General features: G+C 43.6%; 1 protein-coding gene across 3 annotated transcripts; it reads left to right on the top strand.

Annotated features, from left to right (window-relative positions):
* Positions 1-13,093: 13,093 nt before the first annotated feature.
* Positions 13,094-49,256, top strand: CAMP (cathelicidin antimicrobial peptide). Of its 3 annotated transcripts, none has more exons than XM_033934440.1 (4): positions 13,094-13,646; positions 17,913-18,011; positions 25,088-25,168; positions 43,380-44,064. In XM_033934440.1, the coding sequence occupies exons 1-4, from the start codon at positions 13,458-13,460 to the stop codon at positions 43,530-43,532; spliced, it is 522 nt and encodes a 173-aa protein (XP_033790331.1). In that variant the 5' UTR covers positions 13,094-13,457; the 3' UTR covers positions 43,533-44,064. The 3 variants fall into 3 exon arrangements, with proteins under 3 accessions (XP_033790331.1, XP_033790332.1, XP_033790330.1); XM_033934441.1 differs by lacking the exon at positions 43,380-44,064 and adding an exon at positions 41,449-42,019 and having other exon boundaries at positions 13,095-13,646; XM_033934439.1 differs by lacking the exon at positions 43,380-44,064 and adding an exon at positions 48,768-49,256 and having other exon boundaries at positions 13,116-13,646.
* Positions 49,257-72,089: the final 22,833 nt, after the last annotated feature.

The raw sequence follows: 72,089 nt of genomic DNA on the forward strand, positions 1-72,089 counted from the left end.
AGATCCATGTAAACTAATTCATTATTAAGCTATTAACAATTAATAACTGTTATAAATTAGCACTTATTTTGTTTATGTGTGGATCTGGAGGAGGAGGAGGATTTGGCAGGGGTATGTTCTATGCCCTTTCACTAATCAGCAGCCCTTTCTCCCCTCAATGCTGTTTCCTTCTCTAGGCCTTACCCTCATAATTCTCTCTCCTTTTGCCTTCCCATCCCCATGTTCTCTCCTTCTCCAGCATACACCTATGATCTTCTCTTCTACAGCCCTTCATGCTGCCCCCCCCCCCAAACCCTCCCAACTTGACTGGACTTGACTGACCCCTGAATCAAGCCTGCCTAGAAGAGGTGGGGGGTGGTCCAGGCAGTTCATCACCACAGAAGAAGTGGAGGAAAGGTATCTTGGGTGGTCTCTGTAAACTACTGAAGGGCCAGTGCTATATCTAGGATGAGTTTAAGGTAGAGGTTGAATAAAAGAGGGGACAGTAGGACTCCCTGTGGTACCCCGTATTTGATTGGTTTCGGTTTTAATAGGGTTGAGCCCATTAGTACACTTTGCGTTCTATTACTTAAGAAGGAAGTGAACCAGCCCGATGCAACATCTTGGATGCCAATATCAGCGAGACGCATAATGAGGAGGTGATGGTCAAAAGTGTTGAAGGCTGTGCTGAGATCATGTAGCACCAGAAGGACATTGTTTCCCTTGTTCATGAGTTTCCAGCAATCGCCAATAGAAACATAGAAACAGAAAAAGACGGCAGAAAAGGACTATAGCCCACCAAGTCTGCCCATTCCATATATCCACCCCTTGACTTTATTCTCTTAGAGATCCCACGTGAATATCCCATTTTCTCTTAAAATCCGACACACTGCTGGCCTCAATCACCTGCAGTGGGAGTTTGTTCCAATGATCCACCACTCTTTCGGTGAAGAAATACTTTCTGTAGTCACTATGAAACTTCCCCCCCTGATTTTCAGCGGGACCCAAGAGGGACCCAAGAGACAGAAGATACCATCTTCCGACTCGATACGGCCCGTGATGTACTTAAACGTTTCAATCATGTCTCCCCTCTCTCTTCATTCCTCAAGTGAGTACAGCTGCAATTTACTCACTTCTTAGCGTTGCAACGGGAGGTGAAACGAAACAAAAAAACTATACAAAAAAGATTACCGCTGAAAAATAACTATAAGTTTCCAGCAATCGTCAATAATGTCAAGTAGAACGGTTTCTGTGCTGTGAAATTTCCTGAATCCCGAATAGTAAGTGGATAGGGCTTCCTGTTCATTGATGTAGGAGAATAATTGGTTAAGTACATTTTTTTCCAGGATCTCGGATATACAGGGTAGTTGAAAGACTAAAGTTGCTGGGGACCCCAGGGTTGAGTGTGGGTTTGTTTGTTTTTTTAATTGGTCTGATGATGGCTGATTTCCAATTTAAAGGGACTGAGCAAGACTGTAAGGAGGAGTTGATAAGAGGAAAGATTGAGATTACAAAGACATCATTGCAGCAATGAGGAGGTGTGATAGGCAGGGATCCAGGATGGAGATGGAAGGGTTAATGGTTAGGTCTTCATATGAGACAATTGCAAAATTATTTAGGGTTTCGGGTGAAGATTTGGGTATTCTGATTGGGTTGGGGGGAGTTGGTGTTTGTTGTGTAGTAGTGTCCAGATGGGAACGTATTTTGTCTAAATTTAACTAAGATACAACTCAGATAATGCAGCAATTCAATATTTCCATCTAGCCCAGTAACCTATTTCCACAGTGACCAATTCAGATCACAAGTACCTGGCAGAAACCCAAACAGTAGCAACATTCCAGCTACTGATTCCATAGCAAGCAATAATAATAATAAAAACTTTATTTTTCTATACCGACAACACCCAAAATGTTCTAGGCGGTTCACAGAATAAAAAGGAGTGGACATTCCAGTGATAATACAAAGCACAAAGAAAAGCAGTACAATATTTCAATAATAAAAAATACAGTAAGAAACTATGACATGGTCATCAATCAAGTAACATAATGGCATAATGCAAGTCGCACACCGAGCGTTAGCAGTAAATTTGAGAAACTGAGATTATAGTCCAGAAACCCTGACTTCCTGTCATGGAGAACATGCCCCCAAAGGGGCCCAAGCTGATATCAGAATATTTTGATAGTCTCAGTTTTCGGCTGAGTCATGTAAACTGCTGATGTACTGCTCTGGTACTGTTTATTCCGGGAAAGATAGCTCATAAGAACATAAGATTTGCCGCTGCTGGGTCAGACCAGTGGTCCATCGTACCCAGCAGTCCGCTTACGTGGCGGCCCTTAGGTCAAAGACCAGTGCCCTATTTGAGTCTAGCCTTACCTGCGTATGTTCTGTTCCAGCAGGAACTTATCCAACCTATTCTTGAATCCCAAGAGGGAGCTGTGATACTGAAACAAGGAGGAGTTTGGGCCTTCTATGTAGACTGTGTTAAAATCAGCAGGCTGTAGCACGTATGAAGAAAGATTTAAAAAATTGCGGCTGTACTCACTTGAGGAAAGAAGAGAACGGGGAGATATGATTGAAACATATAAGTACATCATGGGACGCATCGAGTAAGAAGATGATATCTTCTGGCTCATGGGACCCTCGACCACCAGAGGGCATCCGCTGAAAATCAGGGGAGGGAAGTTTCATGGCGACTCCAGGAAGTACTTCTTCACCGAAAGAGTAGTGGATCATTGGAACAGACTCCCACTCCAGGTGATAAAGGCCAGCAGCGTGACGGATTTTAAGAGAAAATGGGATACTCACGTGGGATCTTTAAGGGAGTAAATTCAGGGGAGGGGATACTTGGAATGGGCAGACTTGGTGGGCTATAGCCCTTTTCTGCTGCTTTTTTCTATGTTTCTATGTTTCTATGATTTAGTAAATACATTAGTTCAGGGATCTCAAAGTCCCTCCTTGAGGGTCGCAATCCAGTCGGATTTACAGGATTTCCCCAAGGAATATGCATTGAAAGCAGTGCATGCACCTAAATCTCATGCATATTCATTGGGGAAATCCTGAAAACCCAACTGGATTGCGGCCCTCAAGGAGGGACTTTGAGACCTCTGCATTAGTTCCACCAAGAGTGTCCCAGTGGCAGCACCATTTTTCTTATTAGGTAGGGGTTTTAAGATTGGATGGGAAATTAGCTGAGAGACCGGGTATCAAAAGGGACAATGGCATTTCATGTGAGCAAGTGAAAGTGATGCATTTGGAAAAAAGGAACCCGAACTATAGCTACGTGATGCAGGGTTCCACATAGGGTGACCAATTTACCCATTCCAGAAGGGAAACATTTTGGCCAGCCCTGGGTTTTAAAATTACATCCCAAAGCATTGAAGTGTTTGTAGTCCATGATTCTATCCATTGAAATCAGTGCTGCAGGTCCCATAAGGCACCAAGATAAGGTTGGCAGAAATCCAGGATTGGCCAAAAAAGTCATTCTTCTGGAATGGGTAACCTATTACCCTTGTTCTGCATTAGGAATCACCGCCCAGGAAAAGAACCTAGGCGTCATCATTGACGACACATTGAAACCCCCAACTCAGTGTGCAGTGGTGGCTAAGAAAGTAAATAGAATGTTAGGAATTATCTGGAAAGGAATGGAAAGCAAAGATAAGAATGTTATAAGGCCCTTGTATCATTCCAAGGTGCAGATGCACTTTGAATACTGCGTATAGTTCTAGTCATATACTTTGTGTGTCTAAGTGCTTTGAAAATGAGCCCCTTAGAAAAATTAGAAAAGGTACAGAGAAGGGTGGCAAAAATGATAAAAGGGATGGAACCACTTCCCTATAAAGAAAGGCTAAAGAGGCTGGGGCTTTTCATCCTGGAGAAGAGATGGCTTGGGGAAGACATGATAGTAGAATGTGTTTGAGTGGCTCAGGGGAGATATGATAGAGTGTGGTGGAACAAGTAGATGTAAAACAAACTAGAGAAAATATTTCTTCACTCAACGTGTAATTAAACTCTGGAATTTGTTGTCAGAGAAAGCAGTGAAAGCAGTTTAGCAGAATTTTGAAAAAGTTTGCATAACTTCCTCAAAGTCCATAAGCCATAATTAAGATGGAGTTGGAGAAATCCAGGGCTTATTCCTAGGATATGCAGCATAAAATCTGTTTTCTCCTTGGGATCTTGGCAAGTGCTTGTGACCTGAGTTGGCCACTGTTGGAAATGGGATACTGGGCTAGATGGACCGTCAATCTGTCCTAGTATTGCACCTCTTATGTTCAAATTTCCAATTTGCACACAAATTTGGATGCATAAGTTATAGAATAGTGCCAGTCGTGCATCTAACTTAATTGGTCTTAAGTTCCAATAATAGCTCTTAAGTGGTATTAATTGGCACTAAAGATAGGTGCCTAGCAATACAGCGCTTAGCGTATGTCAATCTTAACATAGGCAGCAATAGTAGAATCGCACCAAGTGGTACCTAACGTGGACTTAGTTGCCCCCTATTTATGCCAAGTTTTTTTTCCTGGCCTAAATACCAGCACCTACGTTAATGGTGCCTGATTCACAAAGAGACACATCACTTAAAGACACACCCATGATCCACCCCCTAACCACACCCATTCTTTAGGTAGGCGCCTACTTTTTAAAGAATCATGTTTGAATTAGGTGCCTAACTTTCAAGTAAGTCCAATTAACATTAATTATAAAGTATTATGTGTCAGTTATCAGCTCTGATTAAGCCTATAGTTCAATAAAGTTAGGCACCTATATGTACTAGGTGCACCAATATAAGGGGGAAATTATGTATAGGATGCCTGCTTCTGTAGCCGCCAAAGAAGCGGCTGAGAATCACACACCGGCGTCCTATACAGAATCACGTCTGCCCTAAGGGACAGACGCCCAACCCCACCTAACCGGCCCGATTCTCTAACTGGTGCTGTCATAGGCACTGGTTACAGAATCACGCCTGATCCCTTCAGCTGATCACGGCAAGGGAATCCCCCTGCCATGATCAGCTGAGCAGCTCTGGTAGGGACCCCCCCTTGTGAACTTGGCTGGCAGGAGGGATGCCCACTCCCTTCCACCACCACTCCCCCTGAACCCTCCAACACTTCGTGGCATGAGGGATGCCCACTCCTGCTGCTAACTCTGCCGATCCCACAAACTCCTGACAGTCCTGACATCCCTCCCCCCACACACATACATCCAATTGACAGGAGGGATGCCCACTCCCTCCTGCCGCTAGCCCTATCAATCCCCTGAACCCTTGACACTCCCCAACACCTACCTGACATTCTCCAACATTCCCCAACACCCACCTGTCACTCCCCGACACTCACTCGACATTTCCCCAACACCCCTCTGACACTTCCTCACACCCCAACATCCCTCTGACACCTTCCAACCCAACCCATACCTTTAAGAGATAGCTGGCAAGAGGGATGCCCACTCCCACCTGCCAGCAGGCTCGCATCTTCCAAAATAGCAGGTCTTCCTCTTTCCAGTGCATTCTGGGAAGCATCAGGGAGGGACCTAAGGCTCCAATTGGCTCAGGCACCTAAGGCCCCTCCCACAGTGGGAGTGACCTAATACTGGTTGGTCAGCTCAGAGTTTTAGGCCCATCCTGCTGCTCACGTCAGCTTCAGCTCTCCTTCTGACGTCACTTCCTTGTTGTGGGACCAAGAAGTGACATCAGAGGGAGTGCCAAAGCCTGCGCGGGTAGCGTTTTGGAGATGCTGCTTGCACCAGGGAAGTTAAAGAGGTACAGGGGAAGAGAAGAGGCTCGTGCAGCGGGGGAAGTAGTGGGCGGGCAGAGAATACAGCAGGTGGTGCCACTGCCTCGGGTGCCTCTCACCTTTGCTATGCCACTGAAGAGTCCCTTTTATTAAACTATTATAAGCAATGTGTGCTTAAAGCAGGCAAAAAAGCAGTACCTTGAGGTGTACTCAAGCATCCTGCAGTAGTTCTCAGATATATGTGCACTTCCCACACGCTAAAAAATGCTTTTTTTAAAAATAGCACTGGGGATGGATTTGGGGGTGGAGAGTAGGTATGTCCAGTGTTAATTAGTTAGCACATTTTCACCACCATTTGCTAACCAATTAGTGTATGGTTAGTGCAGGAGCCCTTACAATCTAGTAAATAGGTGTTGACAAGGGTCCCGCATTAATAGCCAGCTAATTAGGAAATTAGGTTCAGATTTTATTTAGGGTGCCTACATTAGGCACTGCTAGGCGCCATAATTAAGCATGCCTAGTGACGCCTAACTTTGGAATCCATGTGCAATTCTTTTTTAATTGCTGTGGTAATTCACCGTGCCAGTTTCAGCCAATACAAAAAAAAAAAGGTGACATAATCAGGCTTGAGGAATGGGCATGAACATGGCAGATGAGGTTCAATGTGGATAAGTGTAAAGTGATGCATGCAGGTAACAAAAATCTAATGCATGAATACAGGATGTCTGGGGCGGTACTTGGAGAGACCTCCCAGGAAAGAGACTTGGGAGTTATGATCGACAAGTCGATGAAGCCGTCCATGCAATGTGCGGCGGCGGCAAAAAGGGCGAACAGAATGCTAGGAATGATAAAGAAGGAGATCATGAACAGATTGGAGAAGGTTATCATGCCGCTGTACCAGGCCATGGTGCGTCCTCACCTGGAGTACTGCGTCGAGCACTGGTCGCCGTACATGAAGAAGGGTCCAGAGAAGGGCGACTAAGATGGTTAAGGGACTGGAGGAGTTGCTGTACAGTGAAAGATTAGAGAAACTGGGCCTTTTCTCCCTTGAACAGAGGAGATTGAGAGGGGACATGATCGAAACATTCAAGGTACTGAAGGGAATAGACTTAGTAGATAAGGACACCTTCTCCAATGTAGGGACACCTTCTCCAATGTAGGGAAAACGAGATGGCACTCTCTAAAATCGATAGGGGATAGATTCCGTATGAACGTAAGGAAGTTTTCCTTCACCCAGAGAGTGGTAGAGAACTGGAACGCTCTCCCGGAGTCTGTCATAGGGGAAAACACCCTCCAGGGATTCAAGACAAAGTTAGACAAGATCCTGCTGAACTGGAACGTACGCAGATAGGGCTAGTCTCAGTTAGGGCGCTGGTCTTTGACCAGAGGGCTGCCGCGTGAGCAGACCGCTGGGCATGATGGACCACTGGTCTGACCCAGCAGCAGCAGTTCTTATGTTCTTATGACCAATCAAGAGTTTGGTGCGAGCTCTTAGGACAACTAGCGACACCTATGTTGAGGAACCCTCCGCAGCCTATATGTGAGACCCCCTCCCCCCTGCCACCCCTCAAAGACGTGACTGAAACCATGCATACCTCTCTGTTTTCTAATACAAATTGTAGTTCTACCCCCGCTAGCCTTATGTACCAGTTAGTGTATGCACTTGCATTGTTTAAATTATTTTTTCGTGAACAATTTATAAGTTGTATGACTTTTTAGGTTCTTAAAAATTCTTTTATTCCTGTATTTCGCTTAGAAACGCTCGATAAGCGATCAAATCAAATTTTTAATAAAACTTGAAACCACGACAGCGGCCGATATTACAGTCAATCCTATTAGAGCAGCGAGCAGGTCTGTGGACTGGAGTAGCCTGGTGGTCAGTGCAGGGGGCTGCAGAGAAGGGGAGCCAGGCCCATATCCCGCTCTAGTCCACTTGTGGTGGAGAATGTGAGCCCACTAAAACCCACCCACACCCCGCTGTACCCACATATAGGTGACACCTGAAAAGTAGGTTTGATTAGGGGCAGACAACAGGGTAGTTCACTTAAGCGTCAGTAAATTACACTGAGTAAAAGCTGGCCTAATGCACCAGTGCCTACCTCTAGGATGCTTAAGCACGCCTAGGCATCGCTAGGTGGGATTCTATAAGTGGAGCATAGCGGTTAATTGACAACTGCGCTAATCAATGCCTACAATATAGTCGCCGCTAGGTACCGTTTATAGAATCAGTCCCTTAGTGTAGTATATGCATTAATGGGAGAAATAAGAAATGCTGCCATTTTACAGCTGTTCTGAAAGTAGGCCTCAGTGCATGTGAAACCAACGTACTAGTTATAGCAGGCTACTTAAGAGGGTCTCTAGTGTTATCTGGTCGAAGGGAGGATTGCTGGATATATTCGCTTTTGAATCAATTTAACCTGAACAAAAAAACGTAAGAATTAAACTGAGTTCAGTAGAAGTGTGTTAAAGGGTTTAAAGCTATTTAACAGTATTTATAGGCCTGAGCTAGACATTAAATAAAATAGGTACCATGTGGATCCCTGTGGTTCAGTGTCCATGCTATTTAACATTATTTCAAAGTTTGAGGTAGACATTAAAGCCCAGATTTTCAAACCAGCACCGACTTTTTAGTCGCCGGTAAGCACCCAAACTCAGTTAAAAGTGCTATTCAAGCAGTGTTTTAAAGCACCTACCGTCACCTAAAAAATTAGCACCAGAATCACACCTACAAAGGTGCTTTTTATGCTACCGAATGCCCCTGTGGGCATGGCTGACTTCGGAGGTGGTGTTAGGCAGCCCAAAGTGCCCCCCCAGGTGCAATTCACTTCATAGGTAGGCGCCAGAAATGTAGGCCAGGACAACCCTAGCCTACATTTCTGGCGCCTACCTTTCCCAGAGATGTGATTCTGTATCTGGCGCCAACACGTGATTGACACGTGATCGATGGTCGCTTTTAAAGCGGCTGCTGTGCACGACGCCAGCTACAGAATCCGAGCCTAAATTATCATCTTAATGAATTTATTTATTCACTCTCATTTATTGCTTTTAAAACCATTATTTATTCACTGTGCACTTTAGCTTACATGTCACATTTTATTTACATAGAAACATAGAAATAGACGGCAGATAAGGGCCACGGCCCATCTAGTCTGCCCACTCCAATGACCCTCCCCTACCTATCTCTGTGAATAGATCCCACGTATCTATCCCATATGACCTTAAAATCAGGCACACTGCTGGCCTCAATGACCTGAAGTGGAAGAATATTCCAGCGATCAACCACCCTTTCAGTGAAAAAGAATTTCCTGGTGTCACCGTGCAGTTTCCCGCCCCTGATTTTCCACGGATGTCCCCTTGTTGCCGTGGGGCCCTTGAAAAAGAAGATATCTTCTTCCACCTCAATGCGGCCCGTGAGATACTTGAACGTCTCGATCATGTCTCCCCTCTCTCTGCGTTCCTCGAGTGAGTAGAGCTGTAAGTTCTCTAGCCGTTCCTCGTACGGGAGATCCTTGAGTCCCGAGACCATCCGGGTGGCCATTCTCTGGACCGACTCTAGTCTCAGCACATCCTTACATTAATGGGCCTCCAGAATTGCACACAGTACTCCAGGTGTGGTCTCACCATGGATCTATACAATGGCATAATGACTTCAGGTTTACGGCTGACAAAACTCCTGCGTATGCAACCTATGATTTGCCTTGCTTTGGAGGAAGCTTGCTCCACTTGATTGGCAGTCTTCATGTCCTCACGGACGATCACCCCTAAGTCTCTTTCTGCTTCAGTTCTTGTTAGGATCTCGCCATTAAGGGTGTAAGTCTTGCATGGATTTTGGCTGCCCAGGTGCATGACTTTGCATTTTTTGGCATTGAAGCTGAGTTGCCAGGACCTATCTGAATTTTAGGATTAATAATAAAAGGCCCTTTGACATTTTCAAGTTCTCAAAATCCAACTTAGTTTTCAGCTCCTCTAATTTGTCTCAGACATCTTGGACAAGGTTAGTGTTTGTGCCATCTTTTCAAGATTCAGCATTTGCACTGAAGTAACAATCGTTGACTAGATTCTAGGTAAATTAGTAAGGCATTTGCTGAAAAGAAAGAGGAAGCCTGGAGAATAAAAAACACTCAAACCACCACTGTGTTCATGATACAGGAAAACAAATATTCTAGGCTTCTGGTAAGAAGATCAAGCTTTGTGAAACCTTCCGAATTTCTAATTTGCAAAATATCCTGATTTCACAAACCACATCCTCCTAGTGGTACTTTGAGTGTAACAGTTTCCCCTGGCTCCTCTGAAGTAAACAAACTATTGTCTCTTCGTGCTTCTACATATTATTTTCTAGATTCTATGAGATCAGTATTCGAAAGATTTGTTCAGGTAATTTTTTTTTTTCCAAGTTTTCATTATTTTTTGATATCCCGCAAATCACAGAGTAACTAAGCAGCTTACAGAGTGGTCTTCTCATTCTGACTGGAGGTCTGCATGGGAACGGGGATCGCGGGAATCCCGCGGGTCCCGCGGAAATCCCCCCATAACCCATGGGACTCCCACGGGGACCCCCCTCTAGCCAACGGGACTCCCACAGGGATGGAAGCTTTGGAAGAAGGGTTCGTCCATATAATATAATGGACATGTCAGCCTTAGTAAAAGAGGGGGGGTTTATAAGTTAATTATCTGAACAGAAAACAAAAAAAGGGTTTCATCAAAGAGATTCCACAAGGAAAACAGCAAAAGTAACTGTGGAATTGATGATCCTGTCAGAAGTAATTGCTGCTTTTTATGGGGACGGGCGGGGATGGAGGTAATTCCTTGCGGGGATGGGTGGGGACGGAGAGGATCCTGATGGGGACGGGGGGGATTTCTGTCCCTGCGCAACTCTCTAATTCTGACCCCACTGGTAATGAAGATAACATGAAGTTTGTTACTTGTAAAGGCAGTAAACTGCTTTCCTATTAGAAGAGATTGTAGTCTTTGACTGGTAGAACCCTCCCCCACCCACATAAATCTTGAAGGGGATTTGTGCTGTAACGTATCCTGAACTAGTCTAACTAGTCTGAACTAGGTCATTTTTAAGCTAACCTGACAAATCCTGACAGTTTTTAAAATTCCTCCCATCCTATTCCACTCACTGGTTCAATTTTGCCTCAATAATTCTTTGGTCAGAAAAAAAAATTTTAGCTGGTTATGAAGATCTGGTATTTGAAGCATGCTAGGGTTACAAAGAGTTTAGATGGACATCACTGATTATTCCTTCAATAAAAATACTGGAGTAGATATTCAGCCATCAGCAGCGAGCATTCTTTTAACTGCCACCAGCGTTATTCCCATATATTTATTGCTGGGCCACATCCGGACACCAGTAGTGAATATATCTGGGTTTAACTGCCTAGGCAACACCACATAAAGGCAGGACTAAGTTGTAAGTGGTTTGATTTGGCCATTTAACTTAGGCTGAAGATCGACACTTAACTGAAGAAGTAAGAACATAAGAGTTTTTCCATAGCTCTTCATTGAAGTTTCCAAGTTTATTGTAAATTTGATTAAACGCTTATCAAAATACTAAGAGGCTCATAATAAATTTTAAAAAAACATCTAAAAAGTGGCCTAAATGGGTACTTGGACCATTAAAAAGCCTGATCGTCCAAGTACCCATAACCAAAGCTGGTTTTAGCTTAGGCCTTTCCCCTGCCTCTAAACGCATAGAGCGAAAAGAGGCGTTTTTCGAGGAGGGGATAGGGAGGGAGGTGGGCCGACCTAGACATAGGCATACAGCAGGTATAACCAAAACTTTAGGCAGGTTGTCTAGTCGGCACTTATACGTTTTGACTTAGACCAAGTCAAAACAGGTATAAGTGCCAAAAAAGGCCCACTGAGCTGATGGAGGCTGGCGCGATCAGCTCAGTGGCCTGGCAACCTACCCACCCCCCACCGCAACCATCGCGGCAGGAGAGATGCTTCATCTCCCCTGCCGCAACAGCGATACCACCAAGTGCCGCCAAGCGCAGCACTTGGGATTGCTAAAGTGGCAAGAGAGATGAGCCATCTCTCCTGCAGCGATCCACCCCTCCCCCGACACGATCTGGGCAGGAGGGAGCCCAAGCCCTCCTGCCCCAGCAAACCCCCGGTGCCCAACAGCAATCGGGCCAGGAGGGAGCCCAAGCCCTCCTGGCCCGGCGACTCCCCGGTGCCCGACAGCGATCGGGCCAGGAGGGAGCCCAAGCCCTGCTGGCCCGGCGACCCCCCCCCCCCTGTGTCCAACAACGATCCAGGCAGGAGGGAGCCCATCCCCTCCTGCCCAGGTGACCCCTATCCCCATCCCCTCCTGCCCTCGGCGCACCTCCAGCCCAGCGCATGTGCCTAAGGCCCTGCCCATAGGAGGGGCCTAAGGCTACTGGGCCAATTCCGGTTGGAACAGGCGCCTCAGGCCCTACCTGTGGGTGGGGTTTGAGGCACCTGGACCAATCAGGCCCTAAGGCCCGCCATTTGATGGATGGCTTGGGATCCGTCTGTCCGGCCAACTTACTTTCAGGTACGGGGTTGTTGGGGGTGGGGATGGTGTCGAGGGGTTTGCGGGGGGGGGGGTGTCTCACGGGTCGGCAGGTGGGGGACCATTGGGGGTTCAGGGGGGCAATTGTGGGAGGGGGTGTGTGCCAAGGGCAGGAGGGCCTGGGATCCCTCCCACCTGTATCTTAGTGGGGGTGGAGGGTAGGAGGGTAACCTGGGCAGGAGCGGTTGGGCTTCCTGGTCTGGGCGTTTAAACAGCTGAACGTAGAGGTAGGCCATTATTTTTTTTAAAAACCTCCTTTTGGATGTTTTTTTTTTATAATGGACATTTTCCCTGCTTCTACTTTCAACGTTTAGGGCCTTAGGCCAAAAGGGCAGTTAGACATTTTTTATTATTATGCACCTCCACGCGTATTACAACAATAAAATAGGGGTAAGAACAGAATTAAAAACAACAATATTAAACAGACAAAATATACTCAGACGAACAAGACACAAAGTAAATATAATAAGAACAAAAAGGATAGAGGGAGAACTATAATAAATACAGAAAAGAGAACATATATGGGAAAAAATAAAAGGACTAAGGGGTTCAATAAGAAAAGAGTAGTAGCATAGTTAGCTGTTGGCATCAATGAATAAGAAGCTTTTTAAAGCTCCTTTAAATTTATCTAAGTTCTGCTCTGTCCGAAGATAAGTTCCTGATTGGATAAGGCCCGACTTAGTGCAGGAAGAGGCGGTCATAGCATACCACGAGTGATTTCCTGCACTCACGGTGCTCCGGCTGCTCTCCCGATGCCATCTTCAGTCTCCCGCATGAAAAAACGTATTCGCGGTTTTTCAAGATTCGCGGGGGTTCCTGAAACGGAATATCGGGGGAGTACTGTATATCAAATAAATTAAACTTGTGGCATTTTGAGGGAGGGTCAGGAAGGGGCATAGGTTTTGTTTTTTACAAAAATGCAGCCAAATACTTATGTGGGCTCTGGCCCGATAACATAAGATGAACAGGCGAATATTGAGGGGACATGTGTCACTTGTGCTGGATGTTGATTTTTTTTTTCACTTTGAGCTGTCCCTGAAGGTCTGGAAATAGAGAAGTTAAAAAAAAGGCATTGGGAAACCAATCTGTGTCATACGTTTCTGGTAAACATTCCCGAGTGAGAGATAATAAACATAGCAAATAAAAGGAGCTCTCTGAAAGGAAGCAGCAAGTATAGCTTGAATTTGATCCAAAGACGGAAAAGCATGGAGAGTTGGTTAAAAGTTGCCTTGGTGTTCAGTGTGGCTACAGGAGTCAACCTTGTGGAAGCAACTCCAATATTTCAGAACATCCAGGATGCCAAATCTATTGCACTAGCCATCGGCGTTTACAACAGTCAAGCCAACAGAAACTCGATCTTCAAGCTTCTGGAGGCAGATCCCCTTTATAGGCTGGTAAGAATTAACAAATGGCTTTTCAATATAGGATTAAGCATGTAATATAACAGGAGGGCAAATGAGCAGATTGTGATATACAATGGTATATTAGTGCAATATACCTCATATTTCTGTTCACTGAGCAGGGTCATCACGAGAGTTATGCAGGTAGCATGGCCACAAAGGAAGGCGGGTGCAAAAATCACTCCTCCATCCATTGCCTCCACTATGTGTAGGGTGGGGGGGAGCTAGAGGGTGTGTCACATAGGGCTTGATTCTGGCTCAGGATATCCTGCCAGTGTGAAATGGCAGATATCTCTGGGCAAGATCTGAGCTGGCAGCTGTCTTCAGATGCCTAAAAAAAAAAAATAAATTGCTGCAATGTCAAAACAGAGGCTAGGGCAGGGGCTATGCAAAAATGGCACCCCCACATGAGACCTGAAGAGATTTCAGAATTCTTTGCCGCTGATTAAAGAGGCCATTTTGGCTATCGACTTTCCCGACTCAAAGAAAAAAGTCCACAAACCTTTTTTGCCCCCTGAAAAGAGCTTAGTATACCCTGAGAATATCGTGATCACAGAGCAATCAATCAGGAATGGCGCTGGTGATGAAGAAAGTGGAGGTCTCACACACAGCATCCAAAGCAAAATGTACAAGAGCCAGATATCTTAAGTGGTCAGACCATTGCCAGATATTTTTGTCTCATAAGTTAAAAAAAAAGTCTCTCTCTGATAGGGAACAGAGAAATGGTTCATGCTTTGCAGCTAGAATGTTCCTATTGCTCAGCATTTCAGAGAAACTAGATAACACTAGAGCAGGGGTCTCAAAGTCCCTCCTTGAGGGCCGCAATCTAGTCGGGTTTTCAGGATTTCCCCAATGAATGTGCATGAGATCTATGTGCATGCACTGCTTTCAATGCATATTCATTGGGGAAATCCTGAAAACCCGACTGGATTGCGGCCCTCAAGGAGGGACTGGGATCCCTGCACTAGAGGGAGTAAAAATAACTGAATGGGATAAGTGCCCTACCTGCCACCTCTTATGGGAATCTACTTAAGTAGTTCTCCTCTCAGAATGCTTACCTTTTAGTTAAGTATTAAAAAAGACCCCCCTCCCCCCTGATTTCAGTATATTCAAGTTACCCATACAATAGTACTAACAACTCATAAATAAACCAGTCCCTATACATTATCCTTCTCCCACCCCCCTTCCCTGGATGTGTAAAGTATAACCAAAAGTAAAGGGGAAAACCATTCAATAAGAATCAATAAAATTGGTCAATGGACCCCACGCCAGATTAAACCACTTAATATTACCTCTTTGTTCAGACATCATTTTCTCGTAACGATAACACAAGCATATTGGATTCCACCAAAAAGTGAAATTTAAGCGGTCACAATTCTTCTAGTTTTTTGTAAAAAAAAAAAAAAGTCTTAGTTACTATTAAAGTGAAGTTAGGAAAGTCCAGTGTTTATTCCTGGGATAAGCGGCATAAAATCTGTTTTACACTTTTGGCATCTTGCCAGGTACTTGTGACTTGGATGGCCAAGGATACTGGGCTTGATGGACCTTTGGTCTGACCCAGTTTAACAATGCTTATGTTCATCAAATCAGTCTGGACACTATACTGTTTTAACCTTTGTAATCTCTGAATCCAACGCACTGATATTAATCCACACTTACTTCAGTGAAAAGAAGCATGAGATCCAAATTTTGTTCCATGTATCTATAAATTCCTCCTCATCAACAAACAATTGTGACCGCACCTGGAATACTGCGTCCAGCATTGGTCTCCATACCTAAAGAAGGATATAAAACTGCTAGAGAGGGTGCAGAGACGAGCAACGAAGCTAGTGAAAGGTATGGAGAACCTGGACTACGAGGAACGACATAGGAGACTGGGGTTGTTCTCCCTTGAGAAGAGGAGACTGCGAGGGGATCGGATCGAGACTTTCAAAATACTGAAAGGATTTGACAAAATGAAGCAGGGAAAGCAGTTATTAAAATGTCCAATGTGACACGGACAAGAGGACATAGACTGAAGCTGAGGGGGGACATGTCCAGGACGAATATCAGGAAGTTCTGTTTCACACAGTGAGTGGTGGACACCTGGAATGCTCTCCCAGAGGAAGTAATTGCAGAATCCACCGTTCTAGGATTTAAGGGTAAACTAGATGTACATCTCCTTAAGAGTGCCATAGAGTGATAGGGGTAAGGGTAAATTAGATGCACATCTCCCTTGAGAAGCATACAGTGATATGGGGACTAAAACTATGCCAGGGTACACCTGGCGGGGCCTCCGCGTGTGCGGATCACCGGACTTGATGGACCCAGGGTCTGATCCGGAGATGGCAATTCTTATGTTCTTATGTAACCCTCTAAGAATCTGTTCCAGTTTACAATAATCGATTAGGGAAGAACCATTTATCTGAATTCTAGTGATATATTTAAGCTTTGATATGATAGCGGATAAGTCTGGCACTGGAGCAGACGATTCCTCCTGTACTCCAAACATGGAGCAATCTTGAGGCACATCAGCTGCTTGTTCCATGGAGAAACCAAAAACAGTCTGCCAGGAACTGGAATGCAGTATATCGGATTCAGAGATTACAAAGGTTAAAACAGTACTGAGTCCAGACTGATTTGATGAACAATATAAGGATGTCATTACATCAATTAGTAAATATAGAGACAGAATGTAAAATGTGTCCTAAAGTTTCTAGAATCTTGAATCTTTTGAGAGAGACTCAGATGCTAGAGCAGAGGTTCCTAACACGCGGTCTGAGTACCCCGTGGGGTACACGAACCACTGTCAGGGGGTATGCAGCGGCCTTCCTTCCTTCTCTTTCTCGTACACTGTGCACACTTCATAGCATTGGCAGTCCTGCATCTCCCTGCTTTTCTTCTTTAGCAGTAGCAGCGATTCCAATATGGGTCAGCCAAAGGCAGCCTCTCTTTTCTGCGTCCCACCCCTCTCCAATGCATAGGAACATAAAAATATAAGAATAGCCTAACTGGGTAAAATCAATGGTCTATCTAGCCCAGTAGCCCGTCTTCACGGTGGCCAATCCAGGTCACAAGTACCTAGCAAAAACCCAACCAGTAGCAGCATTCCATGCTACCAATCCAGGGCAAGCAGTGGCTTCTCCCATGTCTGTCTCAATAACAGACTATAGTCTTTTCCTGCAGCAAACTGTCCAGGCCTTTCTTTAAACCAGCTACGTTAACCGCTCTTACCACAATCTTTGGCAATGCGTTTCATAACTTCACTATTCTCTGAGTGAAACTTCCTATTCAGCCTGAGCAGAACATGGCAGAAAAGTGGGTTCAGAGTCAAGCGCAGGCAGGGTGTGGCAATCGCCACAACTGCTAAGGGAGAGAGGGAGGGAGCTGCAGGACTGCAGAAGCCTAACCTAGCTAAGCCTGGCTTGCTTCTTCCAGACTGGGCAACTGGAGGGAGGAAGGAAAGAAAGGGAGAATTGTTGTACAGGCAGGGGAAAGGGAGGGAGAGATGCTGCCTAGGGGGAGGGGGAGAGAGAGGGAGAAATAGTCAAGGGGATCAGGATGGAAGAGATGCTGCACAGTGAGGCAAATCCGTACTACGCCAATGCAAACAGTTTATATGAGTCTTAAATATCGCAGATCATGCCAGCTGTGTCTTGGTCTGTATGCCAGTTGCAGTGACCTGTATTTGTTATGTTTATGGACCAGGTAGTTACTGTTTAACAATAAAATGTCTATTTTCAAAATCTCTGCTGCTTGGAGCTTGGGGGTACTTGGTTGGAAGGATCCTTAGATACCAGGAGGTAAGAGTAAAGCCTGAAACTGGGGAAGCTCTGCAGTTTTGGACCAAGGAAGGGCAGATCACAAAAACCTTACGGTGCATCATTTTTTTGCTTCTATCTAACCAAAAATGATGGGGAGAAAAAAAAAATCTCAAAAATCTTGCCTTGCTTGTCAATTGAATCAAGTTAGCAAAATCCACTGGTATTACTATGATAGCAGCAAATATATTCATTCACATCATATTGCAAAGACCAGCAAAGCAAGATAGAATTTTAAATCATATCAATCTGTCCTAATTTTGAAGAATAAATCAGTGAAATGTTTCCACAACTTGAACTGGCTGCCTCTGCTTTTCTCCAAGCGACTGTACCTGGAAATGCAACACCAGATATCAGTATGAGGCCAATCTGATGTTCGTTCTTGCTCTACTGTATTTTATAAGGTGTTCAGGGCCTAGTCACCCTTAATCTTCACTGAATTCTGTGAGTTTCTTCTCAGGATGAGTCTGTTCAGCAAATGACATTCAGAATTAAAGAAACGGTGTGCCAGAAGTCAGAGAGACAAAGCATGGAAGAATGTGACTTCAAAGATGATGGAGTAAGTAACCTAGGGTGAAGTTTACTAAGCTGAATTAAGCAAGTAGCATGAGTTTTATCACACTGTAGACATTAGCTTGGACCCACACTAATGGCTAACGCATACTAAAACCAGTCAGTGAGGTAAAAATCTTACACTAGCTTCATAGATGTGGGTTATAGGCATGACGGTTTATTATTTATTACAAAATTTGCTATACCGCATTTTCTGGGCTCGGGTCATTGGACATTCAGGTTGCTGCAGCTCACTAGCAAGCTTGACTGTCAATGGCGCAACTGATCTTATGTCTACCTCAAGGCCTGTCATCAAGTGCAGACGGACTACCGGCAATCTGTTAGTGCAGTCGCCACCCTACATTGTAACAATAAAACCCCATCCAATACCCCCAATCAAGCCATAAGCCCACACACACATCAAGGCCCCCACAGTGAAGAACTCCTGAGCAAGATCTCCCACCCACTCCCAATCCAGGCCCCTGCAAGTAAAAACCCACCCTATAGGATCCTCCTTCAGACTGATTCTCCCCCAAATCCTCCCCCTTCCCCCTCCCTTTGAGACTCACTCAGGGAATTAGTCTGGCAGAATGGAATAAGAGCAGCTACCTTTGCTTTCACCCAGTCTGGCTCTGGGTTTCGGATCTGGCATCTATGTCCCCCCCCCCCCCTCTGTAATCTTCTAGTAATAGAAACATAGAAACATAGAAGATGACGGCAGAAAAGGGCCATAGCCCATCAAGTCTGCCCACTCTAACAACCCCACCCCCTTGAATTTACCCCCCTAGAGATACCACATGTGTATCCCATCTCCATTTTTACCCTGCTAGAGATCCCACATGTGCATCCCATTTCCTTTTAAAATCCGGCACGCTGCTGGCCTGAATCACCTGAAGTGGAAGTTCATTGCCACTAGAGGATAATCCCTTCATATAAAGGTAAGTACAGACATATCACAAGAAGCATTTCTGGAGACAACAGCTGCCGCAGGCTGATTTAGATCAGATATTCAGTGCCACGCCAGATCCAGCTACCAGCAGATAGCTATATTAACTTAGAACAGTCTTTTATCTGTCCTAAGTTAACTGGTTAGCCACTGCTGAATATCTGTGGCATCCAGTTAACTTCCAGATCCACCCTCACTTCCAGAAAGAGTAGCCTAGTGGTTACAGCTACAGCCTCAGCACCCATTATTATACTGTTGCCCAATTCTCCACCTTTCCTAATCTCTGAAAACATTTCTTCACCTGTCTGGTGGGACGGTAGTATAACCCTACCTTTATATTCCTTTCCTTCACACATGGAATTTCTATCCATATGGATTCCACACTGCTATCTATGTCATGCAGAATGTTTATTTTACGAGATTCAATTCCCTCTTTAACATATAGCGCAACCCCACCCTCCAATTTGATCTACTCTATCCTTGCGATATAATTTGTACCCAGGTAACACAGTGTCCCATTGACTGTCCTCCTTCCACCAGGTCTCTGAGATGCCTATTATATCTACCTCATCATTCAGTGCTATATACTCTAATTCTCCTATGGCTTCTAGCATTTGTGTATAGACACTTCAAATTGTGTTTTTTTCCTTATAACTACAGGCTACTGAGAAAACAGGGAAAATTTGAGTCTTTTACTCTGCCTTCCTCTTAGACTCTCCTGGCTTTCTTTCAACATTATTGGAACCTCTCTACTGGGACTCCCTAAATATCCTGTTTCAATAGTATCCTCCAAGGGTACCTCACACCGAACCATCTACTCCTGGGCGACTGCTGGCTTTCCCCCGCATTTCAGTTTAAAATCTGTTCTAACTCTTTTTTAAACGCTAGCGCCAACAGCCTGGTTCCATCCCGGTTAAGGTTGAGTCCATCCTTTTGGAACAAGCTCCCCCTTTCCAGAAGGTTGCCCAGTTCCAAACAAATTTAAATCCCTCATCCCTGCACCATCATTTCAACCACGCATTGAGACTTCGGAGCTCTGCCTGCCTCCTGGATGTTGCACGTGGAACTAGGAGCATTTCTGAAAATGCTACGCTGAAGGATCTAGATTTCAGAGCCTAAATTTGGCTTCCAGAACCTCCCTCCCATATTTTCCTGTCATTGCTACCTTCTGTACTTGTACCAAGACAGCTGTCTCCTCCCCAGCACTATCTAAATCCTATCTAAGTGACACGTGACCAGGTGGTCCTCATGCCCGCCAGCCACCCAGCTATCTACATACCTAATGATCAAATCACCAACTACAACAGCTGTCCTAACCCTTCCCTTCTGGGTAGAAGCTCCTAGAGACTTATTTATTTAAAAATGTATTACTCGCGCCATCCTCTAGTTCTGTGCGACTTACAGAATAACATTCATAGTTAAAACACAAACAAAATATCACACATATTGTACAACAGCACTTTAAAATAACTGCTTGCTAAACAACCTTCTTACTGCCCATAAAATCAGGAAGAAAAGCTGCATCTGAATAACTGTCTTCAGTAACTTCCTAAAATGTAATAAAACTGCCGCTTTCTTTACTTCAAGAGGTAGATTGTTCCATATTACTGCACCCTGTTGAACCGGAACGTAAGCAGGTAGGGCTGGTCTCAGGACACTGGTCTTTGACCTGGGGGCCACCAAGGGAGTGGACTGCTGGGCACGATGGGCCACTGGTCTGACCCAGTGGCAAATTCTTATGTTCTTTTTTTTTTTATTTTGAGTTCAATAGTTTTTTATTGAGTATTTTTAGAAAATACAGGAAGCAGTTCAAATACATGAAGTCAAAATAAAGCTTTCTGTATAAAGAGCATATAAATCTATATTTAACTATAGAGGAACATAACAGTGAGAAAGGTTCCTACTATTAGAACTGCATGTGAAGAGAATATAAGAAGAAAGTGAGGGAGAACAACAGAAAAAAGGGAGAAAGATGAAAGAAAAATAAAGAAAAGGAAATTAAAGAAAAGGAAGACAGGAGTGTCTACGAAGCAGAACGTACATAGGTATCTAGGAATGACCAAGGTGATTTGTTAAACCTCAAGTTCGTGAGGGTTCTGGATGTAATTTTTTTCTCATATGCATATGATTCAAATCTATGGTACATACACAGAGAGTTCCACCAAAAAGTATATTCTTATGTTCTTATAGATCAAACAAAGTGAAGTGAGGCACAAAACTCTCCGGTAAAGTTAGAACAGTTGAGGAATGTAAAGAACTTCAAAGGGACCTGAACAAACTGAATGAGTGGGCAATTAAATGGCAGATGAGCTTCAATGTAGAGAAATGTAAAGTCATGCACATAGGGAAAGGAAACCCAATGTACAATTTCACGATGGGGGATGGTATTGGGGGTAGGCAACCTAGAAAAGGACTTGGGGGTTATGGTGGATAAAATCCTGAAACCGGTGGCACAATGCGCGGCGGCCTCAAAAAAGGCGAACAGAATGTTGGGTATTATCAAAAAAGGTATCGCTACCAGAACTAAGGAAGTTATCCTCCCGCTGTATAGGGCGATGGTGCGACCGCATCTGGAATACTGTGTTCAATACTGGTCGCCATACCTTAAGAAGGATATGGCGATACTTGAGAGGGTCCAGAGAAGAGCAACAAAAATGATACAGGGCATGGAAAACCTTTCGTATGCTGAGAGACTGGAGAAGCTGGGGCTCTTTTCCCTGGAAAAGCGGAGACTTAGAGGGGATATGATAGAAACTTTACAAGATCATGAAGGGTATAGAGAAGGTAGAGAGGGACAGATTCTTCAGACTGGCGGGGGCAACAAAGACTTGAGGGCACTCGGAAAAATTGAAGGGAGACAGATTCAGAGCAAATACTAGGAAGTTCTTCTTCACTCAGAGGGTGGTGGACACCTGAAACGCGCTTCCAGAGGAGGTGGTAGAGCAGAGTACAATTTTGGGTTTCAAAATGGACTTGGACAAATTCCTGAAAGAAAAGTGGATTGAAGGGTACAAATAGAGGGTTACTATACAATACAAAATGCTTTAGAGTAATAGATCACTTACAGGTCATTGACCTGGGGGGCCGCCGCGGGAGCGGACTGCTGGGCATGATGGACCTATGGTCTGACTCGGCAGAGGCGATGCTTATGTTCTTATATTCTTAATTCGGGCTTGCACAGGCAACCAGTGCAACCGAACCAAAATTGGCATAACATGTTCAAATTTTTTAGAACTGACAATCGATCACTGCATTTTGAACTAGTTGAAAGGCATTAACTACATATTTTGGTAACCCCAAGTACAGCGTATTGGAATAGTCTAAAGTTGGTGTTATAATGGCATTGATTACAGTGTGAAATTCCCCTACTGGAAGAAAATCTCCAGAAGATCTCCATGTCCTCTATGCAAGAGGATATTGCATCCCCTGGTGGGCAGGTCCTGCTGCAGGATTATTGCCTACTTCACCAGGGTGATGCTCTCCTTTTAGGAGACCTCTCCCCTCCAAGGCAGCACAGAGGCTACCAGACTGGAGGTGGGACTTCTCTACAACATCCCTGTAGGTCTCCTCTTTGTACTTTTCTGTTTCCCTCAGCTCCTCCAAGTCTGTTACTCTAGCCTCAAGGGAACATACTTGTTCTCTGAGAGCTAGGAGCTCTTTGCAGCGAGCACACACATATAACTTCTCGCCAACCGGTAGAAAAGCATACATGTGACACCCAGTGCAAAAGACTGAATAGCAACCCTCTTGCTGAACTCAATGAGCGTCGGGAGCAGCGCAGGCCATTCAGCGCGGCTCTCTGTGCTAAAAACCGCTAGCACAGATTCGAGGAAGAGGGGGATCGTTTCTAGCACTGCTTTCACCCTCCCTAAACACTCCCGAAAAGAAAGCACATGGAATGTTAAAGGGAAATTGTTTACATATACCAGTAGTTATGATAGTCTGTAACAGTGGAGAAAATCCAAGTTCCTCCTTGACTGAGCATGAATCACTACAACTCTACTAAGAGACAAGTTACTGGGATTTCCTTTCTTGGTTGAGCAACATGTCTTTCAAAATGAATGCTGCAGTGATCACCTGGAAAACAGTACTGTAAATAATATGTAGTGGTGAGTCACAAAGAGAACCTCAACCTACTACTACTACTATTAATTTTTTTCTATAGCACTACCAGACGTACGCAGCACTGTACAGAGTCACAAAGAAGGCAGTCCCTGCTTGAAAGAGCTTACAATCTAAATAGACAAGACAGACAAACAGGATGTCATGGATACAGTTAAGGGGAACGGTTAATCTGCTGGCTGGGTTGGTGGGCAGGTGGGAGTACAGGACAGTCAAGCCATTGTGACATCACTGATGAGGTTGGCTCTTATTGGTGGAATGAGGCATTATGACATCACAATCTCAACTCTGCTTCCCAAAGACAAACAGGATGTCATGGATACAGTTAAGGGGACGGTTAATCTGCTGGCTGGGTTGGTGGGCAGTGGGGAGTACAGGACAGTCAAGCCATTGTGACATCACTGATGAGGTTGGTCTCTTAGGCATTGGTGGAATGAGGCATTATGACATCACAATCTCAGCTCTGCTTCCCAAAGACTAAAACTCTTCACACTACCACTACTACTATGAATTATTTCTATAGCACTACCAGACACACACAGCACTGCACAGTCACAAAGAATACAGACAAGACAAGTTAATAGGCAGGATATTTGCCTGGAGGGATAACAAGTAATTGCTTAGCAAAGAATTACTCCAAAACATTAGTGTGTAGTTGTGTTCTTTATGCATTTTGCCTGTCTAAGTCCTAGACTCTCTCATATTAACTTTGACTTTAATTAGCTTTTGGAATTTTTGCTTAACCTAACCCTGCTTGTTTTGATGCTTATACATAGTAGATATGTACTTAGGGGGCAATTTTTCAATAAGGCGCCCCAGTAATGCTGGGTGAAATCCTATTCTATGGACACTTGTGCACCCAAGTGTCCTTATTGAATGCTGGTGAATATTTGGATACCCAATATTGGTGTATATTTAGCTGCCCCCATTTACTTCTGCTATAGACCTGGTATAAATGGGAGCCCCTATATGTAACTGGTACATAAACAAAACTGCAGTAGAACATACAAGGAGCAGGAATTTATTAAAAAGTCATAAAAACACGTATGTAACAACCAAGCCAAATTCGATTCAGAACCAGGCTTCAAGAAATGCTTAATTGATCCTCAGATGCACCACTCCACGTTCAAACTTTATCATAACGTTAAGCTTGATGTGCAAAATCTTCCCTGGATCAATATATTATAATTCATAATAGATTTAAATATTTTATATATAAACTGCATATAAGTTAACTATTCAAGTGTTATAAAGTGCTAACTTTAAATAAATATTTAGTCAAAACGGCTTAGCTTTAATTGTGTGGTCGTTGTAGGGACTTCTTGTGCCAAAATGTTTCACGATGAAACGCTTTATCAAGGCTGGGTCCCTAATAATATAATGCCATCAATCTTGACCACTAAAAAGTTAGTGGTCAAGATCAATGGCGTTATATATTACTATTTTGAATTAATGTTTATTTAAGATTGAGTGTGATTATCGATTATATAAAAACACGTATAACATACATATAATTTTAAAAAATCCCAAAACTGGTCCTAGTATTCAGTTTTTAGATTTTTTTTATTATATGTAAGTTATATATGTTTTTATGACTTTTTAATAAATTCCTGCTCCTTTTACGTTCTACTGCAATTTTGGTATTGTTTTCTGCTTTGCATTTTTTCTGCAGTTGTTGGTTTCTTTTGTCTTGCTGGCACATAAGCAACTTATAGTACTCTTCAATTTACCTGCCTAAATGGCTGGATGAAGATATTTGAGGCTACCTTTGAATACCAAGGACCTCTCATTTGGATCAAACTGCCAACAAACCTAAGACAACCCACCATGTACCTGGAATTCCGGAAGAAACTAAAAACATACCTCTTCCCATCTTAACCCTTTCTCATCCTTCACCCCTTCCCCTATAACCAACTCTCCTTCGAACGAGATAACTTCAAGTATAATTGTGGTATATAAGACACTGTATTGTATTGTTATTATGGTAAGAATGATACTTTGCTTTTCTTTTGAAGCTAGTGAAAACTTGCTTGGCATACTTCAGTCAACAAGAACCTCATCTAAGTGGGCTCACGTGTCACACTGTGACTCAGAAGGTAAGATAAGCATAGAGAACACATTTTACATCTTTGCATTTGCTTCAGTGAGGGTAGAAAAAAAGGAGAAAGGGGAACAATAGAGTGAAGAAATGATAAACAGGAGCCTGGAGGAACCACACATTATGTAATTGGATAATTTTTTTTTCATGTTGGCTTTCTGGGAGTCTTGAATAGTTGTGTAAACCCTCCTTCTTATAAATGAGATAGGCGACAGCCTAGACCCTGCCCAGATGATGGCAGAAGGACCGGGGCTAGACTAGCTTTGAAGCATCAGGCTGTTCACTCACTCATTCCAATACCAAAGACTACACCAGACACTTTTTGTAAAATTATTTTTGTAAAATTTTTAGGAAAGTAAAGAAGATGATATTTCTCTTGTATTTCACTGTGATGTAGTCTCTTGATGATGTACACCACATCGATCTGGAAGGTATTGCGGTCTAGAAATGTATTTTAATGTAATGTAATGTACTTTACCCGCAAACCAGAAATTTACTGTCTCTCAGCTGATATACTGGTACATAGGATATCCTTTTTTTCTTCTCTGCTTCCAAAATGTTGTTGGAAAAAAAAACCTTAGCAATCTTTACAAAGGATAGGCTTATGGTATTCATAGAAGCATGACAGCAGATAAAAACCAAATGGCCCATCTAGTCTGCCCATCCACAGTAACCATTATCTCTTTCTCTCTCCGAGAGATCCCACATGCCTATCCCAGGCCCTTTTGAATTCAGACACAGTCTCTATCTCCACCACCCTTTCTGTAAAAAAGTATTTCCTCAGATTACTCCGTAGTCTATCACCTCTTAACTTCATCCTAGGCCCTCTCATTGCATTTTCCTTTCAAATGAAAGAGACTTGACTCTGACTCCATCCTTTTTATATCTGTTTGAAGGTGTAGCCTCCAGAATTGTACACAATATTCTAAATGAGGTCTCACCAGAGTCTTATACTGGGACATCAATATCTCCTTTTTCCTACGGCCATACCTCTCCCTATGCAACCTAGCATTCTTCTAGCTTTCATATAGTAAAACAATACAGATCCCCAAAAAATGTACAGTTTGTAATAGTAACCTTGTTCTCTGTGCAAAGTTCTTATTTATTACTCCCGTTTGCCATAGATGTGGGTTTCCATAGGAATAGAGTATGGGTTACCTGGGTGGTGGTGGTGCTCATCCTGAGATCCCCTTACTCCTCTCAATGAAACTCCATGGGATGAGAAGAGTCCCTACTCTTTCCCCCTATACCAAGTCAGCACCAGGTTTTGAACCTGGAACTTGCCTCAGTCTCTGACTTTATAGGCAAGTGCCTATAAAGTTTAACCCAGGGGTGTCCAAACTTTTGGCTTCCCTGGGCTGCATTGGCTGAAAAAAATGTTTCTGGGGCCATACAAATGCGCAAACGCTGCAGCAAGACGGTAAACACCCAGGGGCAGCAGAGGAAAACACTGCATCGCCCTCGACTGGGGCCGCACAAAGTACTTTTATGGGGCTGCATGTGGCCCTGGGGCCGCAGGATGGACACCCCTGGTTTAACCTGAGTGGTATAGACAGACTGAATTTTTATCTCTTTCAGGTGTCAGCTTTAGGCATAAGCACACAGGGGCTCTCCCTTAGATGTATAGCAGGGGTCTCAAAGTCCCTCCTTGAGGGCCGCAATCCAGTCGGGTTTTCAGGATTTCCCCAATGAATATGCATGAGATCTATGTGCATGCACTGCTTTCAATGCATATTCATTGGGGAAATCCTGAAAACCCGACTGGATTGCGGCCCTCAAGGAGGGACTTTGAGATCCCTGATGTATAGTCAATGGTGGTAGAGGATATTTAGCACCAAAAACAGAGCTTAAATTTTCTTTGGGAGTGTACCTTCTGCCACTAAAAACACTAGGGTTACCATATTTTGGGCCACAAAACCCCAGACACGTGGCTCCGCCCTTTTCTACCTCTGACCCCACAGTTTTGCCCCAGCCCCACCCAGTTCTGCCTCCAACCCTGCCTCATTCCTCCACCAGCCCCACATAGGCTCCTCTCATCTTCCCCGATGACCTCCAGCCGTATCTGGAGGGCCTTGAGCATGCACGGATGTGTGTGACGTCATCCACGCATGCTCAGAGGCCCTCCAAATGTGGCCGGAGCTCATCGGGGCTTTACAAAACCCAAACAAACTGCTAGGTTTTGGAAAGTTCATCTGAGTACCTGGACAATCCTCTAAAAAGAGGACATGTCCGGATTTCTCCGGATGTCTGGTAACCCTTCAGAAAATCCAAGAACCATCTTGGCTTCTAATTGGGTCTAACTCCAGATGGTACCAGATATGAGCTCCTGATAGTTACTGGTGCCAGAATGTTTGCAGAGTCCCCTGGACAAAGTAGGGTGCAGGAAACTCAAGCAAGAAAAAAACATGAGGTCAAAAGAGCAGCCTCTAACTTCTAGGGCTGCAGATAGCTGAAAGAAAAACCACAACACTAATGATGCACTTTTGCAAGCTGCCAGCCAAGCAAAGCTACCAGCTACCACTGGATATTCAACTGAAGATCTTAAGAAACAGTAGAAAAATATACAGAATTCAAGCAAGAATACTATTTAAATTCTACTGTCTATTATTTAAATCCATAAATGGTGACAGCCCAGCCTACTTGAACAACCGCCTAATCCAAACTACCATAACCAGACACAGGAGAACCCAGACACCATTCACATACCCTCCAATCAGAGGCATCAAATGTAAAAAACTGTACGATGGCCTTCTAGCCATACAGACAGCAAAACTAGACCGCCAACTCTCCAATCTACTAATCACGACCCCAGACTACAAAACTTTCAGAAAAGAAATAAAAACCCTGCTATTCAAGAAATCCATGAAGACTAACTAACACCGTATGAAACATTTCAATCCTCTGAAGCAACCCACTCTACTCGGTAACACCTCTGGACATGTCCAGAAATCCTCTTCTGTAATCCGCCTTGAACCGCAAGGTAATGCAGGAATAAAAATCACTAATGTAATGTAATGTATATTTTTCCCTGTTGCTACAGCTGGACTAGCACATGAGTAGATAACTGCTTGGAAGGCTACAGATCAATGATTGTTAACTGTCTCTAGACAGTTACAGGAAAGCTATATGTTATGGCTGAACTGTTTAGAAACATAGAAACATAGAAAAAAGCAGCAGAAAAGGGCTATAGCCCACCAAGTCTGCCCATTCCAAGTATCCCCTCCCCTGAATTTACTCCCTTAAAGATCCCACGTGAGTATCCCATTTTCTCTTAAAATCCGTCACGCTGCTGGCCTTTATCACCTGGAGTGGGAGTCTGTTCCAATGATCCACTACTCTTTCGGTGAAGAAGTACTTCCTGGAGTCGCCATGAAACTTCCCTCCCCTGATTTTCAGCGGATGCCCTCTGGTGGTCGAGGGTCCCATGAGCCAGAAGATATCATCTTCTGACTCGATGCGTCCCGTGATGTACTTATATGTTTCAATCATATCTCCCCGTTCTCTTCTTTCCTCAAGTGAGTACAGCCGCAATTTTTTTAAATCTTTCTTCATACGTGAGATCCTTGAGCCCCAAGACCATCCTGGTGGCCGTTCGCTGAACCGACTCGATCCTCAGCAAGTCCTTTCGGTAGTGTGATCTCCAAAACTGAACACAGTACTCCAAGTGAGGCCTCACCATGGCTTTGTACAACGGCATCATAACTTCAGGTCTCCTGCTGATGAAACCTCTGCGGATACACCCCATCATTTGTCTTGCCCTGAAGGAAGCCTTCTCCACTTGATTGGCAACCTTCATGTCCTCACTAATGATCACCCCTAGGTCGCGTTCCGCCGTGGTCCTAACCAAGGTCTCACCATTTAGTACATAAGTTCTACGCGGGGTTCTCTTACCCAGGTGCATTATCTTGCATTTTTTAGCATTGAAGCCTAGCTGCCAAGTAGTTGACCATTGTTCCAGCAACAGTAGGTCGTGTGTCATAGTATCAGGTAATAAGCTTTTGCCTACTATGTTGCAAAGTTTGGCGGCGTCGGCAAACAGTGATACCCTTCCTCTAAGTCCTTGCGTCATATCTCTTATGAATAAGTTAAATAGAATCGGGCCCAGGACCGAGCCCTGCGGCACTCCACTGATCACGTCCGATGCTTCGGATGGGGTACCATTCACCACCACCTTCTGAAGTCTACCGCTCAGCCAATCCCCAACCCATGTAGTTAGAGTGTCTCCTAATCCTATCGATTTCAGCTTGTTCAGTAATCTTCGATGAGGGACGCTATCAAATGCTTTACTGAAGTCCAAATATACCACGTCCAGTGACTCTCCGGCGTCCAGTTGTCTAGTAACCCAGTCAAAAAAGCTAATCAGATTAGATTGGCAGGATCTACCCTGGGTGAACCCATGTTGGTGTGGATCACGCAGTTTTTCTTCGTCTAGGATTGTGTCAAGATTCTGTTTGATCAGTGTTTCCATGAGTTTGCACACTATAGACGTGAGACTCACTGGTCTGTAGTTTGCTGTCTCTGTCCTGCAGCCCTTTTTGTGGAGTGGGATTACGTTGGCGGTTTTCCAGTCCAAGGGGATCCTTCCTGTGCTTAGGGAAAGATTGAAAAGAACAGATAATGGTTCTGCCAGGACTTCCCTTAACTCCCTGAGCATTCTGGGGTGTAGGTTATTCGGTCCCATGGCTTTGTTTACTTTGAGTCTTGATAGTTCATCATAGACCCTACTGGGCGTAAATTCGAAATCTTGAAACGGGTCTTTCTGGTTATCTCCCGTCTGCAGCTGTGGACCAGCTCCCGGCGCTTCGCGGGTGAACACTGAACAGAAGTATTTGTTTAGTAGTTCTGCCTTCTCAGAATCTGATTCCGCAAAGTTACCGTCCGATTGCTTCAGGCGTACTATCCCATCTTTGTTTCTTTTCCTGTCACTAATATAGCTGAAGAAAGATTTATCCCTTTTCTTAATTTTCCGTGCTAGCTCTTCCTCCATTCGGAGTTTGGCTTCTCTGACTGCTGTTTTGACAGCTTTAGATCTGTCTAGATAGTCCTCTTTCGCCCCCTCTCTGCCAAAATGTTTGTAGGTGATAAATGCGTCTTTTTTCTGTTTAACTAGGTCTGAAATTTCTTTACTGAACCATTGGGGTCTTTTGTTTCTCCTGCGTTTACTTACTGTCTTTATGTATCGGTCTGTTGCTTCGTGTAGGATGGACTTCAGAGACGACCACATATCCTCCACATTGTCAGATATTGCTTGTTTATGTAGCTCCTGATGGACAAAATCTCCCATGCGGTTGAAGTCTGTGCCTCTAAAGTTGAGAACCCTTGTTGCTGTGTTTGTCTTAGGGAAACCTTTCTTGAGGTTGAGCCATACCATATTATGGTCGCTGGAGGCCAGTGTGTCTCCTACTGAGACTTCCGTGACGCATCTCCGTTGGTGAGAACTTGGTCTAGTAACACCTGGTCCCTGGTGGGCTCCAATACCAATTGCTTGAGACGTGCACCCTTTATGGAGGTTAATATTCTTTTGCTGCTACCCGTAGTCGCGGAGAGTGTGTTCCAATCTGCATCTGGCATGTTGAAGTCTCCTAGCATTACTGTGTCCCCGCGCAGTGTGATGTTCTCTATGTCCTTGATTAATTCCATGTCTTTGTCCTCCTGTTGCCTGGGAGGTCTATATATAACCCCAAGGTATAGGCATTTTTCATTCCCTCTGGCCAGGTTCACCCAGAGGGATTCCCCGGTGTATCTAACATCTGTGATTCTGGTGGTTTTGATTTGTTTGTACTGAAGGACAGTATATCAATTATAGATAAATACACCAGCTACAGACCTGATGTAAACCTGGGAAATGCTAAAGATACACCCATAATTTATCCATCGGTATAGCAAGGAAAGGAAGCGCCCAGGGCGGTGGCACCCAGCATCTTCATGCAGTTTACCCCCGAACTCTTCCCTGCTGCGCCATGTGCCCATCACACAACCAGGAAGTGACATCAGAAGGAGAGCTGGGTTCTCGGTCAGTAACCACCAAGACAATTCTTACCAGACAGTTACCAACCACCAAATGCCACCTTGAAACTTACCACCTTGCCACTTCTCACCACCAGACAGTTCCCACCCACTCATGATGGACAATTCCCCTCCATGACCAGACATATGCCCAATAAAAAATAAAAACCTAAACCACACCTATTCTACAAGAAAACTTACCCTAACACTTGGGGGTTGCACATAACTCAGAGTTTTCCCTTAACCCTAACATTCGGGGGCAGCACATACTTGGGATATCCCAACGAGAGGCATAGAGGGATATGGGTGACTAAAATTACGCCGGGTGTACACCTGGCTGGGCCTCCGCATGTGCGGATCACTAGACTTGATGGACCGAAGGTCTGATCCGGAGATGGCAGTTCTTATGTTCAATGAACCTAAAACTCGGAGGCTGCAAATACTTAGAGTCTCACTTTACCCTAAAACTCAGAGGCTGCCCATACTCAGAGTCTCCCCCTAACACTAACATTCGGGGGCTGCATATACTCAGGGTATCCCCTAAACCTAAAACTCAGAGGCTGCACATACTCAGAGTCTCCCCCTAACACTAACATTCGGGGACTGCACATGGAAACAGCCCGGTGGGAACCAGGTGATTACTGACCTGATACCAGAGAGCTAAGACCGGTGTAAGCAGCAGGTAGGAAACGCTGTTTGCTTCCGAAAGACTTTTAAAGACGCAGAAGGGTGGTGAGGAGGAGAAGTAACGGTGGCTCCGCCACCCAGGATAGTCTGCACCCCCCTGCGCTCCCTCACCACATCACTGAATTTATCATATTCTATAAAGTACTTGCATGTGTGGGCCCCACTCAGGCTCCACCCTCTCGCCCTTTCAAGTACGCACTATGCAAGATATGCACTAGAGAATGACACGGGGAAAAAAATCTGTCCCCGTCACCGCCCCGTCACCGGCCCACCATCCTCTGCACCGCCCCGTCACCGCCGTTCCCTTCACCGCCCCGTCACCGTCACCGCCATCCCTTTCACCGCCCCGTCACCGCCACTGCCATCCCATTCACCGCCCCGTCACCGTCCCCGCTGCATCCATATAAGCCTTAGTACTGTAATATTTAGCTTATTCCTTTCTTATAAATCAAAGTTCCTGCTGCTGAACTAGAGAAAGAGATGTTCAGCTGGCAGGGCTTTGTTTATAAATTTTTATCAACACAACTAATATACTATTTTATCCTAAAGCAAAAAATAAATAAATAAATATAATTTTTTTTTCTACCTTTGTTGTCTGGTTTCTGCTTTCCACATCTTCTCATTGAATTCCTTCCATCCACTGTGTGTCTTCTCTCTGCGTCTTCCATTTGCTGTTACTGTGCCTCTCCCTTAACCCCCCCCCCCCCAATTGGTCTAGCACCCATCTTCTTCCCTCCGCTCCTGCATAGTCTGGCATCTGTCTTCTTCCCACTCTGTCTTCCACATTTCCCTTGGGGGTCTGTTCCTCTCCACCCTCCTTCAATGTCTGTTCTATTCCTTTCCACCACCACCCTTCCCTCCCTCCTTTACCATCTGTTCCTTTCTATTACCCTTCAGCTCCTCTCGCGTGGCCTATCTACCTTCCTTCCTCTTATTTTCATGGCACGTTACAATGTAATTTGTGCAAGCCACTGGAGCCTGCAAGCTCGGTCCCTGTCCCATCCCCACAAACCATCTCGCTTCTGTGCTCCTATTTTCTCCATTTCTAATATCTCCCCTATGTATCTGTCATTGCCCCCCCCCCCCTGTGTCCATATACCATCCCCTTGGCATGTCCCCTTTATGTCTCTGTCCCTATGCCCCATGCACATAATTTCCCCTCTTTCTGTTACCTTCCTGTGTCCAGATTTCCCCTATCTTCCTCTTCCATACCAGTGTGTCTCTTCTTTTCAACCCCATCTAGCTTTTTTCCCTCTTTCTTCCCCCCCCCCCCCCCTGCTTCTAGCATCTGGCTCACCTGCCAGTCCTTCCCTTTCTTTCCTGCTGTGGGTTTTTCTTTCCGACTTCATCCCCTTGGCCCAGAATTATTTTCCCTTTCACTCCCTCCTTCCAATTTGAGCCGGGAACACTAGCGATCGCACGGTCCCCGCAGCCACTACCTGCCTGCCCAATCGATTCTAGTGTTTAGCCAGCTCTCTCCCTTCTCCTCACCTTAGTTTATAGGTTTTCTTTTTCGGCGACCTGCACGCTTTCCCAAAGAGCCACACACGCGCGGCTGCTCAGTGTTCAATCTTCTGCTCTGCTGCAACTTCCTGTTTCCGGTTGCGTCAGAGCAGAAGATTGAACACTGAGCAGCCGCGCGTGCGCGGCTCTCTGATAGCGTGCGGGTCGCCGAAAAAGAAAATCTACAAACTAAGGTGAGGAGAAGGGAGAGAGCTGGCTAAACACTAGAATCGATTGGGCAGGCGGGTGTGAGCTGCGGGGACCGCGCGATCCTTCATGCCTCACTGCGGGAACAAGACCATTCACCGCCCCGCGGGCGGTGAATGGCCTTGTCCCCGTCGCCGCAGCGACTGCTAGTTTTCTTCCCCGTTTTCGGCGGGTGACCCGCGGCTAAAATGCGGTGGCCGCGGGTAAACCGCCACCGTGTCATTCTCTAATATGAACTGAGCATGCACTGGCGGCTAGAAGCCAGGGGGGAAGGGAGGAGATACAGAGGGAGGGAGCGAGGCAGAGAGAAAATGTGTGGGCCCACCAAAAATTCACTTTACACTACTGTTACAATTCAGTGAAACAGTGTTCACCTGGGATCTTTCCATTCCAACTGATAAAAAGCTGGATGCAAGACAACTAGGCATACTACTGAAGGAGAAAAACACCACAATGGCATCGATTTAAAGAGGAGCCAGCCCCAAGCAGTTGCTCAGTAAATTGTGTGGAGAGGGGAAAGATCCTCAAATCCCAAGAAATGAAAATCCAGGACCAAGAAATTGTGGCAGAAAGACACAGAATTATTTCCCTTTGTTTTGGGCCACAGTCTTCTTCAAAAAGAATTTCCATGCACACCTGGATAAGTCCTTTGAACAGAGGAAGCTCTCTTTGGCACAATGAAAGCACCAAGTCAAGCATTAGCAATAAATTTGAGAGGCTGAAATCATAGGCCACGTACCCTGGCTTAGGAATGAGGTTCATTGCTGTCATGGTATGTACATAACTAATGTAAATATACTGTACTGTTGAAAATAATACTCAGAATTTGGAGCAAAAGTTCACACAGCATACTATCAAAATTAAATAAGGGTGGAAAAAAGCTTCAGAATCATAAGCAGCCTAAAACATATCACGTTCAAATATTACTCTCCACAGTTAAAAAATTCCACCAAAAAGGTTAAACAATAATTATCGCAGTGCAGAACCTGCTACATATAAACTGCCATATAATGCACAAAGACATTTAACAAATAACAAAGCTTGTGCCGGTCTCTAGGTCTCACTGTGTCTTGTCAGGTGGAACCGATGTTTCAGCCATCATGCTGTGGGTTTCTTCAGGGTATGCTGTGAGGTCTATAACTTGTCTTTATACTGTATAGTAGATATCCTACAAGCAACGGGATAGTTAGATTGGTTGGGGCTTGAGGTGAATGAGGTAGAAAAGTCCATTAGTCCGTTTGTCACCAATTTGAACTTTGGTAGCAAAGTCAGTTGACCAGCTGCAGAAACCCTAACAGAACATATAACCCAGCTTCACAGGGAGAAGATTTTTAAACTCACCAGACTTTTCCATTCTATGGGAAAAACAGACCAACTGATTTTCTCACCAAAATTCAAATTTGTAACCAACTGACTTTCCCACCAAAATTCAAATTGGTGACCAACGGACTTTCCTGCTTCATTCACCTCAAGCCCTAACTAATCATGTTTGAGGACAATCTGCAGACCTTACTGCATACTCTGAAGAAAGCCATAGCATGATGGCATAAACGTAGGTTTTACCTGACATGACACAGCAAGACCTGGAAACCTGCAATAAGCATGATGCCAGCTGCAGTAACCCTGAGAGAACGAATGACAAAACTCTTCTGCTGTCTCGCACAAAAAAACCCCAAAACAGACTTATCTGATTATCTTCAAGCGAAAAGAATTCAATTCTTTTAAAGCCAGAAAGAAAAACATAGTCTACCATCCGACAAAAATTCCTGTTCTTTCGGACAAACCAGTTGGTTCAGGGGAACTCCAAATTCAACTCATGCACAAAATTCTTCAAAATGACACCTGTGCTTAAAACAGACTGCAGGAAGGACGTCACTTCCGATTTCTATCTTCTGTGTATTCTAAAAAAAAAAAAAATCTCCCCATTCTGATATTATTCTAGAGACTTATTATTGTTATATAGATCTAGAGATACTGAAGATGGCACATTAACATGTGTTTTGAGATATTTTTTCTTTATCCTTGTCCATAAGTAAAATAATAAAGAAACATTGGAGAATTTTGGAAGTTGATCCCTGTTTTAATAAAGACATGTTGGCATTTAGCAGAAATCAGAATATGAAAGACCTGCAGATGTATGGACCAAACCTTTTAATGGTCAAACTGGGCATTGGAAATGTCATAGGTGTTTTTTGTAATATGATGTTTGAAGATGAATAAGCTTGTATTTCATCTAAAAGAAGAATTCTACTTATATTAACATACCCTCTCTTTTACTAATGCGTAGCGCGGGTTTTAGCTATGGCAGCGTCAGTAACTGCTCTGATGCTCATAGAATTCCTATGAGTGAGGGGGGTGCTGCTGAGCCCGCAAGAAATGGCAGCTTGATATCGGAGCTCCCGCACCTCATTAAATATATTAGAACTACTACATGCAAATCGTGAGTTGAATTTGATCTGAGCAGTAATTTAAAGCTTGCAAGGAATCGCATCTCAGCTATTCACTTTATTCGGGTGCGATGGCTGATAAAAAAGTAAACAAAAGGCATAAGCCGGAACCAGCCTCACCATCGAAGGTGCCATTGCCCAACAACAAAGGAGATTGTAATCGTGAAGTCTTGACAGAACTTAGAGAACTAAAAGAATTTGTAACTGATACCAAAGCCGACATAGATGAAATCAACGAAACACTTTCAGGTCTGACCGCAGAATTCACCTTGCTGCAGACGCGAGTTACCACACTGGAAGGCAAGATGGATGCCAACATACAAAGCATGTCTGAACTACGTAAACTAATCGTATCTCCCTACTCAAGAAAAAATTAGAAGACAGCAATAATAGGTCCCATAGAAGTAATATAAGACTACTGGGCTTACCAGAAAGATCGCATGATCGGGAAGGGATCTAGTCAAATACCTTGAATCACTAATTCCGAAATTGCTTGACATCACTTTTTCAAGAGAGTTTGATATTGAAAGGGCTCACCGTGTGCTGTCCTTTCACAACACTTCAGATCGATATCCTAGACCAGTAGTTTTCAAGCTGCTGAGGTACCAATATGTTCTAGATATAATGCAACGTGCAAAGATCAGAGCACCGGTGATGCAACGAAGGTGCCACCATCTTGTTTGTCCCCGACCTCAGCAAGAAGACTGCACTCCGTCGCAAATATCTATTATCCTAGCTCAAGCAGCTCAATGCTAAATTCGGTCTTCTCTATCTTGCAAGGTTGAGGGTGACTCTGAACCACCAAACAAAGGATCTTAGTAATCCAGAAGACCTTGCTGGTTTCATTGGACAGCTATCACCAACACCTATCAGGTTTGACTCAATAGCAGCTAAACCATATACTCTGTACTATTGCTTGTGGCCTGTTAAGGCTTCATGGCCCCTGCGATTGCTAGTTTTATACTTCATTATTTGCCTTACTAGACAAATAGTTACTATTATTGTCTCCAGATATATGATAACATTATTTTACAGCTTCTTTATATGCTACAGTACTGTTTACTCTCACAGATGCTCAGTTTTCAAAGTTGAATGGTTCTACAGTTATATTGTGTTATGGTGCTTTGCTTATCTACCTGCTGTTTTAGCTCTCTTAGCTGCACTCACAGTGTTTTTAGTGTGATCTTTATATCTTCATGATGTTTATTTCTTGGGCAAGTGTACTTTTATTATATACTTCAGGGTATTTCTGGAAAGTATATGTATTTTTCAAAGGTATATATTCTGTGCTATGTGTGAATGGTTTTTTGCTTCTTTTGTCTCTTAAAGTCATATCATTAAATGCTAAAGGGCTTAATAATAAGGTTAAGATGCATAAAACAATGACGTATTTAGAACAATACAACCCAGCCATTATTATGATCCATTAATCTTATTTAAATAAGATTGCTTCCGGGAAGGTTCACTTCTCCTGAGCACTGCCTACATATTTTTCTCCTGCTGTAGATAAGAGGGGAGGAGTGCTAACCATAATTAGGAAGAAAAGTAACCTCACTGTCATCTCTTCCTCAGCTGACCTCAATGACAGGTGGTTCAAGGTCATATTTAGTTGCTCTGGTCAAAGATATACCCTCTTCAACGTATATGGATCCAATGTAGACAATCCGGATATCTTTCATGCAATAGCTGCATCAATCTTGGAAGATGTTGATTCTCAACTCATTCTGGGTGGAGACTTCAACCTTGTCCTGGATTCCGTCCGTGACAGAAAATCTAAATCAAATTACAAGAAACCTATATCTTGGTATGACTTGCATGATATGATTAACACTCTTCATCTCATGGATACATGGAGAAATACACACTTATTAGAGGAAGCCTTCACCTTTTTCTCTTGTCCCCACCTTTCTTATTCTCGAATTGACTTTTTTCTTGTAAGCAACACATTGTGCTCTTCAATCGCCGCCTCTGACATTTTGCTAGCTATATCAGATCATGCGGCCATTACACTTCAGATTAATCTTAAATCTCCATATCTACGTCAGAAACACTGGAGATTTAACTCCACCCTGCTTCAAGACTCTTATTTTAAAGATCATGTCAGAGATGCAATCATAGAATACTTCAGGTTTAATAACCCTGAACACACATCTTGGACTTGCTGTTGGGATGCCTTCAAGGCATTTATTAGGGGCATCATTATAACCTACACAGCGCAATAAACACAAAGTTCAATGGGAAGAGACTCACAAATTAGAGGAGGAAATCAAGATGCTGGAGTCCCTTCATTAACAAACTTCTTTGGATGTACACATCTTAATTCAACTTAATAAAATCTGTTTTCAATACAAATTCTGCTCTTAGCAAACAAGTATCTCTTGCTATTTTTCAACAATCAGCCTCCTACTTTTCTGAAAATAACAAATGTTGCCACATATTTCAAGAAACGTGAAAACAGGACAACCATAACAAATATCCAACTGGAAAATGGCTTGTCATTAACAGACCCAGCAGACATATCACAAGCCTTCAAGGATTTTTATCAAAAGTTTTATACCTCGGATCTAAGTCAATCACAGCCTGAGTCTAAGTTTCTGGACAAAATACCGCATCCCAAGTTAGAGGCTGAGGATAATGCCATTTCTGATCTTCCTTTTTACACGATGGAACTTTCTATGATCATCAACTTCATGGCGTCTAGAAAATCACCAGGCCCTGATAGCTTGACAGTGGAGATTTACAGGGAGTTTCAGGACGTGCTGTTTCCCCACTATCTACAATTCATCGAATATCTCATCACCTCGGGAAATGTGTCTGGCTCGTTCACGGAAACTGCTATTATCGTCCTGCCAAAACCAGGCAAAGACACAAGATTTCTTTCCAATTATAGGCCATTGTCCCTAATAAATGTGGACGCAAAAATGTTTGCAAAACTCCTTGCTAGCAAATTACAATCTGTAATAACCAAACTTATCAACACAGATCAATGTGGATTTATCACAGGATGCTACTCTAATGACAACGCTCGTACCTTTGCTACCATCATCACTCAAAGACAACTTCAAGATCAAGAACTACTAGCGGTTGGATTCGATGCTGAAAAGGCATTCGATAGAATTGAGTGGCCTTTCTTGTTCCAGACAATGCTATGGTATGATTTCTCAAAGGAATATATTAGGAAGGTTCAAGTCTTATATTCATCTCCTACAACCAGAACATGTATAAATGGCTCCTTGTCCTCTGCCTTCAAGCCTACTATGGGCACCAAACAAGGCTGCCCCTTGTCACCTTTACTGTTCAATCTTGCTTTGGAGCCACTTTTATCAGCTATCCGACATGAGCCTACTATCTCAGGATTTAGATTTCGTGATCAGAAGATAAAAGTATCAGCGTACGCTGATGATGTTTTATTGTACATCACTCCCTCTTCTATTTCACATTTGTTCTCAATCATCAAGGAGTACTCAGACACAACTGGATCTTTTAATACTTCAAAAACTGAGGTAATGCGTCTTAATTGCCCTGGTGCCAAAGTTGAAGTTTCTTCATATGGAATCCAATGGTCAGACACGAAGATGAAATATTTGGGGGTCTTCTTTGGACCCACAATTTAAGAGACGACACAGTATAATATGGACTATATGCTTTATCTTGTAAAATCTGCTACGAGCAAATGGTCTCTGTTGAACTTGTCCTGGAGGGGACGGCTGGAAACGATTCGTATGATAATAACTCCTAAGATCAATTATGTATTAAATATGCTCCCTTTTCACTTGCCTCTTACCTTTTACAAAAACATAGATTCTCTGCTCATACACTTCCTATGGAATAAAAAAACAATGCGCAGCGGCGGCAAAGAAAGCAAACAGGATGTTGGGCATGATAAAGAAGGGCATCACGAGTAGATCGGCGGACATCATAATGCCATTTTATAGAGCAATGGTCAGAGCACACTTGGAATACTGTGTCCAACACTGGCCTCCCTACCTAAAGAAGGATGTAACCCTGCTGGAGAGGGTGCAGAGATGAGCCACAAAACTAATAAAAGATGTGGAGAATTTGAGCTACAAAGAACGCCTCGAAAAATTGGGATTGTTCACCCTCCAGAAGAGAAGGCTGCGAGGGGATATGATAGAGACTTTTAAAATACTGAAAGATTTCGACAAAATAGAGCAAGAAACTTTGTTATTCACATTGTCAAAAGTGACTCAAACAAGAGGACATGGACTAAAACTGAGGGGCGGCAGACTCAGAACTAATGTCAGGAAGTTCTGCTTCATACAGCGAGTGGTGGACGCTTGGAATGCTCTCCCAGAGCAGGTTGTGACAGAGACCACCATTTTGGGATTGAAGGGCAAGTTGGATGCACACCTTCTTGCAAATCACATTGAGGGATACAGGTGAACAAGGTGTCCATTAGGGAACACCTAGCTTGGCCTCCGCATGTGTGGGTCGCTGGACAAAATGGACCTAGGGTCTGATCCGGTGAAGGCATTTCTTATGTTCATATTGCACTGTCCAAGCTGAAGGCCATCAGAGAGGATGGAGGAGTATGTTTCCCTGGATTTTTGCAATATCATAATGCATTTCTTATGAGACAATGGTCTCAGGGTCATAATGGATATAGAAAGTTGGATACACCTGCTGGGCTTGAAATATCTGGCAGGATCATCTTTGTCCAAAATTGATAGGTCTGAACTCATCCTTTCTTCCTATAAAATGGCTTTAACCGTGATTGACTCTTCAATGCTGGTGCAATGTCTATGCTCTATACTGATTCCTCTATGGAACAACACTCTATTCAAAATCCAAGAAGCACCTATTTCCTGGCCCTCCTGGCAACAGTGTGGAATATGGAATAAGACTTGTTGATAGGTGATAGATGGATGTCTTTTGAGAAACTATCCAATAAATGTGGTCTGCCTGACAGTCAACAGTTTAAGTGGATGCAGATGATGCATTGCTTGAAGAAAGCCATACCAGACGTTCTAGATCAGTGGTTCCCAAATCCTGTCCTGGGGGACCCCCAGCCAGTCGGGTTTTCAAGATATCCTTAATGAATATGCATGAGAGAGATTTGCATATAATTGAAGTGACAGGTATGCAAATCTCTCTCATGCATATTCATTAGGGATATCTTGAAAACCCGACTGGCTGGGGGGTCCCCCAGGACAGGGTTTGGGAACCACTGTTCTAGATCTTCCGGCACAATCAAGTTTAAATTCTCTCAATTTGCCAGTAAAGCGTCACTCTGGTATAACATAATGCAAAAGGCCGAATTCAGAGCACCAAACACTATGGAACTTAAGTGGTATAAAGAACTGAATCTTCCATCAGATGCCATTGATTGGATCCACATATGGTCACAATTCTTTAAATCTATTCGATCTGCCTCACTTTTACAGTCTGTCTTTTTCCTGCTCCACAGAGCTGTATGGACACCTCTAATATCTAATAAGATCGACCCATCCTCCTCTTCCCATTGTTGGTTGTGTCATCAAGAGACTTGTACATTGGAACATCTCCTCGACTCCTGCCAACATCTCACTTTATACTGGGAAAGAGTCTGGAAAACCACCTGCGAGATACTAAATATCACCGATCTCCTCATTTACCAAATCATCATTCTAATGTCACAGGGTCTAGCTGTTTTGATAGATGAGCATAAGAAAAGATTGCTGACTATAATGCTCTCTGTAGCAGTTCAGAATGTGTTTTATTGTTGGAAAGACCTGTCGAAAGTTGAATTTCATGCCTGGTGGAATACCCTTTGTCTGATTGGTAAATATGAAAAAATATTAGCTGAAAGAACTAATGGCCTTTCTAAATATATCAGTATTTGGGCGCCTTTAGTTAGTTACTGTGATTCCTAACTCACTTGCAATTTTTTAGTGTAGTATAATATGAAAATATCATGCATGCCATGATCATAGTATTGTTTTTATCTCTTGCCTATGTGTATACCAGTATACTTGTACACTTGCAAACTTGCTAAAACTTTCTTACTGTCTGTTATATATACTATGATATTTACACATCGAAGATTGTATCACTTTCTTGTTGTTGCCTTTTTTCAAAAAATGAAATAAAAAACTTTGAACTAAAAAAAAAAAAAAAAAGAATTCCTATGAGCGTCGGAGCAGTTACCGCCACTGCTGGCGCTACAACCCACGCTACGCTTTAGTAAAAGAGGGGAGTAGTAACATAGTAAATGACAGCAGATAAAGATCTGAACAGTCCATCCAGTCTGCCCATAAGTTATACCCATTAAAAAATACATGATTAGATTAACTTGTCTCTTCTTTGATATTTCTGGGCCGTAGACTGTAAAATCTGGTATTGTCCTAGGTTCCAAATGCTGAAGTTGCCGTCCAAGCTCACTCCAGCCTAGCCAACCATCCAGTGGTTCGCAGGATATCTACCGTAAAGTCTGTCCAGTAACATCTTCATGCTCCATATTAGTGGAGTTCCCATTGATGCCATCCCCAGCCCATCCGACATGAATCACCATATATGGCACACAGACCGTGCAGGTCTGCCCAATACCAGCCTTAGTTCTTTAATTTACATCCTTCGTTTTCTAATTAGAGATCCTCTATTTTTATCCCACGCCTTTTTGAATTCCATCACCGTTTTCCACTCCACTACTTAAAAGGCTTACTACGTGTCAATCTAGCTATGTCACTTATTTGCTTATATGCCCTTGTCTATTGTTTTATGTGGGGCAAACCTCCATTAAGGACCTGACGAGTGAGCATAAATATAATATCAAATATAACGGGGCCGGTACTGGGTAATCCTGCACGGTCTGTGTCCCGTATATGGTGATTTGGGATTAGGATGAGCTGTGGGGAACTTTGATAGAAGCTCCAGTAACAGGATGGTTAGGATAGGCTGGAGCGGGCTTCAATGACAACTCCAGTGGTGAGTAGACTTCTTTGGTCTATTGCCAAGAAATAGTAAAGAAAAGACAATTTAACCATGAATATACTGTATAATGAGTGTGACTACTGGGCAGGATGGATGGATCGTTCAAAGTTTTTATTTGCTGTCATTTACTATGTTACTATGTTGATTACCCATTGTCAAACTTTGCATCACAAATTTGATGAACTGAAATGAACAGTGTGGCCAAAAGGTTTGAGTGCCAGAACAGAGCGTTGTGTTTCACTCTCCAGTAGGCAATGTTACAGGCCACCTCGTTTTCTAGGAGTTCTAAACGCATAACAAAAGGGTATTGTGATGTTTACACCTTGTAAGCAACAGATATTTAATTGAAGAAGAGCATGGTGTTTATGAATCTCTGTGCATGGACTCAATGCCTGTACTTTCTATTTTTTATTTTTTTTTGTTATCTAGCAAATTCGAGTAAGGCGGTCAAACCCAAAGAAAGAATGTTTCAGAAGAGGAAACAAAATGATATGCAGAATAACAAGCCCAAAAACAATCGGATCTTTTGGCCACATTCGAATAATTAGCGAAAAACATAGAGAAAAGATGTGGCTTGTCTGAGGGAGACATGCAAGGATACTCCCAGCATAAGCAAAATGTCAAAAATGAGCCTTTCACCTGATGGAACAAATTGTAAACGAAGCTTTCAAGCACCCCAAAAACTTTCCATATGTAAACTATTACCTAGGACCCCTCTTATCACCCTCTCTCCCCTGTCATTGCCTCTAAGAGAACTGGTGCTTAATATCCAGAGGTGCTCCATTCAAATCCCACCGCTGAAGTCCTCGTGACCTTGGGCAAGTCACTTAACCCTCTTTAGCCTCAGGTACAGAATTACACTGTGAGCCTACCAGGGACAGGGTAAAAGATGTGAGCAGAAATAATGATACCTTATGTGTGAAATATCTGCCTTATTGCTTTTCCTTTACTATTAAAAGTGCTAATAACACAAATTCTGTATTCTTTAATTTTTGGTTGTCTGACATAAGGGACGTCCACAGATACCACTAGCCTTGATTTGCAGAACTAATTTGTTTTGCTGTAGAACACCGTGATAGATGCAACAGCTATTGATAATGTCACAAACAGAATATGGTAGAGGCACCCACATCCATCCTCCTCTCAAACACCCCTCTCCCCGTTCCTTTCCAATCCCCCTTGCCGCCTGTGTGCACCCCCTTCCCTCGTGCCTATTTAATTTTCCCTGCGCGAGCATTATGAAACTTGCTGCCCACGCTGGCATCGCCTCTCTCTGACATCATTTTTGGCCCTGCCTCTAGGAAGTGACATCAGAGGGAACGTTAAAGAGGAATGGGGAAGGGAAGGGGTGCACGCGTGGTAGTGGGGGGTGGGGAAGAAGCGGGGAGGGGGACAGAGAGATGGCACCTGGGGTGGACTGCACCCCTCTTACTAAGCCACTGCATCGGAGCTTTTACCACTATGGCTGGTGATAAATTCTCTAACAAGGCTTTATAAAAGGGGAGGGGTTAATGTTTTGGATGGCATGGTGGCCATGCTTGCTTGGTTCAGATCCACTGGAAATAACAGAAAAACATTGTTTAATTACAACTTAACAAGCCATGATAAAGAGATCCATTATTAAGTTCACATGAAGACATTACATGTCAACAAAAAGAGCCAACAGCCTTTTCTCAGGCCTTAGTCCCTTCACCACTGTAACAAATATATACCTCAAATGCACCAGGAGAAAAATCTCACTCTTTAGGACGGGTCACCCTTGGAATCTTTGCACTCTTATAGAGCACCTTTTCTCCTCCAGCAACTTCCTATCCCCCCACCTCATAACTAGCCCTGTTGCACCCCGCTATAAAAAAGAAAATGCAGTATAGGTGTGGAGCTAGTAATCCAGACAGCTTAGCTAATGGCTATGCCAGTCCTGCCTCTTCTGATATGGGCTTCCTATTTTTAAGGTTAAGAACCAGCAAAGTCATCCGCAGCATGACTGAGACAGTGACTCCTTACCTTTATACCGCATTTATTTCAGCAGGACAGCTTGGCTGGCAAGGGGGGCTAAGAAAGCTGTGTCACTGGCATGGAGGGGGTGGGGGAGAGGCTAGCCATAAAAGTTTGCCCAAGGCCTCATAGATGGTTAAATCGGCCTTGATGACATTCAAATCCTTATTCCTGTGGGAAAATGACAGGCTGAAGCTTTATCATACCTGAATGACTGTTTTTCTGTCATTCAGGAATGGATGTCTCAAAATCAATTAAAGCTTAATATTGATAAGACCGAGGTGTTATACATTGGCCGGATTAAGAACATTTTGCAGTTTTGGTTCAGGCCATTATTTTATCTCAGTTGGACTATGGCAACTCGATTTAAGCATGTTTAAGTAAATGTAATTTGAGGGGGCTACAATTTATCCAGAATACGGCGGCTAAACTGATATACGGTAAACATAAATATGATCATGTCACACCTTTATTGAGATCCCTTCACTGGCTTCCCATTTACTGGAGGGTTCAATTTAAATGTGCAACTGTAATTTTCAAAATCCTATATGCTATTTTTTTTCCTTTGGTTCCTGTCTCATTTAATTCACCAGAAATCTCTAATTCTAGGAGCTCTCAGAAATATAAACTCTCCTCTTCCACGTACACCGACCAGGTTTACCCACTCCCTGGCACCATACCCTCAACCGACCAAAAAAAAAAACAAAAAAAAAAAACAATAAAATTAAAAATCAAACACGATTCATCCTACCGAATCATATTACCTACCAACGCCTGGAAAAGATTTGATATGTAATGTAATATAACTGCTTTCATCTAATGTTACTAAGAATATACTCATTCTGTTACTATGTCTTACCCTAAATGTCATGTACCCTCCTGGAAATGTCCAGCTTCTTCTTATGTAATCCGCTTTGAACCGCAAGGTACAAGCAGAATAGAAATCACTAATGTAATGTAATGTAAACTTGGCTTTCCCACTGTTAAAGGAATAAAAAGTATGGCCAATTTTTGTCGATCATTCTCTTTTTTATTCGTAAAAGTTTGGACTGGCCTTCCTTCTATAATTAGAGTTCTCTCTCATTTAGCCACTTTTCGTAAAATACTGAAGACATATTTATTTCAGAAATTTATAATGATCCTTCTTTTTCAAATCAATCATAAAAGATAAAATTCTGGTCTAAAAGATATAGTTTCTGTTCTAATCTCTTGCATAATTTTATTAACATTTTGTTAACCGAGTCGAGCCCTCCCGTTGGGATGAATCAGTATAAAAAATCAAAAATTAGATTAGATTGAAGCTTATCTTTCGGAGATTTCACTTGCAAGTGAAGTTGTTCCTGTACGAAAGCAGTGTAGGTACCTGGGAGTTGTGTTTGATTCCACGCTGTCCTTTAAGGCTCAAATTAAGGCTGTTATATCTGCCGTGTTTTTCAAGTTGTGTTTATTACAGAGATTGCGCGACTATCTTTCAGACGACAACGTTCAGTCATCACGTTGATGATAACGCCTTTGCTTGACTACTGTAATTCCATTTATTTAGGTCCGCCTAAATATGTCCTGTGCGCATTGCAGCTGGCGCAAAATGCTGCGGCACGCCTTATCGTTCACGCTTCAAAATTCGATCATATCACACCGATACTTCGAGAGCGTCACTGGTTGCCAATTGGCATGCGGGTTGAATGTAAGGTTCTTTGTGTGATGTTTAAGGTTCTTCAGCATAATTGCCCGTCAAGTGCCCGCTCTCTTCTGCAGTGGCATTGCCCTTTGTGCGAGTTACGGTCTTCAGATAGCTCGAGTTTAAAAATTCCATCTTTAGCGGTGGTGAGGCTTACAGGGAATCGTAAGTCTATGTTCTCTGTCCTTGGCCTGGCGCTATGGAATGCTTTACCTTTGTTTCTGCGCCAATCTGATATGCTCTGGTATTTTAGAAAGGAAGTGAAAACTGTATTATTTGAGCGCTTTTTAGGTGTGAGCCATATGACAGTGTGAGTTGGGGCTGTTCTTTTTTATCTTGTTTTTCTTTGCTGTTTTGAATTTGTCTGTGATATTTTTATTTATTTTATTTATTCACATTTCTATACCGTTCTCCCAGGGGAGATCAGAACGGTTTACATGAATTTATTCAGGTACTCAAGCATTTTTCCCTGTATATTCCTGCAGGCTCATAATCTATCTAATGTACCTGCATTATTTAATGTGATTTTGTTCCTCGCATAGATTTGTAGATAAGCGGGTTATAAATAATTTTAAATAAATAAATATCACTTTGAATATCAACCAGTTGGTTTTTAAATTGTGAGAAGGTCCATATTCTGATGTATTTATTGATTCATTGTCTGTTAAAGTGCTAATTAACCATCTAGTAGATATCATGAGCCATTGGGCAGCGTTTCCCATAGTAGTTACACCCTTGTGCGGGGAGGGTGGCACGTCTATAACAGGGCGCCTTCATTTAGGTACCCTGATGATGTATGGGGAATGCTTAATCTACAAAGGGAAGAGAGATAGATTGGGGGCTGAAAGGGAGACAGAACAATGATGGGTGGGGAACAGGAAGACAGACATTAGGGTGATGCAGAATGGGGGAGAAGAGAGAGAGAGAGCGATGCTAGATGGGGGGAAGAGAGATAAATTGAGGGGAATGAAAAGGAGGGAAACAGAACAATGCTGGGTGTGGTGCAGGAAGAGAAATAGTTTGATGCTAAATAAAGAAGAAGAGGGAGAGATGCTGGATGGGGAAGAGAGAAAGAGATGGGGCAATGGTGCTACGCTGAATTGTTTGGAAGAGAGAGAGAACAGAATGCTGGATGGGGAAGAAGATAAAGGGAGATAAGATGTAATGCTGAATGGGGAGGAGAGATTTTGGGTGATTCTGAATAAGGGTGAAGAAAAAGAAAGATGGGACATGTGAGGGAAGGAGGCTTTAAAGGGAGGTTCTTGGGAAAAGAGACCTGGTGTAGGAGGCTGTTAAAAGAAGACAGTTCGGAGAACAGGGCTGGAGCTTGGGACTGCAAAAGGTGAGTTGTGAGAGAAGGGGTCCGGGTCTGGATTTGGGGGTTGAAAAGGAAGACAGGTGTGATAAGGAGACGGGGGATAGAACTGAGGGCTGGAAGAGCAATTGTAAGAAGGGGGTTAAGGTTGGGGGCTATAAAAAGGGAATGTGGTGAGAGAAGGGAGCTAGGGGTGAAAAAAGGGGGAGGTGGGAGAAGGGGACTACAAAAGGAGGCATGTGAGAGAAAAGGACTGGGACTGAAGCTGGGGGCTAAAAAGGGGGTATGTGAGAGAAAGGGGCTGAAGATAGGAGCTGGAAGAATAAGTGAAGGTTGATGGGGAAAGGAGGAATGGAGAGGGAGTTCTACGGAGGTGAAGGACAGAGAAAGGGGACAGATTTTTAAGTTGGTGGAAATAGGGAAGGTAAAAGAGGAAATGGGAGTAAGACATAAGAAGAATAGCCATACTGGATCAGACTAATCTATTATAGCACCCCGTTAATGTAATGGGCTTAAACGCTAGTTATCTTATAAGATTGTATATAGTGCATTTCCATGCACACATCACTATGTGCGACCAGTTATAGAAATGCCTTTTGCTAACTGCCACTTACCACTGAAGAGAGTCACCCATTCACTCTCCAGTAGGCAATGTTACAGCCCATCTTGTTTTCTAGAAGTTCCAGATGCACCACAAAAGGGTATTGTGACATATAAGAAATACATTGTAAGCAATAGATATTTAATTGAAGAAGAGAACAACGTTTATGAATCTCTGTGCATGGACTCAATGCCTGTACTTTCTATTTTTTTTTTTTTTGTTATTTAGCAAATTCGAGTAAGGCGGTCAAAACCAAACAGAGACTGTTTCAGAAGAGGAAACAAAATGATATGCAAAATAACCGGCCCACCTGGTCTTGGATCTCGTTCCCACATTGGAAGAGTTAACAATGAAGATGGAAAAGAACATGTGACACAGCTGATGGAAATATGCAAGAATGCTCCCATCGAAAGGAAAATGAACAAAAAAATAAGCCTTTCACCTTATGAAATAAATTGTAAATGAAATTTTCAATTACCCAAAAATCTTTTCATATGGAAACTACTACCTAGGACCCCTCTTATCACCCCCTCTCTCTTCTCGTTACCTCTAAGAGCACTGGGCTTAAGATCCACAGGTGCTCCATTCAAATTCTACAGCTGCTCCTTGTAACCTTGGCCAAGTCACTTAACCCTTTTTTTTTTTTTGCCTCAGGTACAGAATTACATTGTGAGCCCACCAGGGACAGGGTAATGCTACTACTACTGAAAAAGGTGTGAGCAGAAATAATGATACCTGTGTGAAATATCTACCTTATCGCTTTTCCTTTACTATTAAAAGTGCTAATAACACAAATTCTGTATTCTTTATTTTTTGGGTTGTCTGACATAAGGGACGTCCACAGATACCACTAGCCTTGATTTGCAGAACTAATTTGTTTTGCTGTAGAACCCTGTGCTAGATGCAACAGCCGTTGATAATGTCACAAACAGGATTTGTTATGTTAATCAGATTTTCTATTCCGCCCTTACCTAGTCAGTTCAAAGTCGGATTACATTACAAGAGGTTGGATTTGTTACGCAGGAACTTACAAAGGGAGAGTGTGGCGCAGTGGTTAAAGTTACAGCCTCAGCACCCTGGGGTGGTGGGTTCAAGCCCATGCTGCTCCTTGTGACCCTGGGCAAGTTACTTAATCCCTCCATTGCCCCGCTGGGATAGACAGGGAAAAATGCTTGAGTACCTGAATTAACTCATGTAAACCATTCTGAGCTCTCCTGGGAGAACGATTTAGAAAATTGAATAAATAAAGTTTGACAGGGACATTCAATAGAGTTGCTAGTACAGTTAGATCATAGTTACAAATACATAGTTAAAAGTTTAGGTAGGTCATCTTTGGCTCATCGTTATGTCCCAGGAGTTGCATCAGACATTTTAGAGATGGGCTTTTACAATTACCATTTCAGTTACTTCAGGGTTGGCTCCTTGTCTTGTACAGAAATGGTTTTTAAAAAGTTTTCTGAACCTGTGATAGTGGTCACCAGATCGCTGTATAAGTGGTAGTTGCTAATTGAGATTGGATGGATAAGGTAATTCGCCTGGAAGACTTTATATTGTTGCATGCTGGGAATTTTACGTTGAAAAGATTTCTGGTGGAATATCTGTTGGAGGCACCCTGGAGTAGGGTGGCCAACTCGGTTAGGTAGTCGGGCGCATTCCCTGTCAGGATCTTAAAGGCAGTGATGCCTAATTTAAACTTGATCCTTGTGGTTATAGGCAGCCAATGTTGTTTCTCGTAGTAGGGCTGTAGGTGTTCTGATTTCCATAGACCGTATAAGACTTACTGCTGCATTTTGAACTAGTTGTAGATGCGATAGCAAAACAAAGAAAACCAACAGAGCCTGCAGTGAAAATACGAAGCAAAACCAAAACAAAACTGCAGGACAATGTGCAGGAATTTATTACATAAAAATACTTTAAAACATATATAGCATAACATAAATAAACATCAAAAAAATGATCCTAATTTGCAAATGGGACAGACCCAACACGGTCCGTGTTTCGAAGAAACCCTCCTTCCTCAGGGGTTCCTACTGATGGCACGTATTGTATCAAAGAACCAGATTGGATAAAATAAACAAGAGAAAACAGACATAGAAACTCCTGTACAGTGCAACAATTTCAGACAGGAGTTTCTATGTCTGTTTTCTCTTGTGTTTATTTGATCCAATCTGGTTCTTTGATACAATACGTGCCATCAGTTATGCTATATATGTTTTTAAGTATTTTTATGTAATAAATTCCTGCACCCTGCACATTGTCCTGCAGTTTTGTTTTGGTAGATGCGATAGCAACATTTTAGAGCAAAGAACTAGTGTTATATTACAGTAGTCTAGTTGAGATAGGATTAGGGATGGCATTAAAATTCAGAAAGCCTCTGTTTTGAAGTATTTTCTGAAGGATCTTAGCTTTCTTATCACAAGGAAAGATTATTTTATTATTCATTGTAGATGACTCTTCATTGTGATCGATTTCTACTACCAAGATTCAGGATTGTAATTCTAATGGGAAGTCTGTGTTATCTTTTGAAATGCTTGGAGTGTAGTATGGGTCCGTTGAGGGTCCTAGCCAAAGGAATTTGGTTTTGTTCTTATTTAGTTTGAGGCAATGGGTTGAGGTCCAGTTTTCTACTATGTGGACACATTTTTGGACAGGGAAAGGGGACTTGTACACTGCCTTTTTGTTGCTTTTGGCATTTCAAAGCTGACATTCAAAGCAGTGGGCACTGAAGGATTAAGTCACTTGCCCGGGGTCACAAGGATCTCACAATCTCTGGGTGCAGAGGCAGCAGCTCAACCAGTGAGCCATAGTGAGCATGACTGCTATGTTGTCTGCACAGGTGAAATATTTTATGGTGCGAGATCTACCGTATTTTTCGCTCTATAGGATGCACCTGACCATAAGACGCACCCACCTGTAGAGGAGGAAAAACCAAGAAAAAAATTTCTGAACCAAATGGTGTGCCCTGTACCCTGTCCTCCCTCTGGTGGTCTAGTGGTAGGCCGGGACAGGGTACAGGGCACATCTAGTAGTGGGCACATCTAATGGTAGGCACGTTTAGAGGCAGCCAGCCAGCCAGCCAGCCCGTCCCCAGCCAGCCAGCCAATCCCAAGACAGACAGCCAGCCAACCCCAAGAGAGCAGCCCCCCCCCAATTCCTTTTTATTTTGCATCCCGGCTCCTAGCACACTTTCTGCACTCCTGCCTCAGTTTCCCTGCTCTCTTCCAGCAGCGGCACAGCAGTACACAAGGCAAGTGAGCACTTTTTGCATGCCTGCCTGGTCCCGCACTGCACTCCGAATGGCTGGTGGGGGTGAAAAAAGTGCATCTTATGGAGTTAAAAATACGGTTGGTTGGCTCCCAAGGATTGCATTAGAAGGTTGAACACTGATGGTGAGCGTGTGGATCCTTGGAGGACCCCACCCGGAGTGTGCCAGCTGTCAGAAACTACACCATCCTTACGTACAGCATACTGCCGAGTAGTTAGGAAGCCTTGGAACCAGAAGATGACGGGACCGCTAAATCCGAAATCACTGAAGATCTCAGATATTTGATCGAAGTCTACTAGGTCAAATATATTGCTTAGGTCAAATTGGATTACAATTGTATGGTTACCCTTGCTTAGTAGTTCTTTGCCATATGTTACTAGTGCCACTACTACTGTATCAGTGCTGTGATTTTTCCTGAATCCTGATTGTGAAGGGTGGAGGATATTGGAGCGTTGTAAGTAGTATTTGAGTTGTTCTGTGACATATCCTTCCATCATTTTGATAAATAGGAGGATAGTGGCTACTTGCTGATAATTGGTCACATCAGAGGGGCTGAGTTTTGGGGATCTTGGGAATGGGCATTAACATAATTCTTCCTCCTGATTTGGGGAAAAGGCTAGTTTTTAGGTAATAGTTGAGCCATTGTGTTATTTTTCCTATAGTTATTGGGGTGGCTGTTTTGATCAGGTAAGGAGGTGTCGAGGCTGCAGTGTGTTTTAAAATATTTTAGGAGAAGCCGTTTTGGGTCTTTAATTTATTCAAAATCGCAAGGAGAGCTTATTTTAATATTAATGACCTCGTACTACTGTTTTAGGGCTCCTTTTATTAAGGTGCGCTAGCGTTTTTAGCGCACGCAGCAGATTAGCACGGGCTTACACCGCGCTACGCAGCTTGAACTTACGCCAGCTCGATGCTGGTGTTAGCGTCTAGAGCGCGTGGCATGTAGCGTGCGCTATTCCGCACGTTAATGCCCTAAAGCAGCTTAGTAGAAGGAGCCCTTAATATTAATGACCTCGTTGTACTACTTTTGCATAGTACAACTGGAGGCTGCTAAGAAAGCACAGAAAAGACCATGGTGAGCCGTTTTGATAATTGGGAGGTAAAATATGTGCATTTAACGATGGTTTAGTGCCATCGTTAAATGCACGGTGACTTTAGAGAATATGGGTATTAGTCCCTAACACAATGAGGAAGACGTGAGGGCAGGATGTCAAGAGATCAGCCAATGGTATATTGTTCGAGAAAGTCATTTTATTGATGGATATGCCACAATGGCTCAATAAACTTGAGTCTATTGAGCCATTGTGGCATATCCATCAATAAAGTGACTTTCTCGAACAATATACCCTTGGCTGATCTCTTGACATCCTGCCCTCATGACTCCCTCGTTGTGTGCTTTCGTCTCGTCGTTAGGCTTGACTTGGCTTCCAATTCATGTCTATTAGTCCCTTAAAACAGACACACTAAGGAGTTTCTAGTATTCAGCTGCTCCTGAAAGTATCACTGAGTTTTCTAGGGTGTGCCTGTAAAAAAAAAAAAAAAGGGTGACAGACACCAGAGCCCAGCTGCAATAATAGATTGTGAAATATTGAGTAATGCAGACGGGAAAAGAAGCAGGAAATGATTGTGATAATCTGCAAAATAAGGACTGTGGCATCAAACAAAGTACTTAGCATACAAAAGTTTGCATACAGTAATTGTCTCTGAAATCCATATTAGTAGATCACAATAGCTAGGCCCAGAATCAACACCATGCACACTCTGGTAAGATTTAGAGAAATTACGGAAAGCAGGGCAAATACCCTCAGGAAAAAAAGATGAACTCAGGGTGGAGTTAGGTCAGCAGAGGCAAGGAACATGCATAGCTTTGCATTTTCAAAATTGCACAAGTTATTTTTCAGGGAAAAAGACACCCAGGAAAACTAAATAGATTCAAATCTAGGCAGGTGGTTTTCCTTGGACGATTCTCAAAAGGAAAGTTATTCCCTTTGAGCACTGATGCATTGATCCATCTTTTAAAATCTGATAACAGCGACAGCTAACGGTTTGATATATTATCATACTTGGTTTCTTTTTTTTTTTTTTTTTCAAAAGCACTCCTACATTCATACCTGCATTCACTCTGCTTCACAAAGAGACAACAAAACACAACACACTTGTTTAATAATCTAAAAGTACGGAAGGAGAGAGAAAAAAATCTGCCGTTGATCAGGGGCAATTTTTATTTATTTAAAATTATTCCTTAACCCGCCTATCTACAAATCTAGGCGAGTAACATAATAACATACAGAGTCCACTAAACACACAAAACCACAGCACATACTAATTATAAAAGTTTATTTATTGATTGATATCCTGCCTTTCCCAAGGCGGGTAAACAAGGCACAAACATAATCAACACCACATACATAACAACAATATCAACCATCGTAAAACATCATAAAAAAATCATGCCACATAAAGTCACAAATAGGCTACCAGCGCCTTTCCTAAGCAAATATTAATTCAGGTCCCATATTTCCTCCTACAAAAAAAAAGATGGGGTTTTTTCCAACATTTTCTTGAAGTCACTCAAATTTGTTTGCTGTCGTATGTATCCTGGGAGCTTATTCCATTCTTGGGGACCCGCACAGGAAATCATACTGACTCTAGACACAGCCGTAATTGTTTCACTGTTGGTACATGTAAGTCAGCGTGAGTCACGGAATGCAATGCACGCGGTGGTTCATACGGCAGAATGCTATCCATCAAATACCTCGGCGCCTGATTGTGAACGCAGAGGTACACCGTAGAAACATAGAAACATAGAAGATGACGGCAGAAAAGGGCTACAGCCCATCAAGTCTGCCCACTCTGCTTACCCACCCCCTGTCTATGCCCTAATGACCCAATTTCCTTATCTTGATCCTCGTAGGGATCCCACATGGGTATCCCATTTATTCTTAAAGTCTGGCACGCTGTCTGCCTCGATCACCTGCACTGGAAGCTTGTTCCAATGGTCAACCACTCTCTCTGTGAAGAAATACTTTCTGGTGTCGCCATGAAATTTTCCGCCCCTGAGTTTGAGCGGGTGCCCTATTGTGGCCGAGGGTCCCTTGAGAAAGAAAATATCATCTTCCACTTCGACACGTCCCATGAGGTACTTAAATGTTTCGATCATGTCTCCCCTCTCCCTACGTTCCTCAAGAGTGTAGAGCTGCAATTTGTCCAGTCTCTCTTCGTACGAGAGACCCTTGAGCCCCGAGATCATCCTGGTGGCCGTCCGTTGAACCGATTCAATTCTGCGCACATCTTTACTGTAATGTGGCCTCCAGAATTGCACACAGTACTCCAGATGAGGTCTCACCATGGCCCTGTACAACGGCATTATGACTTCAGGCTTTCGGCTGACGAAACTTCTATTGATATTGATATTCTTCGATATTCCAATATCAACCAACATAAAGATACATAGCATTCCGTTACATGATCACACTTTCGCAATCCAAAGTTCGAACAATTGAATTCTGAGCAACCTGCAGTGTACAAAGTGCACAGAAATACTAGATTGCAATAGTAGAGGCATGATAACACTACACACTTTAGAACGGTATATGCTGTAAAATAGTGATAAAAAGGTAAGAACGATTACCCTATGAGGAAAGGTAAAGAGTTTAGGGCTCTTCAGCTTAGAAAAGAGATGTTCGAGAGGAGATATGCTAGAAGTCTATATAATAACAAGTAGAGTGTGCTTTCCAAAAAAGGGCAAGAGCTAGGGAACACACAATGAAGTTTCCAATACATTTATAACAAATTGCAGAAAATATTTCTTCACTCACGGCCATATTCTATAACAGTATGCATAAATTTTAAGAATGCACGTGTTTCTCCCCTGGCCACTCCCCTTTTCAGATTTGCACACTAGAACTAGCACACGGCACTTTACAGAATATGCTGGGATGCACCGGAGAGGAGCCTAAGGCCCTAATTTACCCAAGTGCCTAAGGCCCTCCCATAGGATTAGTCCTCCTTCCCAGTGCATTCTGGGATTCACTGGGAGTGGTCTAAGACTCCGATTGGCCAGATAACATGGGCGGGGCCTTTGGTATCTGGGCAATCGGAGTTTTAGGCCACTCCCAATGAATCCCAGAATGCACTTGGAACATGGCCTAAGACTCTGGTTGGCCCAGGTACTCAAGGCCCTCCTATGGAGGAGCCTTAGGTGTCTAGGCGAATCAAGGCTTTAGGCCCCCCCCTGTGCATCTCAGGATGCACCTAGAAGGGGAAAGCCCACCATTGTGAAGAGGTGGTCCTGGTGGCCGGAGAAGGCATTCCTCTGGCCCGCCGTACTACAAAAGGTATGGAGGGTTGGAGTGGGTTTTGAGGTTGAGGATTCAGGTCTGGGAGGGAGATACCAGGTGGGGGGGTTCGAGTCTGGGTGGTCATGGGTTTGGGGGGGCTTGCTGGCAGTAAGGAGTAGGCATCCCGCCTGGTCTATCACGGTTGGGGGTTATTTTGGGGGTTCTGGCAAGAGGAATTGGGTATCCCTCCTGCCACAGACAATGTCGGGTGAGGGTTCGGAGGTGGCGGCAGGAGGAATTGGGCATCTCTCCTACCGCAGACAGTGTCAGGGGTGTTGGGGGTACCAACAGGAGGGAATGGGCATCCCTCCTACCGGCCAACTTGCAGTGGGGTTTGGGGTTCACTGCCGCAGCCGCTCAGATGATCACAGCAGGGAGATTGTATTGCCGCAATCAGCTCAGCGGTTGCATCTATTTGAAATGTAGGCCAGCATTGGCCTATATTTCAGTCATCTATCGAGGCTCTAGGGAGACACCTAGGGTCTCTTAAACCCACCCAAGGCCTCCTCCGAGTGAAACCATGCCAACATCCAGTCTTGGACGAGCTTAGGTATTCAAGTTTCAAGTTTTATTTTAGTTTGATGAATCGCTTATTTTGTTTTACTAAGCGAGGTACAAAATTGATAAAAATATAAACCTATATTTAGACATACAATTTAAAATTTAGAATAATGGGTTAGACAAATAGACTTACAGACCGACTAATACACAAGGTAAGAGGGAACAGAACTACAACAATTCAGTGTTTTATAGTACAGAGGAGAACCATATATGGAGAAAACAATAGGGAGGAAGAGTGCAATCAAAGAAGGAAACTCCCTAGACCTGTGAAAATGCCTACAGTTTAGGCCACCTGCCTTATGTAGTTTTTTTTTTTTTAAAAACATGCATCCTGATTGGCTTTTTAGACAGTGGTAGGACACCTACCACTGCCTAAAATTGGGCATCTTTATAGAATTTGCCCGAAAATGCCCTAAAAACTTATCTCTTCAAAGACGCTTTTAATCTATGATTTTCTTAACCAAAACTTCCTTTTAACTTTCTATTTTAAAGTCCTATTTCCCTTATGTTATTTTCCTTTATATGTTCTTTAACTCTTGCAAAGAAATTGTAGCTTCTCCCTTCTCTCCTCCCTATCCGTGTATTGTCTTTTCTTTTAGTTTGTTATTTAGTTATTATTGTACTACTTGTTATATTTTAAATTTGTATTGTACATCGCTTAGGAAATTAAATAGGCGATTTATCAAGAATTAATAAAACTTGAAACTTGAACTTGAAACTTGAAACAGACAACAAGGTAGAAAATTTTTTTATTTTGAATTTATTAACTGGAATATTTTAGCTTTGGGATATAAGAACATAAGAATAGCCTTACTGGGTAAGAACAATGATCCATCTAGCCCAGTATCCCGTTTTCATGGAGGCCAATCTAAGTCATAATTACCTGGGCAAACCCCAAATAGTAGTTTCAATGTCACCGATCCAGGGCATGCAGTGGCTTCCCCCCATGTCTGTCTTAACAGCAGATTGGGCTTTTCCTTCAGGAACTTGTCCAAACCTTTTTTTAAAACCAGCTACATTAACCGCTCTTACCACATGCTTTGGCAATGCATTCCAGAGCTTAACTATTCTCTGAGTGAAAAAATATTTCCTCCTAATGGTTTTTAAAAATATTACTCTGTAACTTCATCGAGTGTCCCCCTAGTCTTTGTAAATCTTGATACAGTAAAACAATTTGCTCCATTAGACGCACTTTTTCCCCCCACAAAAATGGGTGGAAATAAGGGTGCATCTTATGGAGCAAATACCCAAATACTCAACACCCCCCCCCCCCCAGTTACCTTATTTTACTTCTGGCACCCTCCCTCACTGGACGCAGCTGCCTCTCTAGCGGCAGAGCGGCACAAAAGGCTTGCTGCCTGCCTGGTCGGCTGATGCGGCTGCCTCCACTTCTGTTCTCTAGCAGCAGAGCGGTGCACAAGACAGCCTTTTGCGCCGCTCTGCCGCTAAAGAGGCAGCTGATTCCTGCCAGGGAGGACACCAAAAGTAAAATAAAGTAACAGGAGGGTGCTGGGGCCTGCCGAATTAAAAATATGTACTAGGGGGTGAGTGGCCGGGGCCTGCCTGCCCTGCTGAATTAAAAATAGGGAGGAGGGAGAGGCCGAGGCCTCTCTGGGGGGAGGCTTGGGGGGGTGGCCTGCCTGCCCCTGCCTGCCCTATCCCTCCCTGCCTGCCAGCCACTAGACTACAAGAGGGGGGACAGGGTGCAGGGGCTTAGCAAGGAGTGTGGGGTTGGGTGCAGAGCCTGACAGGGAGAATTTGTTTCAGAATGCTATTTTTCTTGTTTTCCTCCTCTAAATCTAAGGTGTGTCTTATGGTCAGGTGTGTCTTATGGCGCGAAAAAATACGGTATACCCATTCTACTCCATTCAGTATTTTGTAGATTTCAATCATATCTGCCCTCAGCCATCTCTTTACCAAGTTGAAGATCCCTAACCTCTTTAGTCTTTCCTCATACAAAAGGCGTTCCATCCCCTTTATCATATTGGTCGCTCTTCTTTGAACCTTCTCTGGTGCCACAATATCTTTTCTGAGATAAAGAGATCAAAACTGAACACAATACTCAAGGTGAGGTCGTATCATTGAGCGACACAGAGGCATTATAATATTCTTAGTCTTGTTTACTACCCCTTTTCTAATAATTCCTAGAATTTTTGCCCCTTTTTTTGGCCACTACCGCACATTGGGTGGAAGGTTTCAGCATATTGTCCATTATGAAACCCAGATCTTTTTCTTGAGTGCTGACCCTCAAGGTGGATCCTAGTATCCGGTAACTATGATTTGTAGTATTCTTCCCAATGTGCATCGCTTTGCATTTGTCCACATTAAATCTCATCTGCCATTTGGACGCCCAGTCTTCCAATTTCCTAAGGATGTCCTGCAGTTTTTCACAGTCCTCATGCATTTTAACAACCTTGAAGCGCCTATCTGCAAGTCCCACCTATGCGGGAACAGGAAGTAGCTGCAGAGAAGCAGCTTATGGAGCAGGTTGGCAGTAGCATGCTTACCTCGTTGCCCAAAGATTAAATTACAGCGGCTGGCCAGGAAGGAGGTAGCTGGAGGAATCAAGAGAGCTGGGTAAACCTGGACAGACTTCCCCATTTTACAAAAACCATGCCTGGACAGTCTTTGAAAAAGGGGACATGTCTGGGTTTTCCCTACACTATTTATGTTAAGTTAATCAGGTTTTCTATTCCACCTTTACCTATTCAGTTCAAGGTCGGATTGCATTACATGCCAGAAGAAACAAGAAGAATGTTTAGAAAGCAGGTTGAGCCAGTTTGAATGTTTTCCAGTCAGTGAAGGAAAAGAATGTGAGGGTATATGTCTGAGCAAGGCCATGGGAGGAGATACCTGGACCAGGAGTCACTGCCAACAATGTGTTTCAGGGAGAGAGAAGTATTAGCAACCCTAGACAATCAGGATTGAGGTGAAAGAGCAACATGCCTCTGAAACTTTTGGATCTAGGAAATCCCCTTGTGTAGATTTCAGCTACTCTGACTGTAGGACATTTTCCCTACCCAGCTGAGAGGCCTGTTAAAGTAACAGTTGTGACTGAAATTCATAGCAATGTGAAGTGTGAAGAAAAACAAAAAATCCAGTTTATTGTTGGAGTTAGCTGTTGGCGTTTTATCATTCAGATGACAACTGCAACTAAATTCAGCGTGTTCTACATTTTACATGAAAAAAAATTAAAAATGAATTGTAATTATTTTCTTTGCCAACTTTTCCTCAGCAGAGGGAAGTTTTAAGAATCTACCTGTGGAAGATAATTTTATAACAGGGCATCTTTATTAGGAGGCCAAGGTGTTTATTTTTAGGCTACGTTATAAAGATATGTAGGTATCTATGGGTCTCATTTTTGAAACAAAAATGTCCCCCTCCCCCCAAACGGCACAAACTGGCAGATGGACTTTTTATTTTATTCATTTATTTTAAAAAATTCTATTCCGCTTATAAACTAAGCGGATTACAATATTCACATACATAACTTGAAATAACATACATAAAATATAGAAATTCTACATCTCTGAGCAAATTAACTTAAAGATATAATCCATCAAACCCACAAATGACCAAATCGCTATTTTCAAACCTCATTTATAAGATGTTTTTCTATGCATATTATCTAAATCTCAAGGGGGCATTTTGTTCTGCCCCCCAGCAACTTCATACTAGTTTATGACATAACTCTTAATATGTGTTTAAGGTTATTCTCCCTCCATAGAACTTTAATGCTGCAGTCATTTCCTGCTATGGTGTCTGAGCAATGCATTGTGTCAATGCGGTCTCATGCATATTGCAGCCACTCTTGCTTACCTGTATAAGTTTCTCTGTCAATGGTCTATTCTCCTAAGACCTTCTCCCTTTCTCTCAACTGAGCTTAGATCCTGGGTAGACAATGACACGGTGACAAAATTCATCACCATCACTGTCCTGCGGGAAACCATCTTCACGTCATTCTTTAAGGAGAGAGGGAAGAATCAGAGTATGAATGGCCACAACCACTGACCCGCAAGCTTTGCTTTGAAGAATGCTGGTGTAGAAGGACTGAGGTTGAAACAGACACTACAGAATGACAGCCTCTGGTATCCAGAGCAGATATTGTGATGTCATAATGCCTCATTCCACCAGTGCCTAAGAGCCAATCACATCAGTGATGTCACAATGGCTTCATTATCCTTGGCTCACATAAGCACAGCCACTGACCCGCAAGCTTTGCTTTGAAGAATGCTGGTGTAGAAGGACCGAGGTTGAAATAGACACTAGAAAATGACATGGGATTATTTCCCGCGGTTATCTGCGGGGACGGGGACGGTGATGAATTTTGTCACCGTGTCATCTTGGGTCTCACTGCTATACTTCCTGGTGACCTCTGAACAACCTTTGATATGATGGGTCTGCAAAGGTATGACCTCTCTCTGCTACCTATTGCCAAGCTTTTTCTCTATTGGTCTCTTCTCTCCTCTAGCTTTATGGGTATTCCCTGAGGACTCTTTGTCTCAGGGGTCAATCATACTTCTCCTTCAATGTGGCTCTAGTCCCTGAACAAAGGACCAGTCTTTTCACCTTAAGCTATCCGACCACACGCATGAATGGTTCAACCTCTGGAACCATCTTAACCTGCCAGACAACTCTTCAAAGTCTGCCATAAACCTTCTTCCCTCCAATCTCCTATCTTCATCTATTTCTCAAGGGATGCTGAAAAGTTCTCAGCCTAACCAACCAACTTCCTAAATTCTGATTATTATTTTGCCATTGTAGCTGAAAAGGGTGTTATTTTATTTCATTACGTGCCAATTTGCAGAAACAAAATTCTTTGGTTAGACTTTGTTTCAGATCATTGATTGATGACATATCCATGTCATTCTCTCCTTCGTTGGGTTGAGAACTTTTCAGCACCCCCTCAACAAACCTCTACCCCTGAGAAAATCTACCAAGTGTGCAAAAGGTTTATCTCTCTGGAAAGTATAGTCTGTGTCTGTTTAGAGTCCTGGGCTGTGGCAGTGTGGTATATGAATCAAGAATACAAATTGGAGGCATGTTTTGGGTGGGATTAGGGTTGGTTTACAATTTGGATGTTTTCCTACGATAATGAAACATTGGAAAAATATCCAGGGCTTAAAATAAGACTTTTTTGGCTAGATCTGTTTTGGCTAGGTAGGTTAATTGTATGTAAGTATAGTAAAACCTTGGTTTGCAAGCAAAATTACATTACATTAGTGATTTCTATTCCGCCTTTCATTCTGGAAGCATGCTCGTAATCCAAAGCACTTGTATATCAAAGCGAATTTCCCCATAGGAAATCATGGAAATTCAGACGATTCATTACACAACCCAAAAACTTTAATACAAAATACTGTACTGTTTTGCGTGCTTGGGTCATGCTTATATTATTCCCAGTTGCGATGCTTGTGCTGTGTTCAGCTGCGCTCAGCAATGCGCTCAGTGACGCGACGCATACTTCGACGTGGCGCGTCAACGTGCTGGTATTGCAAGACAAAACTTGTTGATCCAGTTAAAATTTTATTCAATGTTTTGCCTGTCTTGCAAAACACTTGCACACCAAGTTATTTGCAATCCAAGGTTTTACCGATATTCGCAGGGGATCCGTTCCAGGAACCCCGGCAAATCTTTGAAAAACCGCGAATACGGTTTTTCATGGGGGAGACTGGAGAGGGCAGCGGGAGAGGCAGGAGAGGGCAGCCGGAGCGCCGGCGAGTGAAGGAAATCACTCGCTGTATGCTCTGACCGCCTCTTCCTGCACTAAAGTCGGGCCTCACCGGTTCTCGTGCCGGTGCCAGACGGAGGGTGAGTTAAAGTTGGTCGGGCAAGGGGTGCCGGTTCGTGCGGGGGGGGGGGGCCTTTGCGAGCAGGGGGGGGGGAGCGATGCTGGTTCTCGGGGTGGGTGCTCGCAACACTCGGTTTGCGAGATAAGTTTTGCGAGAATGTTTTGCTTGTCTTGCAAAACACTCGCAAACCGGATTACTCGCAAACCGAGGTTTGACTGTATTTAAAAAATATATATATATATTTATTTATTTTAAACTTCAAACCAAGCCTAAATCTTGTACAGAAAGCAGTCTTGCCCATACATTTTCCATAGCATTAAACTTTAGCAAATATAAACTGGGAAATACATTTTTGGCTTAACTGGCTCAAGTCCTCTATTATTGGCATCCAAGAAGTAAGTAGTGAGAACAAAAAAAATACAAAATCCTATAATAAAGACATAGGGCTCCTTTTACGAAGGCGCGTTAGGGCCCTAACGCGCGGAATAGCGCGCGCTAGTCGCTGCCGCCTCCTCTTGAGCAGGCGGTAGTTTTTCGGCTAGCGCGCTATAGCATGCGCTAATCTGGTGCGTGTGCTAAAAACGCTAGCGCACCTTCGTAAAAGGAGCCCATAATAGTGGCTGAGAGCTTACGGTTTTTTCTCTAGACGAGATAATGCCAAAAAAGCAGTCAATTGATGGGGTTCAAAGAAAACATATTTTACTGCACGGTGCCACACTATATACTTACAAGGGTGTCTTAGGTAAAATGTGGACCCCATAGAGATGACCCCTGGTTTTAAAAGAAGAAATTCCCGATGACGCATCAGGAAACATTTGTATTTTGAGTCCCAAAAAGTCCTTCAACCGATTTTTAAAGAAAAGTCTTAAAAAATATATTTTTTGTGTGTGTGTGTTGAGCGTGTGCTTGTGGGTGGAGAGTAGACATTCCCAGCGCTAATCAGCTCCGCTAAACATCACCGCATTCTAACCGATTAGCACTTGGTTAGCGAGTGAGCCCTTACCGCGTACAAAATAGTTGTTGGTAAGGGATCGTGCGCTAATGGCCATTCGCTAATGGGAAGATCAGCACATGGCCATTAATGGTTGTACATTGAAATTATGGCCATTTTAGAGCTACACTAAAAGCGGCCTCAGAGCGCAGGAAGTCATAGAAACATAGAAATAGACGGCAGATAAGGGCCACGGCTCATCTAGTCTGCCCACCCTAATGTCCCTCCCCTACCTTTGCCCTGTGAATAGATCCCACGTGTCGATCCCATTTGGCCTTAAAATCAGGCACGCTGCTGGCCTCAATCACCTGTAGTGGAAGACTATTCCAGCGATCAACCACTCTTTCAGTGAAAAAGAATTTCCTGGTGTCCATGCGCTAATCATTGCACAGCTTAGTAAGATCTCAAAAGACATGTCTGCCTTCGTCAAAAAGTTGTGTCCACATTGTCAGTCCCTGTGGAGTCCGAGAGTTGTGTATGAGGGGGCTGCTGAAAAGTTCTCAGCCCAACCAAGAAGAGAACGATGTGGAGTTACGAAACTTACAAATTATTTCACACCTTTCGTTTCATTTCATATCATGGAAACAAAAAGTGTCAAGAAATGTGTGGAATAACTCGTATGTAACTGTCAACTGTATAATATGGCTCCTGACAACTGTGACTTCCTCTCTCCTGGGGCTGCTGGGGTGGATTTGAACGGAGCTTGTGGCGCCTTCGGCTGGGTGCTTCCTTCGCCACCTCAAGCGTCGATGCCCATGTAAATATTGTGCGGCCAGGTAGTGCTGGTGTCAGGAGTCTTTCCTTGGCCTCTCTCTTCTTCGGGGCCCTGCTCTTGGCTGTTCGGGTCTTGAGGGATAGAGGGGTATAGATAGGACTACTGCACAGGTCCTGGACCTGTTGGGCCGCCACATGAGCGGACTGCTGGGCACGATGGACCTCGGGTCTGACCCAGTAGAGGCACTGCTTATGTTCTTATGTTCTTATGACTTTTTCCACCCCAGCATCCGTTTGTCTGGTCTGCTTCCTGCTTCGGCCCACTGGGGAAGGTCCTGCTTTCAGCTGCCTCTTCTCACAGCCATCATAGATAGAACTGGACTGGATTAATGATAAGCCGCTCCAGTGACCAACTTGCTGCTCTGGCAAGACTATTTTTTATTGAGTTTGTTTTAATTTTTCTTTTATTTGATTATAATTCATATACTCATCTTGTTACGTACTATTTATTTTTTGTAATGTAACTTTTATTTTTATCTTTTCTGGATACTTGGGGGCTCTCTGTAGTTATATTATAATGTTTTTCTCTAGGGGTTCTTCTTCCAATTTATCTTTTAATATAAGCTATCTCTTTATATTATCTCTAGCTATCTCTAATGGAGTTTCTTTACTAATTTATCTGTATTTTATTGTAAACCGCTTAGATCTGTAATATGCTTAACTGGCATATCAAATGTTAATAAAACATAAAACATATGCATGTCAACCTGAAACCCGTTCTCAGCTCTTTGGGGCAAACAGGATAGAAAATGAATTAAATAAATAAATAAGATTCAAGGCTCCACATCATTCTCTTCTTGGTTGGGCTGAGAACTTTTCAGTGGCCCCTTATATTGTGATGTCATAATACCTCATTCCACCAGTGCCTAAGAGCCAGCCTCATCGGTGATGTCACAATGGCTTGGTTTCCCTACACTTGTGCCCATTTGCTAGACGCATTTGCCTCATTGAAACGAAAAGTGGCAAGAAAAGTGTGGAATAGCTTGTAAGTTTCATGGTTCCACATCATTCTCTTCTTGGTTGGGCTGAGAACTTTTCGGCGGCCCCCCTCGTATAGAGAGCACAGCCTAGGTAAGAACAAAGGATTACAACATATGGGAATAAACCTGGATAAGTGAACGTCTGGCCTGGGCCCCTTGCTATGAGTAGTTTTTGATGTGAATATCTTGATATCCCACCCGATGCAGGTTGTCCTTGAAACATTTTGTCAGTCCACAGGAGCCAACTTTTGAAAATGAATGAAGATGCTGAACTCTTAACTCTCAACAAACTTTCCCTCACCCAGCAAAGATTAAAAAAAAAAGCTAAGCAAAGCACTTTATGCATTGAGTAACCAGCCTGTATTTAAATGTGAAGAGCAGGGCAGGTAATGGGGACAAATCAAAAGCTAGAATTCCCTGACACTCTCTCTTCCCCCTCGCAGCTTTCATACTCTCTCTCAGTGTCAGGTCAAAAGCGCACCGGGACAAAGGCACGCCCAGACAATTGAGCGCAGCGTGGAGGTGCGCGCCGCTCAAAATTACTGTTTTAAGGGCTCTGACGGGGGGGGCGTGGGGGGGAACCCCCCACTTTACTTAATAGACATCGCGCCACGTTGTGGGGGCGTTGTGGGGGGTTTGGGGGGTTGTAACCCCCCACATTTTACTGAAAACTTCATTTTTTTCCCTGTTTTTAGGGAAAAAGTTAAGTTTACAGTAAAATGTGGAGGGTTACAACCCCCCAAACCCCCCATAACGCCGGCGCGATGTCTATTAAGTAAAGTGGGGGGGTTCCCCAACAAAAACCCCCGTCGGAGCCCCTAAAAACAGTAATTTTGAGCGGCGTGCACCTCCGCGCTGCGCTCAATTGTCCGGGCGCGCCTTTGTCTTTCACGCCGTTGTCTATGAACCCTCTCTCACTCTCCATTCAGGTCATCCACAGCACTTTCGTCCCTCAGCCCATCTACACCACATTCTATTCACCCAACCTTTTTTCATTTCCCCCTAAGTTCTTCTTCTCCTTCGCTCCTCCTTGGCCTCTTCCCCTCCTCCTTTTGCATGTTTTAATTTTTCTCCTCTTGCATAGGCATCATTTGATGTTTTCTATTTGTGGGCAGGGAGTTTAATAGCTCTCTGCCTCCTTACATCTTTTTAGCCCGCTTATTTTCCCTTGACCCAGCCTTCTATTTAACTCCGATCCCCAGCAAGCTCCTGTGCAGTTTTCCCTAGCTAGTTGCCGTTCCATGCAGGTTTGGCTCACCCGTCCCTTCACTGATTCCCACTTCTCATTCTCCTCTCCTTTCATCATCATGTTTGTGACTCCCCACTGACCACCGGTTCTGCTTTCCCTGGCTCCAGGCACATTCCTGTTTTCTGGGACTGGTTCCCCATCCCCCTTTGCACTGTAGCACTTCCTCTGATACTCCCCGATTCCAGGCCAATGGCCACCCTCTGCCTGCAGAATCCACATCAGATTCTTTGCCACATGCTCACCTTGAACCCAGCAAGGATCACAGATTGAAACCTCAAAGATTCATTGTGCATGTTCTAGTAGCCCAGGGCTTAGGAACACGCCTAGATGTCTTCCTTTTGAGGACATGTCCGGGGTTCCGGACGGCTTTTGAAAATCCAGCACTTTGGTTTGAGAAGCTTCCTGACAAATTCGCGTCGGGAAGGGGCATCCGTACATGGGGGGCAGAACAGGGCATGACAGAGGTAGAACTGAGAGGTCCTGGGGGGCGTAGCCATGGGTCTGGATTTTCCCAAGGGAAAATCTGGTAACCCTAAATATGCACACATACTAAGCCACTGTGTTCTGGGCTCCAGGGGCCAAGGCACAAGCATCTCCCCAAGCACCCGTGTTGGCACCTGGAGTTTTACCATGAACAAAGATTCCTCAATTAAGTAGGAAGAAAGCCAGGGAGCCAAACCAGGAAACAAACATTTTGTGAGGCAGCACGTCCCTTCTCCCCCACCCCCAACGCTGCCATCTTTTCCTGCTGCTGCTGTGCTACTTCTTTAGGCTCACCATATCTACCTCCTGTGGGATGAAATGGGGTAGGGTTACCAGATTTTTGTCCAGAGAAACCAGGACACATGGCCCTGCCCTGTTCTGCCTACCCTAGCCACGCTCCATTCTGCCTCCAGTCCTGCGCTGCTCCTCCTCAAAAGGAGGACATCTATGCGTGTTCCTAAGCCCTGGGCTACAAGAACATGTTCTCCCATTCATCACAATGAATCTTTGAGGTTTCAATCTGTGATCCTTGCTGGGCTCCCAGAATTCAAGGTGACCCTAAAATGGGGAAATAATATTTTTAATTTTTGTAAGGAATGGTAACAGTGCTACTCTCCATTCCTCCTCAGTTCAATCTTTGTCTATAGCCCCACTCAATATCAGAGCTGGAGAAAGCAAGATTTAAAAGAGAGATTTTCAGTTCATAGTATTCCATGCTTCCACAACTCCATCCCCTTTTCCCATCATTCTAAAGAAATACCTTATTTACCCCAGTGACTGCAAGGTTGGACAAAATGAATAGATACCAGCAGATACCCAAAACTTACCCCTCCTTCTCCTTTCCTTTCCTATAGAGATTGACAATTGCTTTGGTACGGACTGGAGAACTGTGGAGCAGCCCACTGGGGAAAGAGGCGGAGCCAAGGAAAAAGTTGAATGCTTTCTTCAATTTCACAATTAAAGAGGGACAAACCCCACTGGTTTAAGACTCATATGCCTTTCTACTATTTTAAAGTCATACCTATTTTTCAAAATATTTTAGCTAATTTTCTTTTTTTTATATATATTTATATATCATATTTATTAAATTGGCAAGAAAATAGAGTCAGGTAGAAAAATACAATACAGAAACAGATTTGTCACATAGAAGAAAATTTGCAACCATGACAGTATTCCAAAAGAAGCAAGCAATGTGATCAACATATCTTCTCAATGCCCCACCTGCTCTCCACCCCCCAACCCTCCCCCTCCCAGGACTGCATAGGAAAACAAAACACCTAGAACTCAAATCAAGGTCTACCTAGTAAAACAACTGTGTACAGTTGGGGTTAGAATGTCCAAAAAGGGTTGCCAAAGAGTAAGCAACACTCGTCCCTGTTTTGTCTCCCAGTCAGATAAACGCGTGGTTTCCATGGTCAGAAGATGCAACATGCGGGTGTGCCACTGGCCATAGGTTGGACCTTCAAGCAGTTTCCAAAGAGAAAGAATAACCTTCAGGCCTGAAAGAATCACCCTCTGCAGAAAGCCTTTACAGCCTCTGAGTAGAGGATGCTGAAGGTCAAAAAGGCAAAACAAACTACAGTGGAACCTTGGTTTACGAGCATAATTGATTCCAGAAGTATGCTCGTAAACCAAATTGCTCGTATATCAAAGCGAGTTTCCCAATAGGAAGTAAGGGAAACTCGCTTTGATTCGTTCCACCTCCTCCTCCCCCCCCCCCAAGGCTACTGGCGCTGCTCCATCCCCTCCCCCTTGAGGCCACCGATGCTGCTCCATACCCCCCCCCCCAGCAATCCAGCATCCCCCCTGCGATCCTACATCTCCCCCCCCCCAAGCACCGCAACAACATCGCTTACCCCGATTGGGCACCAGCACCAGCACCAATACACAGGAGGTGCCGGTGCCCAAAGATCCTCCCTCTTCTGGCCTGGGCTGGGCTGGGCTGGGTGGTGCGACGGAGATTCTCCCTCTTCCCTGTGCTGGGCTGGACTGGGATTTGAGCATTTGCGCATGCTCAAAGCCTTCTGGTCTCGCTCTCTCCGAGATCCTGAATCTGAGAATCTTGGAGAGAGCAAGACCAGAAGGCTTTGAGCATGCGCAAATGCTCAAAGCCCAGTCCAGCCCAGCACAGGGAAGAGGGAGAATCTCCGTCGCCCAGCCCAGCCCAGGCCAGAAGAGGGAGGATCTTTGGGCACCGGCACCTCCTGTGCATTGGTGCTGGTGCCGGTGCCCAATCAGGGTAAGTGATGTCGTTGCGGTGTGAGGGGGGGGGGATGTAGGATTACGAGGGGGGGGACAACGCGAGCAGGGGGATGCCGGATCGCTGTGGGAATGCCGGATCACGGGAGGATACCGGATCGCGGGGGGGGGGGGGGGTAGCGCTCGTAAACTGAGTCAAACTCGGTTTCCGAGGCGCCGATTTTGCGAATGTTTTGCTTGTCTTGCAAAACACTCGCAAACCGGTGCACTCATAAACCGAAATTTGACTGTATAACTATTATACTGCCATCTAGTGTGCCACATACAGCCAACCTTGGAAAAGACAACGGACCAGAAATGTTTTACCAAGGGACAGTCCCAGATCATGTGAGATAAAGTTGCTTTAGGGTGACTGCATTTAGAACAAGAGCCCACAGAGACGAGTGTTGCTTGGTATGCACGCCAGGGCGCTATATACAGTCTACAAAGAAACTTATAGCCCATTTCATAGTAGGAGATGTCAGGTAGGAGACCATGCAGCAATTTCAGAAAGCATTGTATATGAATTCCCTGTAAATTCAGCTGCAATTCGGCGTTCCAAGCCTGAGCTACCTTTGCATAGTCCAAAGGAGGAGAAAATTCCAACATTGAATGGCGGAAATATTTTAAGAGAACAAATACACCTCTGACAAGGTTTCAAACACGGTTAAAAGCAATGTTGAAGAAGGCAAGGAGGTCACATAATGTCTCGAGTTTTAGGTAAGAAAATACATCTAAACTATGCCAACCATAAACAGTGTGCAACTAAGAAAACTTGGGCAAAGTGCCCTCATCAGTAAGAATCTGATACAAGTAGTCAATGCTCCCCCTCCTATCGGCCAGAAAACTGGCAGCTGTCATTCCAGATAGGAAAGATCCATTGCCACTAATAGGCAACAGGGGAGTAATCTGAAAATCTAATTTCAACTGGGTGCAAACCTGATGCCAAGTGGATCTCAGGGGAGCAAGCAAAAAATAATAGGGGTTCCCCAGGACAGCAGCTTCAACTCGAGGAGTGTGTAAAAGATAACTGAAATGATATGGTTTCCAAAACTGAAGCTCTACCGGAGTCCAAGAGAAGTAAGACGTGGAAAGGAACCATATCATCATATTATAAAGAGCTATGCACCCCATCAAAGAAATAGGAAATATTTTAAGATCAATAGGGCGGTAAGAATCAACACATTGAGGGTCTTTCCCCAGCTTCGGGATCAGAGTTATTAAAGCAAACGTGGCGCCTGGAGGGAAAGAAGTGTTGTCAACGCAGGTATTAAAATAGCACACAAGCACTCCCAGGAGGTGATAAAGAAGTAGTTTATAATATTCTGCAGTAAACCCATCAGGTCTGGGAGCCTTGCATGTGGATAAAGCCGTGATAACCTGCTGAATTTCTACCCCCCAAAGGTGGGGCATTTAAAGAACCCATCATCTGGGAAGTTAAATGTGACAGAATAGCATCCTCCAAATACGCCTGTACCAGAGAGGGTTGGGAAGATGAATCAGCCATGTACAGTTGGGAAAAATAATCACAGAAAGTTTGGGCGATCTTATCAGGGGCATTAATAATAGTCCTATCCGGAAGACGAATGGAGTGAACCAACCAGGGCCCATTCCAAGCCTTAGTGAGGTGTGCAAGAAAGCGCTCCGGACGATTCCCAAAATGAAAGAATTAAAATTTCCGATAGATTGTGCTATGCTTAGTCCGCTCATGTAGCAGAATATTCAAGGCTACCTGCGCGTCCAGCATAACTTCTTTATGCGCAGCGGTGGGACGATGAAGGTAGGTCTTCTTTGCACTTTGGAATTGGCGTTCAAGGGAAATAATTTTAGCTGCAATGTGGCAATTCCGTACAGTGACATAAGCAATGACATCCCCACAAAGAACTGCCTTAGAAGCTTCCCAGTAAAGAATCAGGTTAGTAGCATGTTCAGCTATAGCAACATACTATATCTCCCCTGCCCAACAACAAAAATCAAACAACTCCAAACAATACAAAATATAGCCTTAAGACTTAACTATTCTGAAAAAATACGACCACATCACGGAGGCCTACCATGACTCACACTGGCTCCCAATACAAGCCAGAATACACTTCAAGTTCCTTTGCCTACTATTCAAAGTTATAAACGGAAACAGCCCTTCCTACTGGAACAATCAACTAACTCATTGCACCTCAATCAGACATAGGAGAATCCACACAATATTCGCACACCCGCCAACCAAAAATGTCAAACGAAGAAAAATATATGACAACCTTCTGGCCACCAGAGCAGCAAAACTGGACCGACAACTCACCAATCTGCTGACTTCAACCACAGACTACAAAACTTTAAAAAAAGAAACAAAAACCTTACTCTTCAAAAAACACATAAAACCAATATAACTTTACCAACAAAGTTCCAAACTCCACCGGCACTACTCCTTAGCAAATTTGAAAATGTTCCTATATAATCTTATGTATTAAGATCACAACAATTCTTATGTAATCCGCCTTGAACTGCAAGGTAAAGGTGGAATAGAAGTCACTAATGTAATGTAATGTAATTAAAATGAGCACAGTCTGCCCATTGTTTCACCAGATACTGTTGAAAATGTGGATCCTTGTAATGATAAGCAGGAAAACGCCATCCATCACCTCTACGATTCCCTACCTCTATGTCCATAAGTACCAGAGCATGATCAGAAATAGCCTGTGGGTCAATGACAGAAGAAAGAACGTGAGAGAACAATGATTGAGACACTAAAATATAATCTACATGGGACCAAGTAGAATGGGAGCGAGAGAGATGGGTATAGTCTCAGTGGGATGTAGCGATCTCCAAAGGTCAACTAAGTCCATAGTAGAGTATAAGGAAAGGACGGCTGCTGTTCTGGGG

This window comes from Geotrypetes seraphini, chromosome 2 (assembly GCF_902459505.1).
Source record: "Geotrypetes seraphini chromosome 2, aGeoSer1.1, whole genome shotgun sequence".
NCBI classification, from domain to species: domain Eukaryota; kingdom Metazoa; phylum Chordata; class Amphibia; order Gymnophiona; family Dermophiidae; genus Geotrypetes; species Geotrypetes seraphini.

Bases quoted from the DNA above. Each gene is read 5' to 3' on its own strand.
- CAMP (XM_033934439.1), top strand. From the start codon at position 13,458: ATGGAGAGTTGGTTAAAAGTTGCCTTGGTGTTCAGTGTGGCTACAGGA. The intron at 18,012-25,087 runs GTAAGTAACCTA...TTTCTTTTGAAG, and splicing joins GTGACTTCAAAGATGATGGA to CTAGTGAAAACTTGCTTGGC. The intron at 25,169-48,767 runs GTAAGATAAGCA...TTTGTTATTTAG, and splicing joins GTCACACTGTGACTCAGAAG to CAAATTCGAGTAAGGCGGTC.